This window comes from Colossoma macropomum, unplaced genomic scaffold (assembly GCF_904425465.1).
Source record: "Colossoma macropomum unplaced genomic scaffold, Colossoma_macropomum, whole genome shotgun sequence".
NCBI classification, from domain to species: domain Eukaryota; kingdom Metazoa; phylum Chordata; class Actinopteri; order Characiformes; family Serrasalmidae; genus Colossoma; species Colossoma macropomum.
In genome coordinates this window covers 931,847-1,002,555 of record NW_023494792.1, presented here as the reverse complement: position 1 = coordinate 1,002,555, position 70,709 = coordinate 931,847, and the positions used below count along the sequence as shown (strand labels likewise).

The following is a 70,709-nucleotide window of genomic DNA, read 5'->3' as shown; positions in this document are numbered from 1 at the left end:
ATTACAGAACAAAATGACAAATATGCATTGTATAGGAACAAGTATAGATAAAAATCCAGAACAATAAGGAAAATAACAACAAACAAATCACAGGTACCTGATTTGCATAATTGGGCCACATGTTCTCTCTGATCTGCATCACTCTTAATGTGCTTTATCGTTTATACATGTTTGAATAAGCACTTGACTGTAATTTAATGCCTGGTACAATGTGAACAAAATAATTCTAGAAGTTGAGCTGACTTCAGCTCAGATGGGAATCAGCTGTGATCTGTGTAACTGTCTACAAAATATACAGTTTTATTATGATCAGTATTATATTTCATACAGACAATAAGTGCATTTCTAACTGTTTTCAACTAAGAATGTAACATTTCACTTTATTAACAACACATACATAAATCCCATTTCCCAAATTATAGTCAATTACTCTGAAATAAAAACAGAATCTTCGTCTTTTCACTCAGCACAGTGCTGTATGCTTTACTGAGCACAAGTGCTGCTGAAGGTGAATCTGTAACTATCGTTGTCAGGATACATTTACTTTGTTCGAGGGCGTTTTACAGTGAACACTTTGATTTCTCTTTTGTACAGTGCACTCAGAGCTTTCTGAAATGTACTCATGTCATTGTATTTAGTTTCATCATCTTCTTTACCCATAATGTAGCCACCAAATGAACAATTATTATTATCCCCAAAATATGCAGTCCAGAAGTGGCTTGGCACATTGACCCCGTGCTCATCCTTCAGTGTCTCTCTGTCACTCGGCACAACTCCTGTCACTATGTAAGCTGTTTTTTGGGGGCAGTTTTTCAGAGTTTCTCTCACTCTGTTTTCCACTCTGTGATACCACATCTTGTTGAAGTCACATTTCTGAGGTGCTGCGTTGGTGAGGGCGAAGGTGCTCTCCGCAGCCTCTTGATTGGGAGCGTGGCAGACAGGATACAGGTGACCTCTCTCATACCTGGAGTTTTCATAGTCATTGTTGGAGGCCTGCTCATTAAATCCAAGCTGTAAAAAAATGTAGAGAAAGCCATACAATTACTTTTTTTTATAATTAAATTGATAGAAAAGTTGCTATCTGTGGGAACACAATAAAAGAGTTGAATGTATATCGCTCTTTAAAATGTACTGAGGATTTAAAATCTGCTCAGAACAATTTTAAAGCATTACAAAAATAATCTTAGTCTGTGTTCAGACTGCAGGCGAATCGGATTTGTTTCTCAGATTAGATCTTTTCAGTCGACTGTCCGCTCTGTTATTGCTATTAAGTGATCAGATCAGATTTGTGTGTCCAGGCATCACCAGTCTATCTGCATGGGTTGCTTGGTAACTACGTAGCTATGCTGGTGACACGGATTTCAAACATGGATGCAGGTGAGATGAAAGAGCATCATCTCCCCTCCAAACTCTCAGAATTCTCTTCATCATCATGAATCTTTGGAGCTCTTCTTGAATCCCAGCACTTCATCACTCTGGATTCGACATCGTCGCTGTTCGTCATGTTGCGAGTGATGCAAAATCCAATTTGGGCGTCCAGAGTGTCCAGACTGAGACACATCTGTGAAAATCTGACTGGAGTCACATTGCAAACCACTTCCAAATGTGGTTTGGATCCGATTTGTTTTTTTTTTCTGTTCAGACTATCAAAATTCAATCTGGTTATAATCTGGATATACCAAAGATCAGATTTGGGCTGGCAGTCTGGACAAGGCCAGACATTGCTGTATAGCTGTAAAGGTATTTTTTTTTGAATAATTATGACATAAGGCCTGATTTGCTAAAGTTTGTGCAAGATTTAATGTATTTTGCACATGCAAAATGACTCAGCTGATTTAACAATGCATGAACAGAAGCATTTTGTGAATATGCACTTCAGGGTGTGGCATTGTTTAGGTGCAAAATTTACTAAATTAATTTTTTAAGGCTGACTGGAAAAAGCTGTGTGTTTTTTTAATGCTAAGGACAAAGAGATGCAGTTACTGTGAAAAGTAGGCTGCTGCACTGAAAGTGTCAGAAAAGACAGATAATATAAAAATTCTCTTATTATATTTTCACTTAATAAAGCATACCACTCTACTAATTTCTTAGGATTAAATCTGTTTCTGCCCATTTAGCAGGTTTCTTTCATTGTGCCTTTCACTTTGTCTTTGGACTGAGTATTACACTTTCCCATTTGATAAAAAAATAGTCATGTATTTGGACAAATATGTTTAGTGCACCTTTGAAATAAATTTAAGACACCCATACAGTGTTGGCTTTTAGAAGTCCTGGGTTGCAATATTCGTTTAAAATTCACTAGATAAAAAAAGTTTTATCTAGTGTGACAGTGATAGTGTTTTAAGCTAAGCTAAACTAAGCTAAGCTCAGTCTAAACTAAGCTAAGCTCAGTCTTTTAAAAGTCAGAATTTCTCTTTTCTCTGTTTTCCTCTTTATGGCCGAAATACAATCTGAGTATATCTGTATTTTAGCACCTCTGGTATTCAAATACTGCACTTTGCAAGTCATGTCATTCAAACAGTAGGAAATAGTGAATCAGACACAAGCTAGAGCTCAGCGTTTGATAAATTTTAGTGCACTCCTTAGTAAATCTGACCCCTTCATTAATTGATTCTTTCTTTGTACATTACATATACATTATCAGTCATTGCAATCTTAAAATAATTCAAATATGTAGAAACAGAATGGAAAAAAGGAAACACAAAAAATTGTTAGATTCTGTAATTTCCTACCTCAGTCTCAGTCCTCCATGTGTTACGCCTTTTAATATTGCATTCTGTTGAACCTGTATACTTATAGGCAGAATACACAGGAATCTTTCTTACAGTATCATACAGTGTTGCAAAACGATATACGTTTTTGAATGCCTGACAAATGGTCTTGTGATTATCTGATGGGAGAATCTGTTGAGGTCCATTGTTAGATCCACTGGAAAACAATGGTGGTTGATCATTCAAAAAGAACTCTGTGCAGCCTTTAAAGTCCTTCACCACCTCCCCCACAGCCCCCAGAGTGAGGAGCATCAGCACAACAGCCAACAGCTTCATCTTCTATGAGAAAAAGAGGAGGACGTTCACTCTTCTCTTCAAATAGTGGCCTCACAGCTTCAGATGGAGATTATATATCCTCACTCTGGGAGGAGCTCATAAACCAAACACTGGATTATACTGTCAGTGATTCATTCATTGTGTCTCTTTTATCTGATTAAACTCTACCTCTCCAAAGTAATTGATGAGTGTGTCCATTTTGATCAGTCTGTAAGCTACCATGTTTCCTGTCAATATATAAGAGAAGCCCCATGCTGCTCTTATTGTTGGATGAACTGTGATAGTATCTGAGCCACATTCAGAAGGGAAATGGTTATTACTGTTCCCTTTACAGTATTTATTTGAGCCAAATAAAAAGAGTTAAACTGCTTGTTACCACATATTACTTTCTTTTAAACTGAATATACAACCCCAATTACAAAAAAAAGTTGGGACACTGTATAAAATGTAAATAAATGTAAATATAAACAGGATGCAATGATTTGCAAATCTCAGACACATATTTTATTCACAATAGAACATTTCATGAAAAATATTAACTCATTTAGACCTTGATGGCAGCAATGCATCTCAAAAAGTTGGGACAGGGCCGCGTCCAACATTGTGTAGCATCCCCTCTTCTTTTAATAGCAGTCTGTACACGTCTGGGAAGTGAGGAAACTGATTGTTGGAGGTTTGGGAGAGGAATGTCATCCCATTCTTGTCTGATGTAGGATTCTAGCTGTGCCACAGTTCTGGGTCTTCTTTGGGTCTTCTTTGCTGGACTTTTCATTTTATAATGCACCAAATGTTTTCCATTGGTAAAAGGTCTGGACTGCAGGCGGGTCAGTTCAGCACCCGGAGTCTTCTTCTGCGAAGCCATGCTGTTGTAATGGATGCAGTATGTGGTTTATTGTCTTGCTGAAATATTTTAGGCCTTCCCTGAAAGAGACGCTGTCTGGATGGAGTATATGTTGTTCTAAAACCTCTATATACTGTTCAGCATTGATAGAGCCTTTCCAGATGTGTAAGCTGCCCATGCCATAGGCACTAATGCAACCCCAAACCATCAGAGAGGCAGGCTTTTGAACTGTGCGCTGATAACAAGCTGTACAGTCCATCTCCTCTTGAGTCCACAGGACATGGCGTCCGTGGTCTCCAAAAAGAATTTAAAATTTTGATTTATCTGACAACAGTTTTCCATTTTGCCTCAGTCCATTTTAAATGAGCTTTGGCCCAGAGAAGACGGTGGCGTTTCTGGATCGTGTTGACATATGACTTCTTCTTTGCATGATACAGCTTTAATTTGTATTTGTGGATTGCACGGCGAGCTGCGTTCACAGACACTGATTTCTGGAAGTGTTTCATGCCTGTTTTTAATGTAGTGCCACCTGAGGACCCGAATATTACGAGCATCCAATATCGACCATTGGCCTTGTTCCTTGCGTACAGGGATTTCTCCAGATTCTCTGAATTTTTTGATGATGATCATGTGAGTTAGTTGCAAATTGCTCATCCAGCTGTTTTTTATTAGTACCACTTACTTTTCCAGCCTTCTGTTGTCCCTGTCCCAACTTTTTTGAGATGCATTGCTGCCATTAAGTTCTAAATGAGTTAATGTTTTTCATGAAATGGTAAAATGTCTCACTTTCATCGTCTGATATGTGTTCTATGTTCTACTGAGAATAAAATATGGGTCTGTGAGATTTGCAAATCATTGATTTCTGTTTATTTATGTGTTTATTTATTTATTTACATTTCATATTACTTAAATAATATTAACATTAATAATAAAACACTATTTAAACAATATTAAGAATATCAAGTGTCATATGTCTAATGTGACTTATCTGTCTACTACTGATGTTGAATTGAAACATACATAATAGGATATTCTTTTTGATGGATGGAAGAGCAATGCTGGTGTATTCTGTACTGAAACCAAAGCAAGGTTGTGTGGCACCCCCGTCCACACCCCTATGATCTAAATTAATTCAATGATTACTTAATTAATTAATTAATTATTAAACTTGTAATAGGGTTGTAATGCATGACATACACAGTAGTGTGCATAAATCAAAGCTGTGATCATGTCCTAGCAGTTTTTTTTCCTCACAGAGTCAGAATTAGGCAGTAATGTAAAATGAGTGGTGTCCAAAAGGAAACAGGACAATTAATCAAACTACTTGTTGCCTTTGTTTGACCAGGAAAGTCCTGTTAGAGCAAGTAAACAGTGTCTGCAGACGGAACAGGAACAAAAGAAGACTTTAGTTCATGCAAAGCAGTTAAACAAAGGCTGCTCTTTACACAGATCCAGTGATCTCAGCACAATAAATAACACTCACTACACCAGCGTCACTGATCACTCTCAAAGGTTTTCAGGTAGACGTACACAGCATGGTTTTAGCATGATATTACAGATTTCCACAATCATAAGGTTGATATGGTAGATGGGTAAAAAAGATCTCTGGAGGCCATCTGATATTTTTATGATGTTTGATGTAACTGAGCAAGTGATTCAGGCAGAAGCCAATCAGAGTGCTGGGTGAAAGAAAATGTATATGTGTGTCACATGAGCAGTGGACATAGAGGAGCTGCTCACTATATGTGAGCAAAGCATTTCAAATCTACCTTTCATTGGAAAAATACTTGAAAATTGTCTTCAAGCAACTTACTGTCCTTCTGTCCTCAAATAGCTGCCTCTAGGTAAAATAAACTCCAGTACCTTACCCACTGATTCCTGTTCTTCATGCACTCTACAAACACCAGATGATTATGATCTGTGTAGACATTGTCTGAACCAACAGAAACTCAAATAGTCCTCAAAATGTTGTGCAGACAGGATCAGAGCAAGCATTTCCTTCTCCACTGATGACCAGCTGATGTTGATTAAACACACTGAGTGTTCAATTCTATCTGACCCTGCCTGAACTAGAACAGCTCTCATCCCAGAATTACTGGCATCTACAGCAAGACATTCACCAAATTAAGCAAGTCAACACTGGAGGACTCCAGTAAAGCATCAATGGCGTTTACCAAGATGCCATGTTGGAGTGGCCATTTGGACATGTAGGGTCAGCAACTATATTCAACTGCAAAAGTGGTCAGCAGCAGCTCCAAAACATTAGTGTGTGTCTCTGGAGTGCCGAATACGTTTATGAGAAAACAGATATTCTGACAAAATAAAAAGGTTGTACATACACAATAGAAAGAATGTTAATCTTTTGGAATTTCAGAACTTGTGAGATTTTAGATGCAAAGCCCCTGTGGATGTGGCCTGTAGCTCTTTCGCTCACTCATACAAAAAAACTGTTTATTTTCTTGAGTCTTTAGAAGAGCAGGAGAAATGGAACAGCAGGAGAGGAAAGAAGATGATAACAAACAGAACAACACTAAACTTACATTTAGAGGCAAAGGAAACTGAACTCATGGGAACAATGAGGGACAGGTCATCAAAAGGCAAACCTAACATGATGATGGTGAGCACTTAAAACACACTGGTAAAGCTGGAAAGAACACAATAAAATAGAGCCAAGTTGTAACACATAACCTATTAACCCAGTGAATTTAAATAAAGCTGTGCAGTAGCTAGCTTACATAAGAAACAAAAGAAAAGCAAATAAAATCACTAACTTTAATTCCTAATTAAAGCAATCCGGGATAAAACAAAGGCAAACATGAATAACCCTCTCTCCCCAATAGAGCGACTGTATATGAGAGTTACGCATCTGAGCAGCTACATTAGCTCAGTGTTTACAGTACACTTCATTAAAGTCCTTTATCAACACACTGTAAACTATCTTTATGAAAATCTCAACAGGTAAAGCAAAAAAGCAACAATAAGCTGAACACTAACATTCAAGCTCTTACAAAGATACGGCTCTATAGCTGAAGTTCTTTCAATGATTCGTCAGGGAACCAGGATCGCAACGCAAACCGCTTCAGAAGCAAGGCACCGCCACTTCCTCCTGAAAGCACGCGTTTTACAGACGCCTCCCCCTGGTGGTGACTTAGTGCACCTCCTCTCTGATAGTTTCACTGAGGGTGACCTTCATTTACAATATAGCTGAGCATGTGGCAGGGCAGGTTTATTTGTATTGCATTTTCACACTCAGTGGTGATTCAAAGTGCTTTACATAAAGAAAAGTAAAAGCATTCGAACATTCCTAAGATCCAGAACCTCAGAAAGGCTTTTGCAAGGATAATTACAATAAAAAAAAGTTGCAAAAAAATCATAACAAAGAACATGGAATTGAAAAGAGTAATAAGCAGGAAATTAAAGAGTGGGCCAGACAACCCAATCATTAGCATATTGTACTGCTGCTATATTTACTACTGTTGTTTTTTATGACTCTGTTATTGTGTGTTACATGTTCTTCTCACTGCAGTATTGTGTGTGTATAACAACAATACAGTTGCACAGCGTATATAAAAGTATTTCAGTAGATTTTTGTGGGTCAGGCAGAACATCACACTCCAACAGGCTAAACGACTCCTCTGTTATCTGTTTGTGAAGCAATAACTGGATCCGTATTACACGGATATATGTGACAATGTCAGCAGGTGAGTTTCATACTATAGTTTACACTGAGGGCTGTATGAAGTGCTTTGCATGTACAAATATTTTTTAGTTTTATTATCTACACATCTCCTCTCAAATATACTGCTGACAGAGAAATGATTCAACTATACTTTTTATATATTTACTGATACTTTAAAATGGTTAATCAGTAAAAATGTTCTCAAAAGCAAACTAGAAACAATATTAACTAACTAACCGTTCTATTCGGGTAATGTTAATTTAGATGTTAATCAACCCGACCCAAGCCTGACAGGGCTCAATTAAATATCTGGTTTCTGTACAGTTTTTCATGTATGAAATTGGGCTTGAATAGGACTTGTTTTCTAGTGACTGTCTTTATAGAGAAAATAACCTTTTTACAGAAATTTCAAGCAGTTTGTTCATAATGTTCAGATCTTTAGCTATGTTGGGAATAGCTCCTGAGTTTGAGGAGTGGTTGAATATGAGAACGTTCCAGACTGGTTAAAAAAATATCTGGGGCTGCAGTCCTGGAGGCCTGGGCCAGGCAAAGCCTCTGCCATACTGCCTTCCTACATGTCGCTATAGAGCTCCAGACAACAATTCATTTGGCTACATTTTTGGAAGACCCACATAATGTCAGTCTTTCATGTTTTTACAGTCACTCTGCTAGCCTTTCTGTCACGCCCCCTATGTGTTGGCTAGGATAAACCTTGCTTCACCTTCTGTGAGCTTCTTATACCCTGAATAAAAATTTAAAAATGATGCCTCATTCTCATGATTCTTGGTCCAGGAGAACTAAATGTGAACATTAGATGAAGTAATAAATAAATAAAATAAAATGCAAACAGTAGAAGAAACAGCTCTGGTTTTCCCCACAGTAGACAGAGTGATAGACGCACAAAGAAACTGAAATAAATGCAAATGAAGGTAAATTTCAGCTGGGTGGGACTAAACTTGGTGTCAGATCTGCCAAAGCACCAGTCAGAGTTATCAATGTGTGCACATCAGCTACTCGGGTTCCTCTCCTCACACACCAGCAAATACAGAGCTCTAACTGAGTGTACGCATCACAGAACCGCTCAGTGTAAATAAAACAGTTTATCAGACTCGTTCCAGTGATCGGATCAGCTTTCAGGTGCCGAGAGCTTTTACTGAACTGGAAAAATCTGCTTTTAGCTGGAATTTATTACAGGAATCTCTGAAGCTTCACTCACCTCAGTCACGTAAACATTTTAAACTGTTAATCCCAAACCACCTCCGATCAGCCTGACAATGTTTTGCAATGTATGTTTTAGCTATTGTTTCACTTGTATAATTTTTTACATTTATTTTATTGTTGCCTAGTCATTGTTATATGTATTTTAAATGTATATTATTATTATTATTATTATTATTATGCTTTTACTATCTAATTTTTCAATCCCTGTTTTCTGTTTTATCTCGGCTTCATTGAAAATGAGGGTAATGTACTTTAATGTACTCTGAGTTTAAATAAAGGTTGGTCTGAGTCTCAGCAAGCAGCTTATTTAAGCTTTTTCAAATCTGTTATGAAGGTTTATTATAGCTTTGTTTGTAGCGTATCTCAACGCTGCTTCCGACTTGTGTTAGCCACCTGCTGCAGGATTTTACTATAAGAGATTAACTTCAGGTACAAGAGCACATTGGCTAGAGGTCTACCTTAAATGTAGGAACAAACAGCTTTTTCTATGTCAAGTGAGGACCTCAGAATCTGAAGGAACTGAAGAGGTTCTGTATGGAGGAACGGTCTCAGATCCTTTGCCATGTGTTCTCCTCGAGATTTGAGAAACATTTACTTTATGAGAAAATTTAGCTTTTTTCTTTCAATCATTGTACGTAAAATAAAGGTTGCATTTTTGTTAATATTTTGAATCAAAGATCAAAAGGATAAAACATAAAAATGTCTTTACAGCCTGTTTTGCTCATGTTTACCAGGGGTGCCGTGTTTGAGGAGGACACTGTATACGTTACTGATATTAGCGATGGACTTTTTCTAAACAGTCCCATGACCCTTATATCAAACCATCACATAAGACAAAAGTACATGGTAAGGTGAATAATAATTTAGTTATCCATATCAAAGTAAATCAAACAGTGCCGGAGTGGATAATCAGGAGAGTAGTAATTTAGGGCCTGTACAGCTCCTACTGACTGTAGCTCATACAGTGGGTAGAGATTAGACGAAGCTGAAGTTCTGATTTCCTGTTCCACCTTAAATGATGGCGCTAGTTTGTAATTGCTGCACTACTTAAGGTGGAATGGGAATTGGAATAGGCCGCTAACACCAGCCTCGAGAAATTATCAAATGAAGTGAGACAGTGAGGTGCTGCCAACACAGCAGACAGCATTTATAAATAGTTTATTACTGTATTCACACTTTTCATACATGATTTATGTAAAGATGGACAGCAGCAGCAAGAGCTGAAGGTATGAAAAGGCTAGTTAAGTAGGATGAGGAGATTTCTGAGCAGGTGGGCAGCGAGAAATGTTGACAGGACATTAAATAAGACAAAAGGTTTTATCAGTTCATGTTATCACTATTTAGCCACCTTGTTTATCGCAGTATAGCATATAAATAATAGAGTAAGAAAAGAAGATGAAAATGCACAGATTTTAGAAAAAAACTATTGCTGCACAAAGTGAATGCTGGGTGTGTGTAGCAGGAAAAATATAGTTAGAGTTTAAGGTGGGCTGGTCCTCATCATATAACTCCTGATCTGAAAACCTGAACAGAGAAAGAAACTGAATCCTGAAAAGAGCTTGTGGTGGACTTCCAGGAAACAAAGTCTCCTCCGGCTCCTGTCACCATGCAGGGTGAGAACACTGAGGTGGTTAAAACCCACAAGTACCTGGCTGTGAACATGGACAAGCTGTACATGAAGGGCCAGAGCCAGCTCTACTTTCTGAGGAGGCTCAGGTCCTCAGACCAGCTGCTGAGAACTTTCTGAGAGTCTGCGGTGTCCAGTTCCATTTTCTGTTCTGCTGTGTGCTGGGGTAAAGAACACTAACAGACTGAACTAGATCATTAGATCGTCCAGCTCAGTCCTGGGGACCAAACTGGAACCAGTGGAGATGGTGGTGGAGAGGAGGATGCTGAGGAGGCGTCAGTGATCATAATGAACCTCTCCCACCCCTTGTGGTGTTTTGTATATTTATACTGTACAGTTATAGCTATATTATATAGTATTGAATAGTATTACATACAATACAGTTCCTTATTCTGTTCTACTGCTTTTACCTTACTAATGTGTATTCTATGTTGGTCTTATGCTGCTGGAACACTCTAATTTCCCTTTGGGGTTAATAAAGTATTATCTTAAAACAAGTCGCACTCCTGCCCTGACATCAGCTTACAGGATCTGTACATACATGACTATGGTCAATGTATTTAGGTAGAAGAAACATCCCAGACAGACCCAAGTGATTGTGCTTTTTCAGTGTCCATGGTAAAAAAATTCAGACAATAAAAAACCCAAAATGCAGAATGGCTCTGCAAAGAAACTCTTCAATATCAAAAGTATTACTCTGCATGTAGTTCCTCAGTTCAGTACATGGCAGTATTACTTTGTGTAGTTATTCAGTTCAGCATTAGATGACAGTACTATTCTGTGCGTAGTTCTTCAGTTCTGCACTGGATGGCAGTATATCTCTGTGTGTGGTTCTTTCAGATTTCTATTTAAGTGACCCTTATTTGTGCCACAATGGGGAAATTTCACCTCTGCCTTTAACCCATCTGTGCAGTGAAACACCACATACACACTAGTGAAAGCACATACACTAGGGGGCAGTGAACACACCTGCCCAGAGCGGCGCCTGGGGAGCAGTTGGGGGTTTGGTGTTTTGCTCAAGGGCCCGTACTGTCGGCTCAGGGGATCAAACCGATGACCTTCCGGTCAAAAGGCTGGTTCCCTAATCTCCAGCCCACGACTGCCCCCTCCTCTGCTTACTGTTTGGGTTTTTGGTCTCCCTACAGAAAAGGGGTTCCAAACTTTTTGCCACTCATGGCAAATCTTAACCTACTGAATTTCACTTGACACTTCACTTAATTACCCAACATAACAACTCACAAAACTGTGATCTGTTTGGTGTAGCAGCGACTGGAGGTTGTTACATGGATGAGTTTGACAATGTCAGCCTGCAATTTTTATATTATAGTTTACATTGAGGGCTCTATGAGCTACTTGTACAAATATTTAATTACATTTTTTTATTCTCAAAAAGGAACTAGACTTTCCATGTAAAAGGGAAAAATATAAAAAGGAACATGTTTCTCTTCAAAAACCCAGTGTGTAATATCTAGAATGAAATAAATAGTAGTGAGAATGATCACATGCACTGAAAAACACCAACGCATTGCCACTCCCTCACCATCTTCCTGATTATCCATTTACATTTAAGCATTTAGCAGATGCTTGTAGACCGACTTACAGTAGGTGAATGTAGCCTTGTCCAAGGACTCTTATTGGTGTGGCATCATGAATTAAACCCCTTTCTGCTACATGGAAGGCAGCACTATTTCCCATTATGCCATATTCCCCACTACCCCATCCAGTGTGGCTGTACTATGGCCTTACATTTGCAGGGGTGGGAAACCACAAATTAGTTTAGCGTCCCCACCTTCTGGAGAGGTTTAAGAGAAGCACTGCCTGTTTCTATCACCCTGTAAGTTGGGTGCTCATTAGCTTGTATAGTGATCTCCACCTAGGTCATTCATCCTGACTTCCAGATATTTTTCCATCTCATCCTGCACCATCCTGGGGTTCTCCAAATCCTCTATGCTCATTGATTGATTAAGAGGTTCTGTCCGACTTTATGAGGAACATGTGACACTTCCTAGGCTGAACCCTAAGCGCAGTCTTCTCACAGACCATCCAGGATAGTCAGGTTACCACACTTCACAGAAATCACTGATCAACACCAGATCAACTTGGGAATGCCTCTTCCAGTATCTCATAGCCCTTCCAAGTTCCACTTGGACTCCTCTTGGCTCTGCCCACTCACACCACACTACACACACCTGTGACTCATCCTAGGACTCATTTTGTTTGGTTTGGTTGTTTGTTAAGTCTCTGTGTGTCTTGAGTTCCAAGCTGTGTTTATGCATGTTTTGACCCCTGCCTTTCGTCTTTCTGCTTTTTGGATATGGATTTGTCTCCGCTGTGTCTGATCACACTGCACACAATAATCAGTACAGCTTACTGCGATAAACTAGTCTACTGAGCAAACTGGTGAGAACACAGGTTAAAACCTTAATGATGGTCTTGTTCATTTTAGTTAATGAGGCTGCAAACATTTTTTTACATTAGGTTTTATACTGTGGTACTGCACAGGTGAAGAATCAGGAGATGTCATGTTCTGCTTAGAAAAATGCTCTTTCATTCTAGAACAAGCACAGAAGTGTGTGTGTGTGTAGATTCCTCTTAGGTGAATCCAGTGTGAAATACATTCGTGCTAAATGTAGGTCAGCTTGTCACCCAAACAAAGACTGTTTTCTCATTAATAAGGTGTAGGGAGGATAACCTAACTGAGCAACTTCTATGGCCTAAAATATTAATGTTAATGCACAAAAAAATACATATAATTTAATTGAGTCAAATGTGAGCATAATGTCTTCATGAACAAATAACTGCTGTTTTATTTTTTTCCTTTGCTACCTCAATAATTTCAACTCAAGTTAAATCAACAGCTGAGTCACCTCAGTAAGAGAATGTCTGCAGGGGAAACTCTATGTGGCTGCAGAACAACCATAGCTACACCCTGCCCACATGCCTCAGCTCAGCCAATCGGTCCATGAGTGTCAAATATCAGATGTAAAACCCACAAAGACAGAGAGAGAGAAAGAAAGAAAGGAAGAGAAAAAGGCCTCACCATCCTCTTCTGTATATTTACGGAGGGTGTTTGCTGAAGGTCAACATCTGCAGATCTAACATCACATGTTGAATCACATTCTTCTTTAGTTGCAGGTGAGTAAAAATGACTTTATTAAGCAGTAACAGAGATTTCAAACGAATGTTTATGAACAGCTGGAACAGTTCAGGTTGATAATGCTTTCACTTTCGTTTTGCCAAAAAAGAACCCAAACATATCTGTAGTCCTGTTCAAATGTTTTCAAGTTTAAAGCAGTTGAAAAAAACTTTTGAATTAACGAATTCATGAGTTGTGTTTTCATCAACCTCTGTTATGTGCAAATCCTGTAGTGAAATTGTTTGTCAGGTATTATTTCGTGTTGCACTTACAGTGAACTCATTATCCTACAGTAAAGCTCTGATTCACTAAGATCTGAAATGTGAGGCCAGTCATAAACTAGAAATCTGCTGAAGGTAAATAAACACACTTGCTTTACCGATGGTAAACAAATGCATCATCTGTATCTTTCACGTAGCAAAATGAATGGCATGAGTCTGACTCTGTGTGATGTCTGCAGATCTGTGTTGTGATCGGTCTGTCTTTCTCGAGGGACGGAGCAATATGGAGTGATTTTGGAAAGTGAGAGAACACCGACGTTCTGACTTTCCGAAAAGCAGCTTCACCCTCCGAGCAAAATACCGCTGCTCTACTCTCACATAGTAGGAGACTGTGCGAGCAGTTAGTGGGGTTTTTTCTTGGGTCATTCATAAAACAATAATAACTCAGATGAAGACACAACCAAAAAGAAATCTGAAAAGCAAATGAGGCTTTATGTGTGCTAACTGTTCTTGAAAGCTGTGACAGGTTCAGATCTGAGAGGTGTTAGCTGAAGTGTAAGTATGTAAAACAGATACAGGGAAAAAGAAAATAATAGTCAATGGTGTGGTAAAACAAAAATGAGAAAGTTAGGAGAAAGACAAGAATTAAGATGAAGAATAATAGAAAATATAGCATACAATACTACTTGGGTAAATAAAATCAGGTTCATTTATAGGATACCAACATCAGAACTACTGAGATGCAGGATTTACGTTAGTTTTTTATTTAATTACCCTGTATGAAGTGCAGTTATCAAGGAGAGTTGCTTAAAATACGATGAAAGAGCACAACACAACCCTGTTCCAGGATATTTTTTGCTTTCTGAACCTATAGTCTACTTTATAAAAGCGTATATTGATTACCTTTCAGTTCTATACATTTGACTGTTTGATTTGAATATTTTCTCTCACGGGACACTTTCAGCTGCACATTTATTAATTCACTAATTATTTCTAGTCACTGCATTTTGGTGAGTGAGTGAATATGAATATTGGAGCTGTAAGGATTGGGGCATGCAATAATAATACTACCACTAATAATAATCTTTATTTATATAGCACTTTTCATGCAGGTGGCAGCTCAAAGTGCTTTACAGACAGGTGAAAAAAAACAGTTATACCAGAAACAGTAGGTCTTAATTTAGAATCATAAGAAAATCACACTGATTAAATTGGAAGATAAATACCATGAGACATAGAGTTTTAATTAAATATCAAGTTAAAGAGCTGCATTTTCAGGTGTTTATTAAAAGTGAGCTCTGAGCTCGACTGTCTAATAAAAGCTGAACTGAGCTCCACAGTTTAGAAGCAGAATAACTGAAAGAGTCTCTCCACGTTTTCTGTGTTTTACTGAAGGAGTTCAGAAGGTCAGAATCTGCAGATCTGAGATCATAAACACACAGACACACACACTGTTCTCAAAATGACATTCAGGCTTAATAAATCACAACAGAGGTGATAAACTCATCTATTTGTAATGATAATACACTGTATTTTACATCTTCTGAAAAAAGGCCTCTATTGAATGTTTCTTATTTGAAAGATGCTGTCCTCTGCAGACCCTGTTAGCAGATCAGCTTGTACAGTTTTTGGTTGTCACGTCTCCCTTTGGCCTGGCTGAGGCTGCAGCCAACGGGGCCGCCCAGGACTCCAATTCTCAGAACCACTTGCTGCATCACATGACCATGGACTCACTGATCCACCTATCAGCGCTCTCCATCTCCGGACTCCTGATTACACTCACACTCACACCTATTCCTTATTTCCTTTGTCAGTTAGTTTAGTATTTAAGCCCCAGCTTTAGGACAGGTCCTTTGCAAAGTATCGCCACTTCTATGTGTGTACCGAGCGTTTCTCCAGTGTTTCTGACTGCTTTCCTGTGTATGACCCGTTGTCCGTTTATAAGCTTGATTCTTGCTGTATCCTTTTGTTCTGTGTTGGTGTTCTGGTTTTCGACTTTTTGCTTTGGTTTATCGACTGTGAATTTGGTCAGCCCCTTTGGCATTAAAGATCTTAACTCAAGCCTCTGCTGCGAGCGTCTGGTTCCATCTGCCACTGTTACATTGGTTATGTTGTCAAGTTTGCACATATTTTTACACACACAAACTCAGCAAGTCTTTCATACTGTATGTGTTTTGTATAGATTAACTGCTCACAGGGAGCAGTCCAGCTGTGTGTGAAGAATTAAAAACTCTACGATGAAGCGTCACAGTTCCAGCAGTGGAGGAGGATCCTCCGACCCAAAGTAAGTAACTTTCCATCAGCACTAAAACTGAGGAAACAGAAAAAAATGAATGAAAAGAGATAAAGATTAAATATTGTGCAAAACATCCAGACTAAGTGGGTTTTAGTGAATAATAATAATAGCTCAACACTTTACTCTCATTGTGAATGAACTTCTCTCAGGTTAAAGTGTGCAGGATCTCCAGAACCCAGCTGTGTGTCTATGAAGAGTGACCAGTCCATGCGTGACCCTCCTTCATTCAACAGAGGAGGGGAGCCCAGCTGTGTGTCTATGAAGAGTGACCAGTCCATGCGTGAGCCTCTTTATTTCAGCAGAGGAGGAAGAGAACCCAGCTGTGTGCCTATGAAGAGTGACCAGTCCATGCCTGACCCTCCTTCATTCAGCAGAGGAGGGGAGCCCAGCTGTGTGTCTATGAAGAGTGACCAGTCCATGCGTGAGCCTCTTTATTTCAGCAGAGGAGGAAGAGAACCCAGCTGTGTGCCTATGAAGAGAGACCAGTCCATGCCTGACCCTCCTTCATTCAGCAGAGGAGGGGAGCCCAGCTGTGTGTCTATGAAGAGTGCTGGCGTCATGGACAGCCATCCTCGTCTCAGCAGTGGAGCTACACCTTCTGATCCAGGGTGAGTTATTACCCCACAGTGTAGCACTGATGAATAGACATGCTGGTATTCTGTAATTTGATGATCTTAAACCCCACACAGCACAGTACCACGTGCCATTACTGAATATTAAAGTTTGCATTCTCAGCAGAGTTTTCTTTTAGGTTAGCTGAAAAAAAGCAGCTCTGGTTTCAGCTCCCACTATGATGTCATGATTGGTTAATGTTCTAATTATGTGGTATTGTCCCTCCTCTGAATAGACCTAAAACGCTTGTAAACAATCACAGCATGCACAGCTACAGAACAGAAGTAGGTGGCCAGTAGATGCTAGGTAGTAACTTTTTCTTCCTCAAAAAAGGTGAAAACTCGTGTCCCATACAGCTTGGGGGAGGACAAAATAACTCTGACTCATAAATACATGTATGTTTGCCACCACAAACTTTGTTTATAAGTTACTGTAAAATGCCCCAAAGCGTAACTATAAATATAAATATCCTTGGTAAACCTTTGCAAGAATATGATTTTGTTTACCAACCAGCTCAGCAGTTAGCTAACAGGCTAATCCAGTAATATTCAGAATTAGGCTTTATGTCTAAATGTTTGCTGAAGGATTTGCCACACAGCTGCAATATGCAAAAAAGTAAAAAACTGGGGTAATGTTAATAAAAGCTTTCCTAAGGGAAAAAAAGGAAGATAACACTAGAACTGTTCTTAAATGCAATTCTGGACAAAAAATTAATGCTAATTATTGCTGAAATATTTTCTTAAGAAAGACTTGATTATTTTGTAAAGATCTACATACAATTGCCTATACAAGAAACATTTTGAAACTTAACTGTTAACTGGTATTTTCATCAATAATAATTACAGATATATAACATTTACATGAGACAGTCACATGTTATTTTCAGGAGACGTTGGGCTACTCAGATATGTAATTATTTGACATGTAAATGCTAACAGAATTTTGATATCTTTAAGAATTTGGCCATTTTTTGATCAAAAATATACTTGCCACCTCCTAAAACTTTTACATTTTTGCTTACACAGACTTTAAAAACAATTCCGCTCAAGTATCTTTTCATAAAATGTTAGTGTCTGTGACCTGAAAATGCAAGTATTTTGATATTGGTTTATGCTATTGCGTATTATTGATCAAAAATAAATGATTAGCCTAACATGTACATGTTTTTGATGATTTTCTGTCCTCTTGAATCCATGCTAAGTGCTAAAACTCTGACAAACAGCAAACCATGCCTTGAATGTTTTTTCTCAGAGCCAAGATAATTACTTCTTAAATGATTATTATTATTATTTTTATTTTTAATTTCATATTCAGTTGAATTTTGCCATTAGCTGTTTTTTAATACTTGAAATCAATAAAATTAATAGAAAAAGATAGAAGTGATGATGATGATGATGATAATGATAATGATAATGATTATTATTATTATTATTATTATTATTATTATTAGTTTATTTATTATTATTTATCTGGTTAAATATTACCATGAGGAGCAGAGGGGGTGTGACCCTGCAAAGTGGCTCTCAGAGCAGGGCAGACTCCTGGGTAAGAAAGATGCTCACTGTTGCTGTTATTAGTGTAGTTGTGTTGCTTGGAGTTAACTGTTTCCGAGAAGGTTGGGCTTTGCAGTTAACCAGCAGTTAGAAGTGTCTACCCTCCTTGAACATTGTGTCATTCTGTGTTACCTCCTCCCTGTGTTCTGTGTTGGGGTTAGCGCTGAACTGGGCTTTTCTTGCTGTTTGTTGAAGTGCCTGTTCAAAATAAAAGAGCATTTGCCTAAATGTTTTCCCACATCTTGAGTGAACCACTGCTGATTCAGGTTGGTTTTGCCTAAGAAACATTTATTTATTTAATGTTTCAGCTCTTTGAGTAGTAGTTATCAAGAACACTTAGCACATGCAAAAGCCTCAGTTACATATTTTATTTCACCTGAAATGCTGACATTTCCCATGTCCATGCTCGTGAAATCCATTATGCTGCTCATGCAAATTAGATCAAAATGGCGTCACGTGAGCGGCAGCCTGCTGCAGCAGCTCCAGCTCACTTTAAGCTTTTTTCTTACTTTTTGTAGTTTTCTCCTTTTCTTTTTTTAAGTATTTGTACTTTTTGATTGTTTGCCAAGGGTTTTTGCACTATGGACACCAAACTTGTAGAGTTTGTCCTTGTCCTCACTCTACTGTTTTCTCTGTTTACGACCATGTCTGGAGATCCCGTACGGATCTCTACTGTTTATAGAAGGAATCAGCTTTTAGCGCTAGGCAACACACCGGCGCTGCCGGGTGACAGACCCGATATCCCCCACGAGCTGAAGAGGAAGAGACAGGGGAGTCATGCTGGAGCTATGCATCATGCCAAGAGGAGACCTGTTCTTCCCTCAGTCGTCATGGGAAATGTAAGACCTCTTCTCAAAAAGATGGGCGAGCTGACGGCGCCAATTCAACATCAGAGGGAGTGTAGCGTCATGCCGTTTACGGAGTCATGGCTAACTACGCTAACTCCGGACATGGATTGTGGATTGGATGGCTTCCAGCTCATATGAGTGGACGGGACATCAGATAGCATTAAGAGGAAAGGAGGGGGGCTGGCAGTACGCTGGGCACATCACTATTAAGGTGCAAATCTGGACATGGAACTGTTAGTTGTTAGCATGAGGCTGTTCTATGGAAATTCTTGCTTGTTACTGCGACAGCTGCATATGAACTGTGTGATCCTTATGATGAGTACATTAACAGTGTCACACACTGCATAACTGACTATATAAACTTTTGCGTGGAGAATACTGGACTCACCAAGACTGTTTGGTGTTTCTCCAACAACAAACCGTGGATCAACCCTAATTTAAAGGTTCTCCTGAAGAAGTAAAAGAGGGCTTTTAGATCAGGAGACAAGGAGGAGCTAAGAGATGTGCAGAGGGAACTGAGGACAAAAATCAGGGAGGGAAAAGCCAGCTACAGGAAGAAGATGGAGGAAAAGCTGCCTAAAAACAATGTCAGTGGGGTCTGGAAAAGCCTAAAAACAATCTCTGGGCACAAAGAAACCCGACCTCCTGGCTGCAGGAGGCCAAAAGTGGGTGAACAATCTCAATCTGTTTTTCAATAGATTTGATCACTCTTCTCCCCCTACATAGTTACCCCTGCTGCAACCCCCCTTTTCTGGACTCCCACTGCACTGACCTGCCCCCTCTCCCACAATTACCCCCCTCTTCACAATTCTCATCTCACCACCACCCCGACTAGTTTCTAAGTCTCAACCCCCCTACCTGCACACTGCAGCATCTAGCCCCCCTGCTCCTATCTGTGCCTTAGAACACCCCAGGTGAGAAAGGAACTCAGAAAGATCAAAATGAGGGAAGCTGCAGGTCCAGATGCCAACAGTGCCAGGCTCCTTAAGTCCTGCGCAGATCAGCTGTGTGGGATAGTTGAACACATGTTCAACATGAGCCTGAAGCTCAGGAGGGTCCCATAACTGTGAAAAACATCTTGTGTGGTACCAGTACCAAAGATGCAGCAACCAAAGGACCTCAGGACAGTATGTGAGGGTACGGAACTGTTTGTTCTGTTTGTTTGAACTGTTTGAACTGTTTGTAACATGGTGGTCAGCAGCACAGAGGCCCTGCAGGGTACACTGCAGACTTCATGTACAGCTCACCAAACTGCCATCTACAGAAGTTCTCTGATGACTCAGCAATCATCGGACTCATTACAGATGAGGATGACAGAGAATACAGAGAACTGACCCAGGACTTTGTGGACTGGTGTCTGAGGAACCACCTCCTGATTAATGCGGGGAAAAGCAAAGAGATGGTGGTGGATTCTTGCAGATGCAGTCACCTCCTTCCACCTGTGAACATCCAGGGAATGAACATTAAGAGAGTGGACTCTTATAAGTATCTGGGTTTTCACCTCAACAGTAGACTGGACTGCTCAGAAAACACTAGTGCACTTTATAGGAAAGGCCAGAGCAGACTGCTTCACTCCAAGTGTGTGAAGGAGTGCCATCACAGGTCCTTCCTTCCTGCTGCTGATAGACTGTACAACCAGGACTGCTTCCAGTAGAACCTCCTCCACCCCCCATTAGACCTCACACACCTACAGAACATAAACTGTGAAATTCATCACCATTTCCGGTGTGCAATATAATCAACACTCCATGTGCAGTACTTGTAAAATATGCCTATAGTGTAAAGATTTTTTGCTTTTCTATTTATGTTTATATTGTTAACTCCTCACCATCACACGCATAATATAAATCAGTACCTCATACAATACTCTGTGCAATTCGGGTAAAAGTATACTCACAGTGTAAATATTTTTGCTTTTATTTATTTATAATTCTCCATATTGGGAAGAATAGAGTGCATCTTATGATATACTTTTAGTATTATATATTGTCTATATAGTAACAAGTAACTAACAAGGTTAATTACTTGCTTGTTAATTCTCTTCTTGTTACTTTTTTTCTTGAGTGCTTTGCTATCCCTTTGCTGCTGTAGCACTGGGACTAGTCAATGATTATCTTATCTTATCCTATTTTATCTTATCCTATCTTATCTTATCTTATCTTTTATCATTTTAGGCAGAACTCCACAGCAACAGCACTGCAGGTGAACACTCTGATGGTGAGCAGTGGACAACAGCAGCAGGATTCTCACCTAGGAGTCTTAGAGAGACACAAAACCAACATGAAAAATAAGTATGAGAGCTTATTTGAAGGAATCAAAAAAGAAAAAAATAAAAGCCTCCTAAACAGGATCTACACACAGCTCTACATCATAGAGGGAGAGAGTGAAGGAGTTAATGAAGAACATGAGATTCTACAGATGGAGAAAACATCCTGGACACAATTACAAGACACTCCAATTAACTGCTTAGATATTTTTAAGCCTCTAAAAACTCCTAAAGAAGAAACAGAAAAAGAGAACATCACAGCTGGCGTGACAAAAGGCCTCAGACTCAAAGAAATAAACAAAGAAAGAAAAGAAGAAAAAGAACCAAAAGTCCTGGAGTTCAGAAGTGTGCTGACTAAAGGCATCGCTGGCATTGGAAAAACTGTCTCTGTGCAGAAGTTCATTCTGGACTGGGCTGAAGGAAAAGCCAATCAGGATGTAGAGCTCATGTTTGTGCTTCCGTTCCGGGACCTGAACTTGATTAAAGATGATCAATACAGTCTTCATGGACTTCTGTGTGACTTCCATCCTGAGCTCAAAGATCTGGACCCAGAGATTTATGATCAGATCAAAGCTGTGTTTATATTTGATGGTCTGGATGAAAGCAGAATTCCACTGGACTTTGAACAGTGCGAGAAAGTATCTGACATCACCATGACATCATCAGTGGGTGTGTTGATGACAAACCTCATCAAAGGAGAGCTGCTTCCCTCTGCTCTGATCTGGATAACCTCCCGACCAGCAGCAGCCAATCAGATCCCTCCTAAATACATCGACCGTGTGACAGAAATTCAGGGGTTCAGTGACCCACAGAAGGAGGAGTACTTCAGGAAGAGGATCAGTGATGAAGACCAAGCCCAGAGAATCATCTCCCACATTAAGACAGTGAGGAGCCTCCACATCATGTGCCACATTCCAGTCTTCTGCTGGATCTCAGCCACTGTTCTTCAGCAAATCATGAAACAGCGTCATACAGAAATCCCTAAAACTCTGACTGAAATGTACTCACACTTCTTGATCACTCAGACCAACATGAAGAATGAGAAGTATGAGGAGAAAGATCAGAGAGACCCAAAGAACCTGCTGGAGTCCAACAGAACCATGATACTGAAACTGGCTGAACTGGCTTTCAAACAGCTGATGAAGGGCAATGTGATGTTCTATGAAGAGGACCTGAGAGAGAGCAGCATTGATGTCACTGAGGCCTCAGTGTATTCTGGGATTTTCACTGAGATCTTTAGGGAGGAATGTGTGCTTTACCAGAGGAAGGTCTACTGCTTTGTTCATCTGAGCTTTCAGGAGTTCCTGGCTGCTGTTTATGTGCTTCACTGCTATGAGATCAAGAACATGAAGGCACTACAGGTCATTACTCCACTAAACAGAGAGTGGTGTGAGAATGTCCCACTGGATGAGCTGCTAAAGGGAGCTGTAGGTAGAGCTGTAGAGAGTCAGAATGGACACCTGAATCTATTCCTTCGTTTTCTGCTGGGCATCTCACTGGAGTCCAATCAGAAACTCCTTCAGGGTCTACTGACATCAACACAGAACAGCTCAGAGAAAACCACAGAGTACATCAAGAAATTAATCAAAGGAGAGCACAAACAATATCACATCTCAACTGATAGATCTATCAATCTTTTCCTTTGTCTGTCTGAAATAAATGACTCGTCTCTCTCCAGAGAGCTTTAGGAGTATCTAAAATCACAGAAACACTCAGGAAAGAAGCTTTCTCCTGGACAGTGTTCAGCACTAGCCTGCATGCTTCTGATTTCAGAGGAGATGCTGGATGAGCTTGACCTGAGGAAATACAACACATCTGAGGAAGGTTACAGGAGACTGATCCCAGTGGTGATGGTCTCCAGAAAAGCTCTGTGAGTATAACACCTAAATTAATACAAAAATATATATTTAAATATTGATGATAGAATATGACTATTGACAGCATATCAGTCAGGAGAAAAAAGCAGTATGTAATGTCCAGGCCTTCTGCTAGTTAGGAGCTGCACCTGGCTGATTAGGGCTGACTGTTTTCAGCTGTGAAGCACCTTACTTAAGGAGAGCTCACCCACAGCTCTCTGTTCAGTTTTGAGTTCATGCTGTCACAAGCAAGTACTTCTCATACAAGCCGGCAACTCTTGGTATTGTTCCCCCTCAAACTCTGCACCTTCCAAGCTTAAGCTCAGAGTATAAGTGTAAAAAAAAAAAGTTTAAAATTCTTGTGTCTGTATTCTCTCCCAGCGATCTGACAGGGAAATTTAAAAAACAAAACAAATGAAAGAAAGTAGTGAATAAATGTTCCCCCCAATGTTCCCTCGGTCTGCCCTGACCTCTCACATGTTCTGGCAAACTACCATGATCTAGTGGAGGTTTTTAGCAATTACAAGGGAAGCTGTTCTCTCTTTTCTCGAGTGAACAGCCATGGATGAACACATCTGGGAGGCACTGACACTAGGCTTTATCTGGCCTTCCACTTCAACAACTGGAGCTGGGTTTTGTTTGTGGGGAAGAAGGATAGAGGCATTCATCTCTGCGTTGATTACTGGTGTCTCAACAAAATAACCATCAGGACCGTTATCCCTTGCTGCTTACCACATTGGCCTTGGCACTGTAGCAAGCCTCAGTTTTCACTAAGCTAGACTTGTGCAGTGCCTATAACCTCGTTAGGGTGCGACAAATGGAAGATTGCATTCATTACTTCCTCAGGCCACTACAAGTACTACGTGATGCCACACCAGCTGTCTTCTGGTGCTTCATTAATGAAGTCCTGGAGAAAGCCCTGAAACACTATGTGTTCAACTACCTTGACGACATTCTCATTTACACCTGGTCAGTAGATGAACACAGCCCATGTCTGACAGGTTCTCCAGCTTCTGCTTAAGAAACATCTATAAGCTTATAATTCTTGCTGTTGTTCTCCCTTGAGCTCTGTGTCTTTAATTCTTGGTCCTTCTGAGGTCAAGATCACAGAGAAAGTATAAAAAATCCAAATGGCATACTGTTCGCTAAACTGAGAGATTAACAGTTTGATCCCTCATGGCTTAGATTTATCACAAGCTTTCTGTTTCTCTCCCCCTTGAGTTAGTGATTCTAAACAATCATCTGCTCACGCCAAGAACTACACTTGTTCATTTTCTTGGGTCAATTACTACCATGTATTGAGCCTCTACTCCTCTGCAGTTGAATCCACCTCTGTGCTAGGCAGGTGGATTACCTTATAGCGTTTTGCTCTCTCAAAAAGAAGAGCACCCATTTGATTCCTATGCAGGATAAACCAGCCACCACATTAAGCAGTATGTTTACTCCCCATCCATTTCATAATAAACCCATCTCTTGTAGTTCCACCTTACTTTTGTTGAAGTTTCTGACCACAGAGCCACTCTTGTAGTAACCTAGCAGTGACACAGACATGTGTAAAATACCCAGCAACACTGCTGTGTCTGATACACTCATACTAGCATCACACTCACTACCATGTTACTGCTGTGCTGAAAATGTACTACCACCTACATAATGCCTGGACAGCTTCAACCCTGTGGTCAGAAACTGACCAATGACGAATGAGGTAGAAGGGTAAACTGATAAACTGTGTGGCAACATATGGACTACAGTATGTAACTGTACCAATGCAAAGAGATGGCAATAGGGCTTTCAAATAAAATGGTAATGATAAAAAACACTGCATTGCATAAATTTGGAATTCCATCACCAGCAGACCTGATTTAAAACAACCATGGAAAGAAGGAACTCTTGGCTGCTATCTCTGAAATAGACCTATAGAGATATTCAAATATAGCTGAAAAAGAGGCAAGCACTTTGCTCAGGTTTTAACCATCACCAGATAAATGCAGCATTAGCAAGGCAGACTTCTATCAAAACATCAAAATACAATACTTAAGCTGCTATACATAAACCCCTTGTTACAAAGTAAATTACTATTTGAAAATTCAATGCTGTAAAACCCCTCAGCATTGGCCTGTGACTGAAGTGCCCTTGAACTGCTCCATGGGTGCCATGGTTAGGGCTGGCCACCGCTCCGGGCAGGTGTGCTCACTGCCCCCTAATGTGTGTGTATGTGTTCACTAGTGTGTATGTGGTGTTTCACTGTATAGATGGGTTAGAATGCAGAGGTGAAATTTCTAATAAGGGCCACTTAAATATCTACTACAACACAACACTAATGTAAAGCAGGTTCAATACTTAACAACATGCTTAAGGAAGTTATACATTGGAGGATGGTTGGTCCAATCAGCATGTTGGAAGTAGAAGGGAAGACCCTCTATTTTTAGCTGCCATGTCCACAAATCAACATGAATGTCATCAGTTAATTAGGCGGATCCATGCACTGACCATCAGCAACCTGCAGTAAAAGTTAATGAGCAAGAAAGAAAAAAATAATAAAGAAAAAATAGGAAAGAGAAACAGAAAAAAAAATGTTATTATACCCCATCCTTTACATCAAATACCACTCTGGGACACACCTAATAATCTGCCATACATGGTGCATGAGACAGTGTCAGCAACCACATTTTCAAAGCTCTTTTGATAATGGATTTTCAAGTTAAAACACTGAATCAGAAGAGACCAACACATTGACCTATGGCTTAAATTCACTTGAATTCACCTGTTAAAAATATAATCACCCAATAATGATATAATCACCCAATATGATAACCATGGTGTCACTGCCTCCATTGCGGCCAAACACCCCTAGTGCAGATCATCCAATGGCTGTGGTGAGCTTGAGTTCCATCGGAAACTCTATCAAAGAGGACACAACCCCAAACTAAAACACAGGATACCATACTCAAGACAAACTGTCAGTAATCATTTTGTCTCTACCTCACACTTGGTTAATTTCAAAGGATAAGTCTCCAAAATCAGACTCTGGAGTCCCCTTGTTCAGATTTTGTATCCAGTCAATGAACACCAATGGATTATGATATCTGTACAAAGAATTGGGGCTAATCATTGAGCCCAAATGCATCCCAAAAAGTTGAACAGCCAGGATTAGGGAAAGTGCCACAATACACAGTACAATTAGCTTACTTATGGGTGTTGAACTTAGAAACAGAATAACTCAGATGTTCCATCACATGCAATGAATTCAAAATAATGAAAAGTTTCTTTAGAAAACATCCACTCACATCAGTAGTATGTATCATACACTGTCTTTCAAATGTATGATTTATGACCCTGATTTATGACCTGATTTATGACCCTTCTGATTTATGACCCATCTGATTTATGGTTCTGTGATGGACAGATTGGTAGGATTAACAAGGGGGCCCTCTCTCCACTTTAACCCACCCACACCTCCCCTCACCTCCCTCATCACCCGCACCCCACCCCTCACTCCAAAGATTTATGACCCCCCCCTCTCTGTGACAGGCCAGTTTATGACCCCTCTCTGTGACAGGCCAGTTTGAGGGACAGGCAGCCTGGGGTGTGTGTTTTACGACACCCCCCTCACCCCAACCCCACTGCTGGGTTGGGTGAATGAAAGGTGTGAGTTTTGTGAATCAACATGTCTGAAGGTATTTTCCTAAACTCGTTAATGTAAAAATATATCCAGAACCAGCCCACAGTGTGTCTTCAAAGAAACACAGAAGGTATGCCCCCCAAAGGACCACCAGACGGTGTGTCTCCAAAGATTTTACTGCTTTGTGAGTTTTAAAGTGTTTAATACACTTTTAGGTCTAATTTCAACTTTAAACTTTAGACCATATAGATGTTTTTTAAAAAAGTGTTTAATACACTTTTAGGCCTAATTTCAACTTTAAAACTGGTAAGACGGTGTTGTGTGTGTGTGTGTCGGGTGGGCGGATCGGCTTGGGAGGGTGTGTCTCATATGACACCATCATTACAGCTACCCAACCAAACCAATCAAACACAAAGGTATTCAACAGGTCATAGTAAGGGGAGTGCCTTGAGTAAATGATGTATAAAAACGGATCACAAAGACCCAGCATTCACCCCGTTTACTGTTGACGGCTTTGCTGTGTACGTGTTGTATTTCGGGAACGAGAAATGGACGCCAGCTTTCTCTGTAAGTATGTACCATGCTACAGACCTTTTGCCTAATTTTCCGTTTATAGTAATAACTAAAAGACTGCTACAATTTGTATTTAACAGGAATGTTCTTGGTCTAGGTAACTCTGAGCTTGAAACAATCGAAGCCATCAGAAGCATTGAAGGTTTATCGCAACTGTTTGATGGTATGTCACTGTTTGTTTATAGCATTATTTACTTATTTATTTATTTGCAACTCTTGATGTTCATTAAAAAATATTTCTTACATTTCTACAGGACCTGGTAGCGCATCAGTTTGTGAAAACCCTCTTGGTAAGACAAAGTTTATGTTTTGATTTTTGATTTTGTAGCAAAATGATACGTTATACTGATACAGACTATTTGTTTTCTGTAGCAGGTTTGAAGCGTTTGGCTGAGTTGGCTGGTCTCCTAACACCACCTGGATTTGACGCTGCCCCAAGTACGTCTAAAGCAATTGAACACCGTGTTGCAGTACATAACGATTTCGAATTGGTTGGATTTAACCCAGCGCTACAAGCAGCCCCGGTGAATCATCGCGGGGGCAAAAGAACAAGGCTCTTCTGTGTGTAGACGAGCCAAATACAAAACAACGCAGACTTGTGGAAATCCAGAAATCAACAGGTAAGAAAATACAAATTAAACACTATTTACAATATTTTAACATTAGTGACTATATGTAAATGTATTTTTACTTGATCTGTCTACAGATTTGGTGTGTGCGAATACGGTTTTACCCAGAGTTGATCCTCTAAAGTTGGAACTCTAAATAAACCAAGAGACACTGATTTGCGGTCAAATCAAGAACATGAAGCCCAAGACCAGGTAGGCCGCTGTACCATATGTAATAATTCTGGGGATAATATAACATTGGGGCAGCTTAATCAAGAGATAAAAAGATTGTCAATTGAACAACATAGACAAGCCGCTCTTCTTCGTCGCTGTGATAAAGACAAGGTGAACCTAAATGAAGAAGTTTCTGAATTAGAAAAGGCGGTTCAGGAGCGTGACATAATAAGCGTGTCACCCATTAAACAATTGCAGTGTCTAAATGATGAGTATGTGACTGGTATTGATAAGCTCATTAATGAACAGCAAGACACGGACACCTTACATAACATACTTAGTAGTTTACAAATTACACTTGACAATTGGTTGCCAAATACAAGTCATACAGCACAATCCCCACCAACAAAACGTTGTAGATTTGATGATAGTTGCTGCAATTTTGTGTATAACAACCCTGTATATGAAACTTGGGACATGTTCACCATCGAGCAAATACATAGTCTAAACGATGAAATTGTGACGGCTATAGCATCCCTAGAAAGCAACACACAAAATAATACACAACACATAAACACAGAACAGACATGCAAACACACAGTTCCCTGTCACTTGATCTAACGGCTCCTAACTTTGGTTTATCAGATGATGATATTGCACAGTTAGTAAGAAATGGGGGAGTTGTTGATGATTATACTGTAGTGCCTGGAAGTAGATTTAACAGCGTTGTGCTACACAGGACTTTGAACTTTCTTAATGCTCCATCTACAGATATGGCTTCATATGCAACTTATATGCACAATATGTTGTCAGACATTGTATCTTTCTCCAGAGTGTTGGGTGGTGATGTTAGTATTATTGATATAACACTAAGAAGTAGTAGTTTAACATCTGATGTAAATGCTTTGTTATCTTCAAGAGATGGTTACAGTGTTGACAGATTTTCAGACGCTATTGAAAGGGTTATACAGAGTAACAGTAGCACTAAAACAGATGATAGTTTGATTTTGACTGTTTCTATTGTAATGAGTAAAAGCGGTGGTGTTCATCGTAAGGTGCGTGACCTTGCACACGATTAGGTAATTGATAGGAATAGACTGAATCTTTTCTGCCCAACAAACATCTCAAATAACCTGCGTTTTGCAATCTGTCTCGCTCATTTTCTAAATCCACAAGGACCCCACATTAGAACCTATAGCCGAATAAATACAGACAAATGCTGGCTACACATGTGACCACCAGGTTTGGTTTAATGATATTGGCTGTTTCAAATACAAGTATGATGTTAAAATAGTTGTTTTCCACAAAGGTAGTTCAGGTCAAAAATTTGAAAGCATTCATGGGTGTCCCATATGTTGGTGAGTTTTGTTTTGTTATAAGGGTTACACCAGTGCCAGAGATCAAAGTTGTAAATACAGTTGCGATGTGTGTCAGGATGTGTTGTGTTACAAGAACCCCAGGCGTTTCAAATATTGCGACGACTGTTCACGCTACTGCAAGTCCGAATATTGTTATATTCAACATAAGAAACAGAAACAACAACAGGAGTAATGAGATGTGATTTGACCAAGTATTGTAAAAAATGCGGCCGCCGTTATCATGTTAGTTTAACAAAGCCAAAACCCCACAGATGTGTGTCAGGACGTTGTGTTCATTGTGGAGAAGAGTTCAAATCGGGCACCACACATGAATGTTACATACAACCAATCAAATTAAAAAAACCCTGCAATTCATAATCTTTTTTGACTTTGAGACACTATTTGAAAATGGTAAACATGAGGCTAATTTTGTCTGTGCTATTACATTTGACGGTAGAGAGTTCACAGCTGAAGGGTCTGACTGTATAGAGCGACTTGTTAAGGAGTTTAGAAGACCTAAATACCAGGGGATACACATGGTGGCGCATAATCCTGCTGGATTTGACAATTTCCTGTTACTGGAATATTTTTCTAAAGTGGGGATAGCTGTCAAAATTACCATGATGGGGTGCAGGCTGATCTCCATGTATGACGAAGCATTCAAACAATACTACATAGACTCATACTCGTTTATTCCAATGCAATTGGCTAAAACAGCATCAGCGTTAAATCTAACATGTTCGGAGAAAGGTTACTTTCCACACAAATCTGAAGAAAATTAAAGCTATGTGGGCGAGTATCCTGACAAAAACAGAAAACAGTTTGGCTGGAATGATGTCGTTTTACTACGCGAAGCGTGTATTAAGTATCGTGACGAGTTCATTCAATGTACAAAGTTGGATCCGTTTAACTATACAACACTAGCATCGTGTTTCATGGCTGTGTACAAAACACATTTTCTACCCAAAGACGTGTGACGCTGACACATAACAACACATACGTTAACCAACACAAGACATTCTCAAATGTTTCTATTGAATGGCTTGAGTATGTTAAAAGTACAAGAGATGTCGATGTACACCACGCACTTTCTCATGGAGAAATGAAGTTTGGTGCATTTTATGTTGATGGGTATTATGAAAAAGATGGTGTACGTAAAGCTTTAGAATTTAATGGTGGCATGCATCATGGTCATGAATGTCGCCACAGTCCGAACCAGGCCCATCCGATGTCAAAGGTGTTGTATGGTGAACTGAGGAAACACCAAGGTAGAGATACTTTGACAGCAAGGTAGGGATACTTGTTCGTGCATACAATCTAGAAAGTGGAAGTAATGTGGGAATGTCTGTGGGCGCATGCTAACGATGCTAAATGATGATGCCCTACTACCGCCTGACAGAAATAATTTGTTAATTATTGACAATGTTGTGAAAGATGCCAGGAATAATTCTGAGGTGGAAAAGGTATTTACACAATATGTACATCGCCAAAATTTAAGTGCCATTTACCTAACACAGAATTTGTTTTTTTCAAGGAAAATCTAGTAGGACTATTAGTTTAAACACAAATGACCTCATATTATTTAAGAACCTTAGAGATACCAATCAGGTTGGTGTATTAGGTAGACAAATGTACCCTGGTAATAAAAAGTTTTTTATGGAGTGTTTTCAAAATGCTGTAAGCAGACCATTCCTGCACCTAATGATTGATTATAAAGCAAAGACTCCTGAAGACTTTCGTCTCAGAATGGATCTGCTTTCAAACGGTCCTGTTGTATATGTTCAGAAAAAACGCAGCTAGATCAATATGTCTGACCGGCTATATAGAAACCTACCACTTCTTAAACTTTTATTTAATGCTAAACCATCACAGGGACGTGTTATTTTGCAGGCTGCATCTGATGAACTCATCTTAACCCTGTGTGAAATAGCTCTTAATGTGCTTACTGGTGAAATACCTCTTACACCAATGCAACATTGTAGGTTAAAGAAGAAGATGACCATAAAAATATTTGCTGATAAAAAGAGCAGAGTTTCACAAAAGAGGAAAGTACTTAATCAGACCATCTACCATTGCTAAGCAGAAGTAAATGGCTAAATTTCTAAGTCTTTTTTTTGTGTGTGTGTCTATGTGTATCTTGATTGTTCACAATGTTGTGTACATATTTGTTGACATGTTTTAGAATTGTATTATTTTGTTAACAACGTGCTGAATACTGATGTTGAATACTGTGTTGTATTTTGTAAATAAATGACACAATGCTGAAATACATTTTTGTCTGTTTTTATTTTAACCACAACAACAACAACAAAGTGGGGTGGGTTCACAAACTACACATTAAACATTTGTCCTGATTGAACATGCTGGACACATTTAAACAACTTGTTCTTATAAATACATGGATAAAATTTCTTTACAAATGTCAAAACCATAATGTCATTTTTTTATCAAATCTAAACAGTATTTAGGCATTGCAGCTTCATAACTTAACCCTTTGGTGATGTCGTTTAAAAAAAACACAGTGTTGCCTGCAAGTATTTGAAGCAAAGTCTTGTACTTGTCTAGTTGAGTACTGCTGTGTTATGCATGATGTTTTAAGAAAGTCACTAATCATTTCAGGGAACCTCTCTGGTGGGTTTCCAAAACTGTTAAAAAAGCATCCAACACGATCTTCAGTTATGTAGACAGCAAGCCAGTGTTCATCCGGAAGGTCTGATGTATGCGTATTTATAATAGCCATTGTTGGTAATTTCCTGATGACGTTTGTTGGCAAATGGTCACATGCTCACACCCCGAGAAAATGTGTGCTGACAGCTACTTTGTCGATGACAGCATTTAACTCTGAAGTATTCATTAGTAAAAATCCACCAAAACTTGTCTTCGATTAGACACTTCAATGATACTGTCAAAAACAGCATATACAATCAAATTTATGGTGTGTGGAAGGGGTTGCCTGAAACGAGCCTCCAGTCTTATATTCCCAGATTTGACCAAAGACACATGTTGACTACATTCTTCATCAGGTGTAAGATGAAATGCATACAGAGTGTAGCCCTGTAGGAAATCCATTCTATCAAACGGCATTGCCTGGTTTTTCAGATGTCTACCAGATGCTAAAGCCAACTGATAAAATTCACGCACAGCAGAACCAGACTGGAAATCGGGTTGATGTGGTTTAGCTGGATACTGTTGCCCATCTTCATAGACAGCGAGAAACTCTAAATCATAATGTTTGATTGCATATGGGTTTTTATTGTATGCACCTGTGAAAGCATCATTGTCAACCATTGCTATTATCATAGACTTTGGTAGTGTTCCCAAGAACAAATTCTCTTGATTAGAAACTCTCATCCCTGCTGGTATAGAGAAATTTTTTAGACACACTCTGTCAATCGGGTATTTAGCAGTTGTTGACAGCAACGCCTGTGCATGACCCAGCCTTACAGCTGGTGATACAGGCACTTTGTTGACAAATAAAGATGCCGAGAGAATATTTACTTTGTAAGCTAACACATCATGTCGCATTAGACAGAATTCATCCTTACTACGGGTCATGCAGATTTTTATGTCAACGCCGTTAAGCATCAATTTCTCCTGAAATAATATGTCACTATGAATCGGTGCCAGCAGTTCCACCACATTACTAGCATTTGTAAATGCAGCCCTCTTTGTCAAGCCTAGATTGTTTCTAATGGGGTTTGTCTCATCCATATGTCCAGCAGTGTCCAGATAAAAGAGTCCAGCAGAAAAAGCTGTTTCCAAGGTATCCCGACCATAATTGGCAAGACATTCTATGATAACTCTGTGATATTAGTTGATCACCTAGGGACACATCGACCTGTGAAAATATTGTGGCTCCTGGATAGTTTATCAACCCACAGCAGCACCGTCATCGATGTCACTTCCGTCAGGTTTTGTGATTTTAACACGAAGGTACAAGAGGATGTTATTCAGATCCGTGTAATCTTCACCATGGCCGGCTATAAAAAATTCCAAAGGGGCTGTGTCCGATATTGCTGAAAGCGGTGGAATTTCTACATAAGTGTTTTTCTCAGTACATGTTTGTGTTAAAGACACTGTGACCAAATCTAGTTCTGACTTGATACATTCTTCAGACATGCGATGAAGTAGAGCCATGTTCAGAAAATAGTACTGATAGCCTTTCTTCAGGGTGGTCGTTTGGTCTGTTTCCCTTTTCTCTTCCTTTTTGAATCTATGCATTTTTTCAACTCATGCTCGGTTTTCTTAGCAGGTTGACCACGCCTCTTTCCAGGGGGTCATTTCACAGATTTTTGTGCCATTACTAGCATGCATGATCCATCCTGGTTGTTTCGCATTACTTGTGTAAGACCACTGCTGACAATATCGCTTACAATGTTTTAGCAGCTGTTTTTAGATGTGGTTTAGCTATATTAAACCCTGTTTTAAACAATGGTATTGCCATGCGAAACAAATTTTTAAAAATTCCGCCAAATCCGGCTCTGTACATAGCTGGACTACCTGCATAACCAGGCATGATACCGCCCGCTTGATTTTGTTAGTAAGAAACATAGCGTTCAGGGTCCATAGCGTGTGCATTGCATGCATCCATTTTAAAACCTGATTGGTTGTTTTACAGGTCTAAAATGTAGTTTGCAACCCCTTTCCCATATGAAAAATTGACGTGTTTGTTTTGATCAGTTTTCACCTCTATTGTAATGTCGCTAATGTGGGTCTTAGTTGCCGACACGTAGTGCGGCTTGTTGTATCGAACAGTGACAACATCATGGATGTCCCCTGATATATGTACACATCTTAACAGAGGCACAAAGGAGTCTCCAACTGTTTGGTATTCGATGATGTCTGTGTAAACATACAGTGTGTAGAAACCCCCATAGATGTCGAGTGGGTGCTGTGCGTATGAATGTGATGATGGTGTAAAATTGATCTCATCAATCAACATGGGTATGTCTTTATAATATCTGACAGGTAATTTTATTTTTGTTATTTTTGAAGCGTTTTTATCGATCACCATAATTGTTGCGTCATCTTCATCAAATGTTTTCCACGTCTGCGGGTACTGAAACTCTAAAACACCCACTTCCCAGTCACCTTTTAAATCAATTGGTTTTGGCAGTTTTGTTCTGTAATTAGAAATTTGATTGTCGGGGTATACCGACATTGATGAATTGCATGGCAAGTAATGCAAAAACCATTGTCACCCAAGTTTGTCATTTGTTCTAATGAATGCATTCATAAAAGCGACACATCTTTTCAGGAATCCAGCTGTTGAATTCGGGAGGCCATCCCAGCCATTTCCACCAAAATCATATTTCCAGGCACATTTATTTTGTGCAACTCTTCTTCATAGAAGCTACCTTGTATAACATCACCATCATAATCTTTCAATCTATAAACAGGTGGTTGACGAGGGATACACTCTGAAATAGTGAAAAATTCATGTGTGTAGTTCTGCTCGTAACCCTTTGCAAATGGACCCCTGACTTTAGAAATTCTCACAACATTGCCCACCTTGTACACAGTCTTCTTGCTTAGCCCGTCTCTCACGCCATACAACGTTTTAAACACAATAGTTTCATTGTCTTTGGACACATCAGCTGGTTTAATTTTTATACTTCTGTGGTGATTGTTGTTGTAACCGCACACTATGTCTTGTAAAACATTATTGTGCCCTTTGGAATTTATAGCCGTTAGATATCACCACATACGACTTTTTAGAGTTCTATTAAAACGCTCTACAACACTAGCCTTTAGTTCACTACCTGTAGCAAAATGCACAATTTTGTTTTTTGGCATCAGGTTTTGAAAGTGTTTGTTAAAAAGCTCTTTTCCCCTGTCAGACTGTAATTTTTGAGGCACTCTACCCTCGGCTAGTATGGACACAAATGCGTTAGTGACTTCCAAACCTGACTTATTGTTTAACAGCTGGACCCAGGCATATTTGCTAAATACGTCAATACATGTCAACATATATTTATAACCATTGTTTTCCTTAGAATATGCATTCATATCAACAAGATCGGGTGAGTCAATACTGTATACAATAACCCTGTTTCTTTTGTAATTATGCCGTATGGGTTTGTGAAGCGTGTATGCATCCTCACCAGCTAACCAATCTGAAACCTGTTGATCAGACAGATGCACACCTTTTTCCTCTAAAACAGCCTGTTTCAAATGATTTTTACCACCTAATGAACCAGAATTTGAAGGTGTGTAATAAGCTGCTCTCATAAGATCTGACATGTTCACAGATGCCATCACTAAAAAAAATTACCAAAAATTTTGTTTGATTTACTGTTTTATTCACAACTCACAATGCATCAATGTAATCTAATAATTTCACACACATGTCCACATTTCTCTCAACCAAATATTCGACAATTGTTTCAACCACTTAACAAACATTAATCGGTTTCTTTGTTCAAAGTTTTGTCACACATGTATGTACAAAGGCAAAGCACATGGCTGATTTTCACTGTATTGTTACTCTTAGGCATAAAAGACAGAATCCTACTGATTGTCTCATAGTTTGATTCATTAGAATCTATACATATCCGCATCAAGTGCCCCCATTCACCTGACACTGATTTGACAACATCCATTTGATCCTTGAAATATTGTAAATGTTTAGCATCAACATCATGCATGCTATTAAAGAGTCTAAAATCAACCACACAATCCTCAATGCATTTATACAACAAATTTGTCAATTCATAGTTCACACGGTGTTTCAACACATGGTCTGACAGACCCTGGAATCCACAAACATTCCCCATTGGTCTTAAACAGTACTGCTAGTCTTTGAACTCGTTTGCCAACAATCAACAGCGTCAGCGACAAATTGTCCAGATATGTGATCAACCAGGTTTTCTCTTATTTCCTGCAACTTTTCCACAATCTATGGCTTGTTCTGTAATTCAGACAACTGTTTCAGCACACCCTTGAATTTTCAGAAGAGGTAGCTCTATTCCAAAACACTTCAGAAGACCAGCTATGGCTTGTTTCAACCCAGGCGTAAACTATGCCCATGTTATATCGTCATAGTATTTTTCAAAGAAGAAGATATCTGGCTCACACAGACATGAATGTCGAAGTTGACTGGGGTGGTCCACTTCACAATCAAGTTTTTTATTCATTCTTTGCAGACTAGCTGGTTGTAATCTCACCAAGGACTCATGTGAAGCCCTCAGCTCTGCTCTACAGTCAGCAAACTCTTCTCTGAAAGAACTGGACCTCAGTAACAATAATCTGCAGGATTCAGGAGTGGAGCTGCTCTCTGTCGGAATGAAGAGTCCACACTGCAAATTGGAGATACTTAGGTAAACTTTTAGTTAATCCATTCCTGATTAGGAAAAAATTAAGAAGGCTCAATCACATATAAACCAATATTTTAACAGCCACCTTTATGATTTCATTGTTTTTAGAATTATATTGAGAATATCTCACTCTAAGCATCACAGTGATATAAAAATCACAAATGAATGTGTAGTTTATTATCTAAGTAAAATGATACAATTTTTCCATTCAGAAATCCTACTTTGAATATACTGCAAGATATGTAATGTTTTTCCCTTTGCAGACTAGCTCGCTCTAAACTTGGGGGGAAAGCTTGTGTAAATCTGAGATCAACTCTACAGTCAGTAAACTCTCTGAAAGAGCTAGACCTCAGTAAAAATGACCTGAAGTATTCAGGAGTGGAGCTGCTGTCTGCTGGACTGAAAAGTTCATGCTGTAAACTGGAGACACTCAAGTGAGCTTTCAGTGATTTTATATCTGACTGGAAAAATAATGCTGAGACACCATCATGAGCTGTAAAATCAACATAAATGTATTATTTTTTCAGTTCCGTTCTATTTATTAGACACTATAACCAAACATAAATGAATTGTCAATGTGTAGTCTAAACAAGATGATGCATTCTTTCTTATTCTATTCAAAAATACTTTCCTGAAAATGTTGTAATATATATGTTATAATGTTTCTCTTTAAAGACTAGCTCTCTGTAAACTTGGGGGAGAAGCTTGTGAAAGTCTGAGATCATGTCTACAATCAGTAAACTCCTCCTTGAAAGATCTGGACCTTAGTGACAATGACCTGCAGGATTCAGGAGTGAAGTTTCTCTCTGCTGGACTAAAGAATTTACACTGTAAACTGGAGATACTCAGGTGAACTTTCTATGAATTAGATCTGAAAGAGCACATGTTAAACCTGTGATATTTAATTATATTTAGAGATGAAAACTTGTCGGAAGCTTCCTGAGCTGATAAGACAGACATATTTCAGACTCTTCAGGAAGTGCAGGAACTATATAGATATTTTAACATGATAGGATGCATGGTGGGATCTAACAAACTGTGAAATAGTATGAGAATACATTTGCACTACCAACTTTGCATTTTGTCCCCTGTAGGATGGTTATACCCCTCTCTTCTCACAGCTTTTTTTTATTTTGTTGTTTTAAGTTCTTCTGCTTTTGATTTTCCTTTAACAAATTCCCACACTGATGTGCATGCCTGATCCTCTGTTCCCCTCTTCCTCTTTGCAACTTTCTACTAATTAGGAACCTGTACATTATAGAATATATCATCATAACAGAATGATTTTATACATGTATCTCCAAAAATAGTGATTGGGTTTATTTTATTAGTCATTCCAAACTTTTTATGGTGATTAAAAATCTTTGAACGATAGTGTACATCTAAATCTATCTCTATTAAAATCTAAAAAATCTTAAAATTTTAGAGACCTATAATAATAACTGGATGTAATTTTATTTTAATCTCCAATATTTTCTCAATTTCTTTTTGAATTTGAGACCAATATATTGGATTGTAGGACCATAAACTAAGAGTAAAACTGCCGTTTACATTTTATATTTCAGGCTTAAAAGAGAGAGTTTTTTGCGTATCTGATATAGGATAATATGTATTCTACAAACCCAATTCCAAAAAAGTTGGTACAATTGGTAAAAGATAAATAAAAACAGAAAGCATTGATCTACTTTGACCACTACTTTGAATGAAATCAAAATTGATCAGAAACAGAATGATAATTAATCCTTTCTTTTTAACCTTTTTTTAAATGCACACTTATTCTGAGATTGATGCCTGCTTGAAAAAAAGTGGGCACAGGAAATTTTATACTAGAAACATTGTGAAATGTTCAAGAGGTGATGCAGTCATGCTAGGGTATAAAAGGATATCCAGCACAGGCCCAGTCTGTGTTCTGCATACCAAAGACGAAAAGGACCATCCAAACAGTTACCAGTGTAATGCTCAAAATGTCTGCCATGGTATGGGAATTTAGTGGGTCAATGTGAAGGCACCATTAACACAAAACATTTAGATGCTGCTTTCTGTAAGTAAGTCTTTTTCAGGGATATCCCTGCTCATTCAATATGAAAACACCAAGCCACATTTGAACTTTACAGCAGTACAGCTGCATAATATAAACTTTTATAACAGAAGAATGACAAACTGGTGTGTATTATAAGTGTAAATGATTATTCCTTAATATTCCTTAATATAACTTTCTTTGGTGTACTGAAAGTGTCTGTGGATTCTCTGTCCAGAGACTCTTGTGTGTTCAAAGCAGTTCTGAAGTGTTGAGATGGCCCTCTTAGACAAGGCTCTCACTTGTATCAGGACTGGCTATTTGTAATTTTGAGTTGCTAATAATTCTGCAATTTTTTTTCAATCTCCTGAGTGGAGGTTTTCAGAGTCTCAGCTTCTGCAGTTTGGCCACAAAGATTTTTAAATTCCTTATCCAGAACTTGGAGAGCTGAAAACACAGGCAACCACTGCTGTCAGTGACTTTAACTTTATTGTCATTTACATCTTAAAAAAACGTTTTGCCTGGCTGGGTGAAGGTTGCTAGTGGTAGCCTGCACTCAGCTAGCAAGGGTTGCTGCATGCAGAGAGAAGCAGTTAGTGTCTTCAGTTTCTTCTTTTTTCAGATTTCTGCTAGACATGCAAATATAATTATACATGCTTGTTTTACACTCTTTTAAAAGTAAAAGTAAACCTTTTACTCATTTCATGTTTTCAAACAGTGTTTAAATTAAGCGGTTAAGTAGCAAGAACATTACAATATGCATCTGTTTTCTAAACTACCATCTTTAAATCTAATTTCTTGTTTTCTTCTTTTGTTCTCTTATTATGACTAATTTTCATACAAATTTCTGTATCTGATTATTGGTATGTGATTTTGTCCATGTCTCCTTTATTTATATATTCTGCTGCAGTGTTCTAAAGCTGAAAATAGTTTCTGCTATTGAGTATGGAGTTCTCCTCTCAGATTTTTTTCCTAATCATATCTCCTCCAGCTCAGAATCAGAATGACATTTTAAATATGTATTTAGTAATATAAACATGCTGAATTAGTTTATTATATTTTTGTGATGTCGTATTTTATATCAGTATTTGGCATCCTATTTTCTATAAATTTTACAAAATTGGATGCTTGTGTTTATTCTGTACTGCAACTTTTTTTTTGCTGTATGTAAATGCCATCTGTCCCTCTTTTTCTTTTTTTTTCTGCAGATTGTCTGGTTGTATGGTTACAGATGATGGCTGTTATTCTCTGGCTTCAGCTTTGAACTCAAACCCCTCCCACCTGAGAGAACTGGATCTGACTTATAATCACCCAGGAGAGTCTGGAGTTAAGCTGCTCTCTGATCTACTGGAGGATCCACAATGCACACTAGAGAAAGTACAGTGAGTTATTGACTTACTGTCTCTGTACACCTGACTGCAGTTATAATATAAATTATAATACCTCATCCACAAACAACTTTCATCTATATTTTATTCAAACATAAGCTATTAATTAGTCACAAATATTCAGCTTAAAACAACGTTAAAACAGGTTAAAATAAGTTTAAACAAGTTCTCCTATATTAACAAGGAACTTGATTTATATGTTATTGCAGGCTATTTTTCTATCATCTAGTCATCTGTAGTAACACATTTAACAAAATCACATCAAAAGCAGTTACAGTGACTGTTGATTTATTTTAGAAAGGACAAATATCCTCACAGTTATGTTTGTTCCATCATATTATAGATTTCACCTTATTCTTCATTCGCTTATACATTGTTATTCCATGCTGGCAAACAGTTTTAAAATTCAGGTGACTGGTATTTGTGCCATTGATCAAAAAACAGATACCTTTTCTTTAAGGAATCTTTTTAATGATTGCTTATGCTTTTTGCTGTTGCACTACAGCACTCTTTCTGTGTGTTTCTGTCTGTCTCTGTGCTAGAGCTCTATGAGCTTGCTGAATTTGTAAATCAGTGTCTTTGGGTAGTAAAGGTTTGTCTCTGATTTAGCTATTTTAGTACTAAATGGCCTTCTGTATCCATGTATTCCATCTGGATCCTGATTTTGAGTCACTCAGCTTATCCACCAGGGTTTGTTGAAGCTCATTATTTACCTCAAGATTCAAGATGTGTCACTTTTGAACACCTCTTTGAACATTTTAAGGTCTTTGAGTTCTGTTTTGAGATCACTGATATGTCTGCTTATGTTTCTGAGACCCACTGAAATTGCTGCAGTTGTCTCACTCTCATTAGCGCCATCTTTTCTGGTTGCTTGCATGTTGTCCCCATACTTCTCCATGTCATTACAGTTTACATCTCTCCACTGCCTTTCTTGCAGCCTTCTACTTTTTTATTTAGCAATGCCTCCAAGTCATGCTGTAGATAGTTGCAATGCAGGTATGTTTTTTGTGTGTGTGTGTGTACACAGGCTACTGAGAGCTCAAGGCCTAACCAGCGATCTTGCTTAGTCCCTATATCATCAGATTGAGTAAAAATAGAAATAAGAGGTTTCTTGTCAACACATAATTCATGTAGTGGGTTTTGCAATTTAATGTTACTATTGCTAGAACCACAGATAAGGGTTTATATGAAGTCTACAGACCCGGGCAAGAGAGAGAAATGCTCTCACCAAGGATGCTTCAATAAAAGGGAATTTATTGGCTAAATATCAAACTACATTTGGACTACTTTCAATGACAAACGACAGAAAATTGTCTTATAGCTAAGCTCCCATCCTTGTGTTCAAACTTGATGTCCATTATAGACAATCCGTGCCTAGCACCAAGTCCAATAATAATTAGCACCAAAGCACCATACCTAGCCATAACAACTCACCATTCGAGTTTAGATTGGGCAGGCCATTCTACTGGATCACCCCTCTCCAGGTCGCCCAGTCATTGCCAACATGAGCACTGAAGCAAGACTATGGCGTCTGCAGGCGGAGGCCCTTTCCAGAACCCCACTCACTTACTCCAAGAAGGCTGAATACTCTGAACTGTTGTTTGGTGCATCACACAACAGTCAGAGTTTTCCCTTATGTGATTTTAATTCACATTGAGGCGACACCTCTCATCCACCAGGACAAACTCCAACTGCATGGCAGCCAGCCAGGGAAACAGAGCACCATTCCCCCATGCTAGACCTCGCGGGTAGTGGGCCCACATGTTCCCCGTACTTTGCCTTTTCAGGCTGAGCCTGGCTGGGTTATGTGGGCTACCTGGCCACCAGGCACTCGCTGAGGAACACTACCCCCAGGATAGATCCCAGTAACCCTTTTTTGGGCAGGGGCTTGTGTTTTTTTGGTTTCACATGGTTGCTCCCTTTATTTTGGTTTTTCTTTGGTTTTGAGTCTTGCCTGCTGTGACTGTGTCTATTATTTTTGCCCTGAATTCTCCAGGAAAGACAAACAGTTTTTTTTTTATTTGCAACCATGTTCTTTGTTTTGATTTTGTAACTAAATTGCAGCATGTTTCCCCTGTACTTTAATGTATATGTATTATAAAGGTATTCTGAATACACACTTTTTATGGAATATGTTACTGAATACATTTAGTCATTAGTCATCTCTGCTTTTTCAAAGTATTTTGCCCAGCCAGGGTTTCAGGCCATTTTGTTCATTTTTAGTAAGTACTTGGGTTAGAATCTATTAAGAACTCCGGAGAGTGATGCAACATTAAAATGTCCAGGATAAGAAGTGGTATTTTAAGAATTTCATGGGGAATGGACAGTACTAAGAAAAGAAGAACTGTGATATTGATGCAAATTTGCTTAAAAGTCTGTTGTCAGAATGTGCTGTTATTTCAGAAAATGTTGTGACAAAAAATCTGTCACTTGATATAGGTGTTATGTCAGCTAGACATCTAAGTTCACAAAAGCAGCTTTTAAGAGATCTGAGGCTTGTAATAAGTCTTAATAAATGTTTATGTAAGTTCATGTCATTGTTATGTAGATATAAGAATATTGCCCTACAGTAAAGCGTACTGTTTGTTTTTTAGGGTGGATCATGGAGGGAAGATCAGGTTGAAACCAGGACTAAAGAAATGTAAGTTAAATACACACACACACACACACACACACACACACACACACACACACACACATTGTGTCTTCCCTAATCTGTGTGTGTGTACAGATGCTGTTAATCTCACCCTGGATCCAAACACAGTGAACAGAAATCTCTCTCTGTCTGAGAAGAAGAGAAAGGTGGAGTTTGTGAGAGAGGCTCAGTCGTATCCAGATCATCCAGACAGATTTGAGTACTGTGCTCAGGTTCTGACTGTGGAGAGTCTGACTGGACGCTGTTACTGGGAGGTTCAGTGGAGCGGACATGGAGCTGATATATCAGTATCATACAGAGGAATCAGGAGAAGAGGAGGCAGTGACTGTATGTTTGGGAAAAACAGACACTCCTGGACTCTGATCTGCTTTAGTAACAGATACTCTGTCAGTCACAATAAACAGAAAACTGACCTACCTGCTCCTCCCTCCCCCTCTAACAAGGTAGGAGTGTATTTGGACTGGGGGTCTGGCACTCTGTCCTTCTACACCATCTCCCCTAATGCACACACATTGACCCACTTACACACATTCACCACCACATTCACTGAACCACTCTACGCTGGGTTTAGGATTAATTCTGGCTCAATAAGTGTGCGTGAGATACAATACGTCTACACAATTTGAAGTCTGGAGTAATGAGTGGTCTGTGTGTGTGTGTGTATGTGCCTGTGTATATGTGTGTGTGTGTTCATGTGTGTTTGTTTGTCTATGTATGTATTTATGTATGTGTGTGGGGGATGTTGGTGTGTGTGTGTTTATGTGGGTTTGTTTATGTGTGTGTGTGTCTGTGTGTGTATGTGTCTATGCATATGTCTTCCCTGTAGGAAAACTGATATACAGAAGTTCAATATGAGAAGTTAAACATTGTCAAACTTAAACACACAGTTGTTTTAAAATGTTGGTTTATTCAAATCTTTCTAAAAATTAAAGAATGGTGACATTTTATTTTGTCCATGTATTTTTTATTGTGTATTTTTTTGTATTTTCTGTTAAAATATGATTCATTGTTTGTTGAAATCTTTTAGAGTTACTTTTTAGAGGCATATGTGAGGTGCTGCACCTGTTAGCTTGTAGTGTTTTTAGCATCCACATTACTATAGCTTTTCTTTTTACACTTTTGTTTCACCAAAAAAGAAAGAAGAATAAAACCATCAGGTTGTACATGTACAGCATTGTCCCTTTTTTGTTTTGGTTTGGTTCTGTTTAGGGTGCTGTAGAGGAGAATGAGCACACTAGTATATATATATATATATATATATATATATATATATATAGTAAGACAGGAAGTGGTAGATTGAGAGTTTCAGTTTTAACTGTAAAAAGTTTGTCTTGTATGGTTTACGGGTTATATGGTTGGTGGAATAATATAACTCAAACTCTGTATGCGTTGTTAAACTACTTACAGCCCACTTAGTTGTCTCTGGGTTACCTTTTACACTACATTGGTAAGGCAGATTGTACCTACACATTTTTAAAATTTTCCTACATTTTTGACAGGCCAATCCCTCTTGGCATACCCTTTATATCAGGTTATGTGACTGGCACCAAATGTGGGAACATGCATTTTAAAAACACTTATTTCCATATTCTTCTTTATATTGTTTTCTGATTGCCTGCTACTACCTCCTGTTATCCTACTGTTGTTCCTACTGGTATCTAACATGGAGGCTTGGCTGCTTGAGGCCATGGGGGGAGGGGAGTCCTCACCTCCTCTGGACTTCATCGCCGGTCCATTTATGATACATAGCAATACCATCAATGATGCCATAGACAGCTTGAGTCGGTTTTAGGTAGAATAAGATGAATAGTCTCTGTGGGCAAACAAGGACATCTTTGAGAATGGTTTTTACAACTCTCACTACTCCTACCTCAGGAACCATTGGTGGGTACAAACAAACTTGGGCATACAGCCTTGGGCATAAGTCCCTGAACACCAGAGTCTCTAGGAAGAATCAATAAGCCATTGATGACATTGTTCAAAAAGAAATAGTTTCACCTACTACTTCCTTTTGAGCTGTGCATCTTGTACTTTAAAAGGATGGCGGAATTAGATCCTGCATGTACTATCACAGGCTCAAAGCAAAGACTAACTAAGACTAAATCGATATTAACAGTAATATCTTTGTTTCTAGAATACGTACAGGAACAGATGATCAAGCTTAGCAGTAACATAAAAAATGAGTATTCATTTTAAATCATATAAGGCAATGAGATCAAATTAAAAAGATAAATTCCAAAGAGATACAGAATTTTAATTAATTATTTAATTCAAATTTAAATCATAACATTTTAAAATATTTATTACATTTATTATACATTTTTAGTATATGTTTGACTGTCTAATAAAAGGTGAACTGAGCTCCACAGTTAGAATAACAGAAAGAGTCTCTCCATGTTTTCTGTATTTTATGGAAGGTGTTTGCAGAAGGTCAGAATCTGCAGATCTGAGATCATAAACAGACAGACATTCAGGAGCTTTAAGGTCATTTAGAGCTTTAAAAACCAGCAGCAGAGCTTTAAACTCTATAAAAGACCCAGGCGGTCAGTGCAGTGTGTAGACGGGGTGATATGAGCTCTCTTTTTTTGGTGCTGTGAGGATCCGTGCTGCTGCGTTCTGTACGGGTTCTAGAGGATGGACTGTTTTCTCTTGTAAGAAGATCATTACAGTGATCAACTCTGCTGAACAAATGCAGCAGCAAGTTTCTCTGCGTTGCTCTGAGAGAGAAAAGGCCAAACTTTAGCAATATTTCTCAAATGATAAAAAGCTGCTTTAGTGACTGTGTTTACATTCTGATAAAACAGAGCTCAGAGTCTAAGATTACACCCTGGTTTCTACTGCAGGTTTGGTCTATAATAATAAAGAGCTAAGATTTTTAGTACCAACATTCAGTATTTCAGGTTTCTTGATTTTTTCTTGAAAGGTTTCTAGGAAATGTTGTGACATCCACTGAGAAATATCTGACACACAGCTGGTTAGTCTGTCCACAGATATAGCCATGAAAATTGATTTCATGAAAAATCATGTCTCTTATGTCATTTTCCTCCCACAGTCCAAAGACATACAGTCAGGCAAATAGGAGATGCTAAATTGGCTCTAGGTAAATGTGTATGACTGTGTGTCTTCCCTACAATGGACTGGCAGCCTGTCCAGGGTGTTTCCTGCCTTCCATCCAATGAGTAGGGGCTTCACTAGGTCAATATATCCATCTGGAAAAGCACTTGTTGACAGGGAACACTTTACAATAGTTAAAACATAATTTTGAAAACAATCAAAAGTCATCTTAAGGAGGGAAGAAGGAAAAGGGTCATAATCACATGTCGATAAATCTAATATATACATTTAAAACAGTTGTAAGCTGCTGAGGTGGCTTATCTGACTAAAATGAATAGCAAGCTCCATGTAAATTTTAGAAGATAAATCATCTGTATGCAGTTGCTGCTGCAGCCACTTTCAGGGGAACAGTTTTAATTTTTTCCCTCAGAACTGTCAGCGTCTGAGAGATCAAGTGCTCGGCAGGGAGTAGATGTTCATTCACTGGAGCCAGTGTTTGTGGAAAATGTCTGTAGTGGTGCTATGGACCATCACGACTGGACACACCCCCTGCTGACATGCACACATGTTTAGATTTTTGCCAACTACTTTATTGTTAGCAAGCTGATTCAACATCTCCAATGCAGCTTATATAACGTTTTGGTTGTAGTTATTTTAACCTATTCATTGACTGATCACTCAGTAGATGTTAGCTGAACAAGAAGAAACCTTGAGAGGAACCAAGACTCTGAAGGGGAACCCATCCTCCTCTGGTCGACACCGGATACTAAACATTGTTAGTATAAAGTATTGTAGTACAAAAATGGGGAAAACAGGTGGAGCAAATGATTAATTTGATTAGTATAGTTTATGCAGCAGCAGCAGCAGCAGCATCAGCATCAGTGGGGTCAGGTCTGTGTGTTTATTTTTCTTTGCCAAGTTGAACAGCTGCCCATCCTGTGCGTCTGCCTTGATTGGGTGCCACTGCTCGCCTGTTTCCCGGTCCAGTCTGACCACCATGAAGCTTCCTCCTGTACAACGCTGTGCAAACCTCATCTGAATGAACTGACCTTTCTCAGGATGCTGCTGCATTAAATCATAGACATCACTACTCCTGCTTTTGCTTTCTTTCCGTATCTTCTATTAATGGTCAAATCTCATTTTCTTCTGTTATTGTTTACTATCCGGTGTCGACCAGAGGAGGATGGGTTCCCCTTTTGAGTCTTGGTTCCTCTAAAGGTCTCTTCCTGTTTCTCTTAGGGAGTTTTTCCTAACCACTGTTGCCACTGGCGACACTCATGGGGGCTCGGACCCGGATTTCTTTCTGTAATGCTGATTTCCTTGTAAAGCTGCTTTGTGACAACACCTGTTGGAAAAAGCGCTATATAAATAAACTTTGACTTGACTTACTTATGCTTAACCGAGCTGTATTTAGTTTTAAAAACAGTAAGTAAAGGTTTTGGTTAAGCAAGCAAAGTTTAGTAAAGTTTATTTATATAGCGCTTTTTACAACAGGTGTTGTCACAAAGCAGCTTTACAAGGAGAAACGGAGAAACAAGAGAAGAGAAACAGGAAGAAACCTTGAGATGAACCAAGACTGAGAAGGGGAACCCATCCTCTTCGGGGCGACACCGGATAGTAAACATTGTTAGTACAAAAACTGGGAAAACACGTGGAGCAATAATTAATTTGATTAGTTTAGTTCACGCAGCAGCAGCAGCAGCATCAGTGGGCTCAGGTTGTGAGGGTGAGGTTTGCACGGCAAGCAGTGGCACCCGATCAAGGCAGAAGAGGCAGCAGCATCAGACGCACAGGATGGGCAGCTGTTCAACTCAGCAAAGGAAAGAGAGGAAAAACACACAGAGAGTCAGTTCTGCAATGGGTGATTGATTAATTTGACTAGTTTAAATGATTGATTAGTTCAAATGATTAATTTTGAATAGTTGATGTAGCAACAGCAGTAGTATCAGTGGGGTCAGGTTGTGAGGGTGAGGTTTGCACAGCGTTGTACAGCAGGAGGTTCAATGGGGGTCAAGCTGGTCCAGAGGGCTGGCCAGCAGTGGCACCCGATCAAGGCAGAAGAGGCAGCAGCATCAGACGCACAGGATGGGCAGCTGTTCAACTCGGCAAAAAGAAAGGAAAACACACAGAGAGTCAGTTCTGTAATGGGTGTCAGTTCTGTAATGGGTGTCAGTTCTGTAATGGGTGACTGATCACAGATTGCAGTGTTAGCAGAGCAGCAGAGACTCTGGCCGGTATAGAACTGACAGGGAAAACTAATTACCAAAGGCTTGACTATACAAGTAAGGTTTTAGCCTAGACTTAAACACTGAGGCTGTGTCTGAGTCCCGAACATTAACAGGAAGACTATTCCAAAGCTGGGGGGCTTTGTATGAGAAAGCTCTCCCCCCTGATGTAACTTTATTAATTCTAGGTACTAATAGTGAGCAGCACCTTGTGATCTAAGTAGGCGGGATGGTTCATAGTGAGAGAGAAGTTCACTCAGGTACTGAGGGGCGAGTCTGTTTAGTGCTTTATAAGTCAGTAAGAGAATTTTATAATCAATGTGAAATTTAACTGGTAACCAGTATAAGGTTGATAAAACTGGGCTGATATGGTCGAACTTTCTGGTTCTAGTAAGAACTCTGTCTGCAGCGTTCTGGACTAAAGTAATCCAAGTTAGTGTTTACTGTTTATACAAACTTTTGAGCAGATTCTTTGTTCCGAGAGTGTGAGTTCCCATCACCCAGGATTGTGTCCTCATTCATGAGCCCCAGGTGGGATTCTATAGCAGGATAATGCTGTGCTAGAGGTTTGAAGACCACATTTCCTTCCTCCACAAATAAGAGTGATTTTCCTCTCTTGTACGCTGACTGGCAAGTTCCTTCTAATAAGGCTTTGCTATGGACATGAACTTCATAAATCTAGTGCTCTCAGTCAAGTTCAGAGCAGAATAAAGAGAAACAATATGCCAAAGTGATGATTCGGAGAAAAAAGTACAGGTGCAGAAAGAGGACAGAACACATCTGTACTCCCATCAGCCATATAGAACAATGAAGAACTCTCAATGTAACGTTAAAGAAGGGATTTTCTGTGATATAAATAAAAATAAAACAAATACATACATTAAATAATATCTGCTTCTTTAGTAAACTATATATCATGTCACATTTATTGAAAAGGAACAACTTAGTTAACAAAGTATTCACAGCAGTTTCCATTGACAATTTGTCTATTTTTACCTGAAAACATATCTGTGACTGACTGCTGGAGACTCAAACATGGTGGAATCCACTGGTGATATTTGTAGAAACAGAATAAAATTTAATAATGATTATATAAAAGTGATGTATCAAATTGACTTGTGAGGCAATCTTGAAAATGGTCCTTGAGTAAAAATTATACTAGGTCATTATACAGATACCGCCCAGTAAAGAAGGAGAGTCTGCAGTGTAAATGTCTGCCTTCTTGTTTTCTACTGTCTCATGTTCCCAAGGTTCACTAATTAGTGGGGTATAAGGTGATGTAGATAAAGTCAGCTAAATCACAAGTGAAAGTGCATTCAGACGTCCTCATCAGCTCGTAACACTCAAAGTGTCACATCTGCCAACTGTAACTACCAGCTATTGTTTGAGTGGTAATCAATAACCAGTGTCTTCAGGGAAAAGTACAAGATTGTGTAAGTTTTTATGTGTGAGATACATCTGGAATACACTGATTAATTGCAAAATGTATTCTCAACCCTAAAATTCATTAAACAAAAATATTTTAAAGGTATGTTCATAAGTATCTGAAGAATACACTTGTATTTATCAGTCACTAAAAATCTTTTATTTTTGCTGCTAACTATTAAATGCAGGTTGGCAAGTTAATTTCAAATAAGTTACATTTTGTAAGTTTATTTTATTTGTCCTTTTGGTAGACACAATTAAAACATCTGTAGTTTTTGTTTATTTTTAAATAGAGATTGTCATAGTTTCTGTAAATTTGTAATTTTTTATAGATGACCTTATTCAAGTGTGTCAGCAATTCACTATTTGGCCACCAGAGGGCTCACTCTCCCGAGTACCCCTGTTCCCAAATCAAACCACCTGTACCTTATCTCCTTAATCAGTCACACCTTTAATACTCCTCCCATTCAGCCAGTCAGTGCAAAGTAATGCCAGTTCCTTTGTGTCTGACTACTGAGCGTTTGTTTTGTTTGTTTTGCTGGTATTTTAAACCTATGCCTGATCTTTTGGGATCTGCTTTTGCCTTTTGTCCCTTTTGCTCTGTCTGCCTGGCTTTTTTGGACTGATTTCTCCATTACGTCCTTTTTTGCTTTGCCTTTCGACATTGAGTTTTGGATTGCCCTGTTGTCAATAAATCTGCACATGGATCCTTCTCAAGTTTCAGAGTCTGCTTTGTCACAAAGTGATTTGTCAGCTAAACGTTTATACAGTGAGACATATAAAAATATTTGTATTTCATTATTATTATTATTATTATTTTTTACTACTTATTTTTGTATGTTATAATACAGCACTGACCCCTGAATGTTTCAAATACAGTGCTGACCCCTGAATGTTTCAAATACAGTGCTGATCCGTGGATGTTTCAAATACAGTGCTGATCCGTGGATGTTTCAAATACAGTGTTGACCCCTGAATGTTTCAAATACAGTGCTGATCCCTGGATGTTTCAAATACAGTGCTGATCCCTGGATGTTTCAAATACAGTGCTGATCCCTGGATGTTCATTGATTCTATTTGTGTCCAGTATAATGTGTGTTCACTGCAGACAAATAATAGTCATTCTGAACAGATTTGAATTGGAGTGAATGTATTTTGAATAAAAACTCATGTTTATCATGTTTATTATTCATGCAGATAGTAAAAACATTTCAGCCGTCTTCTAGTCAGAATGTAACACTGTCAGAAGAAAACCTTGTATTTCCATTTTTGTCGTTTTTCAGTTTTAGACATAATTTGAAAATGCTTTACATTGTGTGTAAATTTCATGATGAATGCACTAAAAGAAATGACCAAAAATGACTTGGAAAAAGTCTGGTTCCATTGACTTACATTAAAAGTAAAGTATGTTTTTTCCTTCTCCTGTAAAATTACCATTTTGGAGATACGAGGTTTTGTTCCGACAACAGCAATATTATTCACACATACATAATATAACTATATCCCATTTCCTAACTTACAGAGAATCAGTTATTCTTAAAAACAACATCTCTGTGATGTCTTTCACCACAATGTTATATACTTTACTGAGCACAAGTGCTGCTGAAGGTGATTCTGTAATTGCTGTTGACTGGATTTATTTACTGTATTCGCCGTCGTTTTTCTCCAGTAATGTATTTTTCATTGAACACTTTCATAGTCATCGGTTTATATAATTCATCTAGATCTTTATGAAAGTCAATGAGTTCTTCATCTTCGTAGTTTGTGGGTTCATCAGCTTCTTTATGCATAATGTAGGCACCAAATTTACATTTACTATTATTATCACAGCAGCAATACGCAGTCCAGAAGTGACTGGGCACATTAACCGTGCTGCCCTTCTTCAGTGTTTGTTTTTCTTTACTTGGCACAACTCCTGTTACTACATACGCTCTTTTTGAAGCATTCAGGCAGTCTGTTAAGTTTTTTCTCACTCTGTATTCCACTTTGCTGTACCACATCTTGTTGAAGTCACATCTCTGAGGTGCTGCATTGGTGAGGGTGAAGGTGCTCTCTGCAGCTTCATCAGAGTTAGTGTGGCAGAAAGGAAACAGGTGACCTTTATCATACCTGGAGTCTTCGTACTCTGAGTTGTAGGCTTGTCGGTTAATTTTCATCTGCTTTTGCAAGATCATCTCACCACCATTATTGTTGTTCTCAAGCTGTAACAGTATTAAGAGTAAGCTGGACCATTAACATTGTTCTCTGTGGTTACAGAACAAGGCATTAAATGCATGCATTTTTTCACAAATACACTGATTTAAGATCAGAAAAATCTTTAAATCTGAGTGCCAAGTTTCCATTTTATTATTTCTTCCCACTCATTTCTACTGTAGCTGTATATTTATATTGTGAATAAGTGTGATGTATTGGCTGCTGGTTAGCTAGATTAATGAAAGTCCTGTAAGGTTGAATGATGAGAGCACTTACGTTGTAAACATGCTGCCTTGACAACTGAAATGAAAACTTAAAAAGACTTCTCCAGCAGATGGTTTTATTAGATTAAATAAGATTATTTATTTAAACAAGCAACATTATCTACCAGCACAGTAAGAATGTCTGCACTAAACATACAATCTCTAAAAGTCTGTAGGAATTGGTTGAGCTGCGTTTCTCCACACCTGTCTGTCTGCCCGAACAGGTTTGTATATGTAATAACATTAAAGCCCTCTCGCTTGCAGAAGCCTGATCTGCTGTGTTCTCTGAGAGGGTTAACAGCTTCATTCTGTCACTATACTCTTAAAATATTCTTATGATAATGTCATTAAAAGAAATATTAGCTGTAGTGACTTATATTAGATATTTTGACTATATTGTGCTATGAAAAAAGCAGGTAAGGAAGAAAATGAAATCTTGGTGAAATCATAAATCAGAAATATTCTAAATCATGCATGTTCTTACCTGGGGTTCAATCATCCATGTTAAAACAGGCCTTTTTCCTGTACAGTCTGGTGTCCTTTCATACCGATATGCAGAATACACAGGAATCTTTTCTGCGGTGTCATACAGAGTCGCATAATGATACTTATTTTTGTATCTCTGACAGATCGGCACATAGCGACCCTGTGAGGCTGTTCCAATTTGTGTTCCAATTTTAAACTCTGGTGGTTCACCATTCAGAAAGAATTTTCCACAATCTACTACTTTTGTAAAGTTCTCCACCACCTCCCCCACAGCTCCCAGAGTGAGGAGCATCAGCACTGAAACCGACAGCTTCATCTTCAGAGAGAACCAGAGGAGAATGTTCACTCTTCCCTAACAGTCTGGTCTTCAGAGAGTGTCCTCTCCCAGCTTCAGATTGAGGTTATATATCCTCACTCTGGGAGGAGCTCAGGATAAACCAAACACTGAGGACTAACCTTATGAAACTTGCCATATCATCAGTGATCCATTCCTGGTGTCTGTGTGAGTCTCCTTCAATTGATTTAACTAATTGAGCGTGCATGTCCACAGGTGGTCAGTAACATGGATCAGTATGTGGAACTGGAGCTTTCCATGTGCTACCATGTTTCCTATCACTGTATAAAAAAACTCCATGCTACCTTTATTGTTGGATGCACTGACATACACTATATTTGAGTGACATCCCATTCTTAATCCATAGGGTTTAATATGATGTCGGCCCACCCTTTGCAGCTATAACAGCTTCAACTCTTCTGGGAATGCTTTGCACAAGGTTTAGGAGTGTTTATGGGAATTTTTGACCATTCTTCCAGAAGCGCATTTGTGAGGTCAGACACTGATGTTGGACGAGAAGGCCTGGCTCGCAGTCTCCGCTCTAATTCATCCCAGAGGTGTTCTATTGGGTTGAGGTCAGGACTCTGTGCAGGCCAGTCAAGTTCTTCCACACCAAACTCGCTCATCCATGTCTTTATGGAGCTGCTTTGTGCACTGGTGTGCAGTCATGTTGGAACAGGAAGGGGCCGTCCCCAAACTGTTCCCACAAAGTTGGGAGCATGAAATTGTCCAAAATCTCTTGGTGCTGAAGCATTAAGAGTTCCTTTCACTGGAACTAAGGGGCCGAGCCCAACTCCTGAAAAACAACCCCACACCATAATCCCCCCTCCACCAAAATTTACACTTGGCACGATGCAGTCAGACAAGTACCGTCTCCTGGAAACCGCCAAACCCAGACTCGTCCATCGGATTGCCAGACGGAGAAGCGTGATTCTTCACTCCAGAGAACACGTCTACACTGCTCTAGAGTCCAGTGGTGGCGCTTTACACCACTGCATTCGACGCTTTGCATTGCGCTTGGTGATGTAAGACTTGGATGCAGCTGCTCGGTCATGGAAACCCATTCCATGAAGCTCTCTACGCTGTTCTTCACCTAATCTGAAGGCCACATGAAGTTTGGAGGTCGGTAGCGATTGACTCTGGCGACCTCTGCGCACTATGCGCCTCAGCATCCGCTGACCCCGCTCTGTCATTTTAGGTGGCCTACCACTTCGTGGCTGAGTTGCTGTCGTTCCCACTCACTTCCACTTTGTTATAATGGACTCCTATCACGGTACCACGCTGGAATTCACTGAGCTCCTGAGAGTGACAGGCAAGGCAATTTTCTGACTGCAAGTGACAGAGAGCACGTCACTGCGAGTGACAGAAAGCAGCATAGCTTAGAGCTTCAGATCGAGCATCATTGTAAATGAAATTATTACCGATCACGATTTTGATGCTCTGTGCCTCACAGAAACGTGGATTAGACCCGATGAATACCTTAGTCTAAATGAAGCCACCCCCACAGGCTACAGCTATGTGCATAGCCCTCGTTTAAGTGGCCAGGGTGGAGGTATAGCAACCATCCATACTAAAGCTTTAGGCATGAGCCAGAAAGTAGGCTATAAATTCTCTTCTTTTGAAGTTCTTTTACTTAATATACTTGATCAAGGAACAAATAAAAATTCCTTTCTATCAAGTTTCTATCGAGTTTCTATCAAGTTTAATAACGTTTTCAAGTAAAATAATTATTGTCGGAGATTTTAATATCCACTTTGACAATCCTCAAGATGCACTAAGTAAGGCATTTATATCTATCATAGACTCTGTAGGTTTCACCCAAATCATAAAGGGGCCCACACACTACCACAACCACACTCTAGACTTAATACTGACCTTTGGTGTAGACATAGATAACTTAGCCATTCTCCCCCAGAGCACAGCAGTCTCAGATCATTACTTAATCTCATATGAAATTCGCTTTAGTGGTAATATGCGTTCATCACCATGTTATTGTGTTAAGCGGACAATAACTCCCTCCACAGATGGTAGCTTTATTAGAAACCTTCCCCAATTATCAGCTTCTGTCAGCTGTCTGTCTAATCCTACCGAGTTAGATACTATGACCAAGTTCTTAGAGGATACTTTTCAATCTACTCTAGATAGTGTGGCCCCATTAAAAAGTAAAATAGTAGGCAGAAAAAAATAGGCAGAAAAAACTCACCCCTTGGTATAATGAACATACTCGAGCTTTGAAAACAGACTGCCAGACAACTAGAGCAGAAATGGTGCCTGACTAAACTAGAAGTGTTCCAGTCCGCCTGGAGGGATTATAGCCTTATAGACTATAGAAGAACACTTACTGCAGCACGCTCAGCCTCTCTCTCCTCTCTCATAGAAAATAACAAGCATAATCCTAGATTATTATTTGGCACAATATCTAAAATAATGCAGAACAAATCAGTTACTGAACCCCAGATACCATTAGCCTATAGCAGCAATGATTTTATGAACTTTTTTAGTGATAAAATTGAAAAACATTAGACAGAAAATTCAGAATACACAGTTAAACTCTACAAACCTGCTTCCCCTTAATGCCAGCCTCAATCTTGAAAATATTATAATCCCTGCAGAGAGGCTGGAATCATTTACCTTACTTCAAGAAAATGAACTAGTTAAAATTGTTTCTTCCGCAAAATCATCTACTTGTATGTTAGATCCGATTCCTACAGGTTTACTCAAGGAAATTTAGCCAGAAATAACCAAGCCTATTCTCGTCAATAATAAACTCTTCTCTTAGCCTTGGATACATCCCAAAATCTCTTAAACTAGCAGTAATTAGACCGCTGATTAAGAAGGCTAACCTCGATCCCTGCGACCTATCTCGAATCTCCCCTTTATATCTAAGATCTTGGAAAAAGCTGTAGCAAACAATTAAGCTCCTATTTGCATAGAAATCATATACATGAAAAATTTCAATCTGGCTTTAGGCCACATCATAGTACAGAGACAGCACTAGTAAAAATTGTAAATGACCTTTTTTATTATTCTCTGACCAAGGAAATGTGTCTCTGCTAGTCCTCCTCAATCTTAGTGCGGCATTTGACAAATAGACCATGCTATCTTACTAGATAGGCTAGAAAACCTTCTAGGGGTAACAGAAATTGCTCTTTCCTGGTTCAGGTCCTTCCTCACTAATCGCTATCAGTTTGTTAATGTAAACGGAAAAGTAAAGTATGGGGGTTCCACAAGGCTCTGTTTTAGGACCTATGTTATTCACAATATATATGCTACCACTGGGCACCATTATTAGTAAACACGGCATACATTTCCACTGTTATACCGTTGAGACTGAGTTTTATATATCCAAGCGAATCAGATGATAAAATTAAACAAGATTGAGGACTGTATAAAAGACATAAAAGACTGGATGTGGAGTAACTTTCTCCTACTTAACTTGGATAAAACAGAAGTCCTGCTTCTTCGTCCAAAGCCTGCTAGAAACAAACTGTCTAACTTAACACTTAACAATTTCTCAGTTGCATCAAGCTCAAGTAAAAATATTGGTGTCATTATAGACCCTAATCTGTGCTTCGACACACATATAACTAATACTACTAGAACAGCCTTCCTGCATCTCTGCAATATTGCTAAATTGAGAAATGCATTCTCTCTACAGGATGCAGAAAAGTTAGTTCATGCATTTATTACTTCAAGGCTAGATTACTGTAATGCCCTGCTGGCTGGATGTCCCAGCAAAAACCTTAACAAACTTCAGCTGGTCCAGAACGCTGCAGCCAGAGTTCTTACTAGAACCAGCAAGTTTGACCATATCAGCCCAGTTTTATCAGCCTTACACTGGTTACCAGTAAAATTTCGCATTGATTATAAAATTCTCTTATTGACTTATAAAGCTGTAAACGGACTCGCCCCTCAGTACCTGAGTGAACTTCTCTCTCACTATGAACCATCACGCCTACTTAGATCACAAGGTGCTGCTCACTATTAGTACCAAGAATTAATAAAGCTACATCAGGGGGCGGAGCTTCTCATACAAAGCCCCCCAGCTTTGGAATAATCTTCCAGGCAGTGTTCAGGACTCAGACACAGCCTCAGTCTTTAAGTCTAAGCTAAAACCCACTTGTTTAGTGGAGCCTTTGGTAATTAGTTTTCCCTGTCAGATCCAGACCTGCCGGAGTCTCTGCTGCTCTGTAACACTGTAATCTGTGATCAGTCACTCTTTACAGAACTGACTCTCTGTGTTTTCCTTTCTTTGCTGAGTTGAACAGCTGCCCATCCTGTGCGTCTGATGCTGTTGCTGTTGCTGCTTCTGCCTTGATCGGGTGCCCACTTCTGGACTGGCTTGACCCCCATTGAGCTTCATGCTGTACAACGCTGTGCAAACCTCACCTGCATGAACTGACCCTTCCGATGATGCTGCTGCCTAAACTAAAACTAATCTAATTAACCATTTGCTCCACCTGTTTTCCCAGTTTTGTACTACAATACTTTATACTAGTGCTGTTTGCTATCCGGTGTCAACCAGAGGAGGATGGGTTCCCCTTTTGGTTCCTCTCAGTGTTTCTTCCTCTTGCTCTTAGTGAGGTTTTTCCTTGCCACTGTCACCATTGGCGACGCTCATGGGGGCTCGGACCCGGATTTTTCTGTAAAGCTGCTTTGTGACAACACCTGTTGTGAAAAGCGCTATATAAATAAACTTTGACTTGACTTAATGTGTTAATGTCTTCATACCAAGGTTCCAATGAAACGTCACAGTATGCAAATCAGTCAAACAACGTTACCGCCCCCTGACGACGCCCTACTAGCACCACACTCATAAATATGAAAGCACAGGAACCGAGAGTGAGGAGAGAACCACACTCACGCTGAACTAAATACCCACAGCACCACCTCACAAAGACAGCGATATGCCAGCTGTCTGTACCAGCTGTAAATAACCCAGTTAATCTGAGCTTAGCTTGTAATAAACATGTTGGACCAATTGTGAGGAAAAAAGCTGCTGGTGTTCGATTCACGTTTCCCTTCTTAACTCAGACCCTCGAGCATGACTTTCTGAACAGAAATCAATGGCAAGCAACACTGGAATGACAAAAAGCGAAAGAGTACAAGAAAGGTTAACGTTAAATGGTCATTGTTACTACCTGTGTCAACCTTTCTCTATCTCGAAATTTTTCCCGCTTTCCGTAGTTCCAGTGCTGCTTGCCGTTGATTTCTGTTCAGTGAGTGTGGCACCAAGGGTTAGGTTTATACAGGGGAATGTGAATTTGAGTGGGAACTGAATCGGATGTAACACCAGTAAGTGCCATGAACAGCTTACAAAATGTACAGATTTAGGGCCACTGCAGCAAATCCTGGCTGACCGGTGATGCAGTCTGCGATCTCAAACTGAATGAAACTAAGACAGATATCAAAGAAATTCACTTTCTTTGTTCGGAATTCAGGGCATCTAAGAAATCAGGACTCTAGTTATATCAAATATGGACCTGCTGAACAGATAATTAGAAGCAAGCTGTCGTGGTTTTAGGGAATGTTCTACTTCATTTTCTACTACATGTTAACTCTTCGGCGGCTTGAGTCAGTGGCTCACACTGTTAAGGCTCAAGACACACTGCCTGATCAGAAACACCCCTCGTCAAAGATGGGGATGGTACTGGAGAAAGGCCTTGTAAGCCTAGGCCTAGTAAGACTCCCAGTTACAATAGTGCCGTTTGTATCTGTTACTCTCCATGTTTTCTAGTAGCTAACTTATGCTAGCTCTAAACCTCCTTGTTCTGAATGGTTGGGTGTTGGTGGTCCCACTTCTTTGTTTTCAATGGCCAGACGTTGGTCAACCCACCTCCTTGTACTAATTCTAGCTCAGTACTACAAGGAACATTGAAGATTATGATAGATCAACATCACTAGTTCAGTACTGACATGGTCCATTGAAGATAACGGTAGATCAGCATCACTAGTTCAGTATTGACATGGTAAATGGAAGATAACGGTAGATCAACATCCCCATCTGCTGTTAATGTAGTACCTCGTGTTGTGCATGTTAAGAAAAGCATGTTAGTTAACACTGTAAAATGTAGACCAGTTAAGTGCATATGAATGCATTTTTGAGAGTCAGGCCTTTCTGTTATACCTGCCTTTCTGAGCACTCACTCCCACATCCTCCACACTCCTCTGTTATCAGTTTAACATTGGCTCTATGGCTCTTTAACGGTCCAGAGAGACAGTAAACTAACGGACACACTGTTTCAAAGCAAACACTGGAACAGTCGTACATACGTCTTTTGAGGGTATCACCCTCTACTTTGCATTCTGTGCTTTGCATTGAGGGCTGCAAGGAGCTGATTATGAAGAGAAGCTTTAGTCTTTCAAACCAGTGAGTAAATACACTGGGACTGTGTTGTACTCTACAGTCTTAGTTCTGGACCAGTTCAGTACTAACATGGTAAATGGAAGATAACGGTAGATCAACATCGCTAGCCTGCTCAAGAACTGGCTTTCACAGTTCTTAAATGAGGACTTGTCAGTTATCTTTTTTCGATGGTACGAATAACATGGTGAAAAAAAATGAAACAAACAAACAAAAAAAAAACATGGCATCACGTTTGGTGTGCATGGTTTTGGTAGAAAATTATAAGTGACCTTCAATCTATCATTATGTTACACAAAACAGAACAGTTCTTTAGTTTGCCTTGTTTAAAAAGGCCTTGTTTTAATTTATTTTTGTCTTATAATTATTTAATTATACAACTTTCAAATAGACTAAAGTAACCTTCCCATCCTTGATTATATGAGACAATGTACAACTTTTGTTCTTTTCCTTTTATGTTATTTTGTGCTGTTTTCGTTACACTTTACTATAAAGTTTTGACTAACATTAATGCATATGTTAACATGAACAACACATAAGTACTACATTAATAGCATTTAGCTAATACTAAATACACAATTAACATGTGCATTAGTTAATGATGTAACAAACTTCACTTTCTATTTATATAAACTAATAATATTATTTGTTTACTTAATACTCCCCATCTGCTGTTAATGTAGTACCTCGTGTTGTGCATGTTAAGAAAAGCATGTTAGTTAACACTGTAAAATGTAGACCAGTTAAGTGCATATGAATGCATTTTTGAGAGTCAGGCCTTTCTGTTATACCTGCCTTTCTGAGCACTCACTCCCACATCCTCCACACTCCTCTGTTATCAGTTTAACATTGGCTCTATGGTTCTTTAACAGCCCAGAGAAACGAACTGACACACTGTTTCAAAGCAAACACTGGGACAGTCGTACATACGTCTTTGAGGGTATCACCCTCTACTTTGCATTCTGTGCTTTTCATTGAGGGCTGTAAGGAGCTGATTATGAAGAGAAGCTTTAGTCATTCAAACCAGTGTGTAAATACACTGGGACTGTGTTGTACTCTACAGTCTTAGTTCTGGACCAGAGAGAAAAGAACTAATCTTTAAGTTTAAAAATCTCATACTAAAATGAATCCTAATAGGGTTTGTGCTCCAAAAGACCAAGGTTTAATGTCTAGAATAAAGAAAAAGGTGTGGAGAGCTGTCAAACACAAAAAAATCACATGAAAACATGACAATGAAAAACAGTTAATCCAGAATATTGTTTATACATTCAGTGTAATTAATAAAGTAAAAAAAAATAGAACGCAAACAGTAGAAGAAATGTTTTGTATCCTCAGGTCTATAGAGGGAATACTACTTATGATATGGACCTGATATCTAAAAATACAGTAGGTTACTGCATGTTTATAAGTCTCAAAGCAAACGTAAAGCATTTCTTAACAAATTACAAATTTGGGGTTTTCGCAAGCCATAATCCATCAGAAGCCCAAAATCTTGATGGTAAAAACTGTAGAAGTTGGCTAACATCCATAAATTACAGTCTGTAAAAATGTCTACATTTTTACTTGGCCGTAAATCCATAGAAATATTTGTGTGTCTATAAAAAAATGTTCTTTTACTACAATACTAGTTTACTTTCATCACATTTCCTCCTAGTTATGAATATCTACATGCTACAGTTGTCAATTGACCAGAAAAGTTAATACGTTTCTACAACCTAAACTGAGTAAATCTTTTTTTGTTTCACACTTTTTAAGATCAAAGTAGGAATGTCAGTAGAAAGGTGCACAAGTCAGTCAGTAAAACCGTAAATTATAAAGTTGGCAGCCCAGTGTTAATGATGTGTTGTTCATGTTTGGGTTTTAATGCATTTAACCCTGTTCCAATGTATTTGTATCTGTAGCTTTCTAGCTAACGCTACCTGGCCCCTCTCTTCTAGTTAGCTTATCTACTGAGATCCAAAGCGAGTTGTATTCAGGGCGATTAAGACTAGTTTGTGTTCCAAAGACCATGGACACAAAATTATACTAAATTATCAAAAATAATCCACTGTTAAAGAACCTTTGTAGATAATGTTAAATGTTTAACTAACATTAAATAATAGGTTATTCAAATTGAATGAGCTTTTGGAAGTTCCTATATTGAGCGATAGTTTCTGAATGAAACATGAAAATTGATTGTTGATGGATTTCATGTGATTTATGGAACACTGATAGCTGCTAGTTAGCTCTGACCTCATTAACTCACTGGAAAAGGAATGTGAGAATAACTGCACAAATGTGTGGCAAAAAAGTCTCACCATGAACAGTTTTTCCTCTGTTATTATTAGAGCACAAGATGTCCAGAAACCTCATAAAGAAGACAAGATGTGCACTGAGCTTGTCAGTTACTCCCAGACAGGTGAGTAGAGCTAATTTCAAGTCAAGTTAAGACAAGTCACAGTGGAGTGAAATTACGTTCCTTCAGGAACAACACGGTGCAACATGGAACAACATACACAGTACAAAGTGCAAACATGCAGACATAAGTAAACAGACAGGACAGTGCAGCATCGACACAGCACTCATTTCTGAGCATGAGGTAGGGGTGTGGAATAAGGTGCAGACATATTTAACATGCTGTGTGTGTGTGTGAGTGTAGAGTGTGTGTGTGAGTGTAGAGTGTGTGTGAGTGTAGAGTGTGTGTGTGTGTGTGTGAGTGTAGAGTAAGTGTGTGTGTGAGAGTGTGTGTGTGAGTGTAGAGTATGTGTGTGAGTGTGTGTGTGTGTGTGTGTGTGTGTGTGTGTGTGTGAGTATAGAGTGTGTGTGTGTGTGTGTGTGAGTGTAGAGTATGTGTGTGTGAGAGAGAGTGTGTGTGTGTGTGTGTGTGAGTGTAGAGTAAGTGTGTGTGTGAGAGTGTGTGTGTGAGTGTAGAGTATGTGTGTGAGTGTGTGTGTGTGTGTGTGTGTGTGTGTGTGTGTGTGAGTATAGAGTGTGTGTGTGTGTGTGTGTGAGTGTAGAGTATGTGTGTGTGAGAGAGAGTGTGTGTGTGTGTGTGTGTGAGTGTAAAGTATGTGTGTGTGAGAGAGAGTGTGTGTGTGTGTGTGTGTGTGTGTGTGTGTGTGAGTGTAGAGTATGTGTGTGTGAGAGAGAGTGTGTGTGTGTGTGTGTGTGTGTGTGTGTGAGAGAGAGTGTGAGTGTGCGTGTGTGTGTGTGTGTGTGTGTGAGTGTAGAGTCAGGAAGTCCAGGACCCAGTTACAGAGGGAGGCGTTCAGGCCGAGCAGGCTCAGTTTTCCAATCAGCTGCTGAGGGATGATGGTGTTGAATGCTGAACTGAAGTCTATGAACAGCATCCTGACATAGGTGTCTCTATTGTCCAGGTGGGTGAGAGCCAGGTGGAGTGTGGTGGAGATGGAGTCGTCTGTTGAGCGGTTGGGGCGATATGCAAATTGCAGTGGGTCCAGTGAAGGGGGGAGCTGGTCTTTGATGTGCCTCTTGAAGTATTTCATGATGATGGGAGTGAGTGCAACAGGACGGTAGTCATTGAGGCAGGACACTGGAGACTTCTTCGGCACAGGGATGATGATGGTGGACTTGAAGCACGTTGGAACGACTGCAGTGCTCAGAGAGATGTTGAATATGTCTGTGAGAACATCAGCCAACTGTTCGGCGCATTCTCTGAGCATTCTGCTCGGTATGCTGTCGGATCCTGGAGCTTTTTGTGGGTTGACTCTGTGTAGAGTTCTCCACACATCAGCTGTGGACAGACACAGTACCTGTTCACTTGGAGGAGGTGTGGATTTCCTCGCCGTTGTGCCGTTCTGTGCTTCAAACCGAGCATAGAAGTTATTTAGCGCGTCTGGAAGAGAAGCATCACTGTCACAAGCAGGTGGAGGTGTCTTGTAGTTGGTGATGGCCTGGATGCCCTGCCACATGCGCCGTGTGTCAGCAATGTTTTGAAAATGTTCATGGATTTTCTTTGAATAGGCACGCTTAGCCTCTTTGATGGCCCGAGAAAGCTTGGCTCTTGCTATCCTGAGGCATGCTGTGTCCCTTGACTTGAAGGCCTTGTCACTGGTTCTCAGCAGCATGTGCACCTCTGCAGTCATCCATGGTTGGGGTGAGTTGTGATGAGTTTGGAGACAGTAACGTCATCAATGCACTTGCTGATGTAGCCAGTCACTGATTCTGTATACTCCTGTTGAGAAGTTGCTGCTTCTCTGAACATCTCCCAGTCAGTGTGCTCAAAACAGTCCTGAAGAGCAGAGATAGCTCCTGGTGGCCAGGTTCTCACTTGCTTCTGGTCTGGTTCGGCACGTCTGATGAGTGGTCTGTATGTTGGAATGAGCATCACAGAGATGTGGTCTGAGTAGCCGTAGTGGGGGCGGGGCTCTGCCCTGTACGCGCTGGGGATGTTTGCATAAACAAGATCCAGCTCGTTAGCCCCCCGGGTTGCAAAGTCCACATACTGGTGAAATTTGGGGAGCACTGACTTCAGATTGGCATGGTTGAAATCTCCAGAACAATAAACAGTCCATCTGAGAGCTGCATTAGCATTAGCACTGGGAGCTATATACACCGCTACTATGTACGTAGTAGTTAGCTTTCTTGGCAAATAAAATGGCCTGGCTCAGACAATCGCAAACTCCACCAGCGGTGAGCAGTGACTGGAGACTAGCACCGCGTTTTTACACCATTCAGTGTTGATGTAAACACACAGTCCCCCACCTCGAGTCTTACCGCACAGCTCAGCGTCTCTGTCCGCACGGAAGCACAACAGGCTGGCGAGCTGAACGGCTAAGTCCGGAGTGGAGCTCATCATCCATGCCTCCGTAAAAACGAAAACACAGCAGTGTCTGAACTCACTCTGGGTAGCCCGCTGGGTCCGGACGTAGTCCAGTTTATTCTCCAAGGAACAAACGTTTGAAAGATCGATGGCATCACTGGCCCCCTGGAGTTAACCATTAGCATAGCGTGCACCCCAGCTCGCTTGCCTCACTTCCGCCTCCTCGCTCACTGCTTTGACGAGCCCCTTACAAAAAAGTAAACAAAAAAGAGCAAAAAGCACCACTTTGTTGTTCCTAAGAATTATATTAATCCTGATTATGGCATGTCTTCTTATTTTACTCATTAAAGTAGCCCAAAGGGACAAATATAATTACTGAAAGGGAACCTGAAGGTTGGAGACAGTTTGATGCTGCATTCATGTGTAAAGGGGATCGTTGTCATTCTTTAACATGTAACTTTACACTCTTTAGAGGGAGACTCAAATAGCAATGTTTAGCAGTATTAATATAACTCTTAGGAAGGTAAATAAAATCATTCTTTTGTAAGGTTCCCTGTACCACAACTGCTAAGAAACCTGACAACCAAGATAAAATAAACTAGTGGTGCCCACTGCTTGCCAGCCTTCTTGACTGGTTTAACCACCATGGAGCTTCTCGCTATACAAAGCTGTGCAAAAATCACCTGCATGAACTTGCCCTCCTGATGATGCTGCTGCTGCTGTTGCATAAACTCATAAACCATTTAATTAACCATTGCTCCACCTATTTTTCCCCGTTTTGTATTCTATTATTTTATTCTAATGCTGTTTGCTAAACAGTGTTGACCAGAGGGGGATGGTTTCCCCTTTTGAGTCTTGGTTCCTCTTTAATTCAAGAATAACGTTTCTCTATGTGAAATAGCAAAGAATTTTTGCTTTTCATCATCTACGGTACATAATATCATTAAAAGATTCAGAGAGTCTGGAGAAATCTCTGTATGTAAGGGACAAGGCCAAAAACCAGTATTTGCTGGCCGTGATCTTTGGGCCCTCAGGCGGCACTGCATTAAAAACAGACATGATTCTGTAGTGGAAATCACTGCATGGGCTCAGAAACACTTCTGAAAACCACTGTCTGTGAACACAGTTCATCACTGCATCCACAAATGCAAGTTAAAACTCTAAAACGCAAAGAAGAAACTGTACATAAACAGGATCCAGAAACACTGCCACCTTCTCTGGGCCTGAGCTCATTTAAAATGGACTGAGGGGAAGTGGAAAAGTGTCCTGTGGTCTGATGAATCGATATTTGAAATTCTTTTTGGAAATCATGGACACTGTGTCCCCCGGGCTGAAGACCATGATGGGAAAAATTGAATAAAACATTCCCTGATTAAACTAAAACATTGGCTGAGTAGAGAGCCTCCTAATAAGGTAATATAGAGAAGCAGACTATGGATTGTATGCAGTGACTCTCTGACGGGGAAAGAGTTTCTGGGCTCACAGAAGGGAGCTGGACCAGACGACAGTTTAAGTTATAGCTGGTTCACTCTTGTACGTATATGGAGGGTTGTGTGAGATGCCCTATGGAGAGGCATTTTCCCTCCTCCAGGGCCCTGTAAGGAGGGAACAGCCTGGTAAGAGTCAGACCAGAGTGGGCTTTAAAAAAAGACATAACGTGTTTGGTTTTAATAAGATAGAGGACTGTGTAAAAGACATTAAAGACTGGATGTCAAGTAACTTCCTCTTACTAAACTCGGACAAAACAGAAGTCCTTCTTCTTGGTCCAAAAGCTGCTAGGGATAATCTGCCTACGTTTACTCTTGATCTCGATAGTTTCTCAGTTGCACCAGGCACATCTGTAAAAAGCCTTGGTGTCACGATTGATCCCAGTCTGGCCTTCGATGAGCACATTACCAATATTACCAGAATAGCTTTCCTCCACCTGCGTAACATCACTAAATTAAAAAATGCACTGTCGCTACAGGATGCAGAAACGTTAGTTCACGCCTTCATCATGTCCAGGTTAGATTACTGTAACGCTCTGCTTTCTGGGTGTTCCAGCCAAAACCTTAACAAGCTTCAGTTAGTCCAGAACGCTGCAGCCAGAGTTCTCAGCAAAACCAGGAAATTCGACCACATTAGCCCAATTTTGTGTACCTTACATTGGTTGCCAGTTAAATTCCGCATTGAGTACAAAATTCTTCTACTGACGTATAAAGCTCTGAATGGCCTTGATCCTCAGTACCTCAGTGACCTTATTTCCTATTATCAACTGACACGCCCACTTAGATCACAAGGTGCTGCTCATTATTAGTACCCAGAATAAATAAAGTTACGTCAGGGGGAGGAGCCTTTTCATACAAAGCACCCCAGCTTTGGAATAGCCTACCAGTCTGTGTTCGGGACTCAGACACAGCCTCCATCTTTAAGTCTAGGCTAAAAACTTCTGTGTTTAGTCGAGCCTTTGGTTAATTAGTTTTCCTGTTAGAATAAGGCGCAGATCTGGGACAGAGAGTCCTGTGGTAATCTGGGAATGTTGGTGCTGAACTAACTATCTGTCCCCCTTATCCCCCCTCCCCCTATCCCCTCTTCCCCCCCCTCCCCCTGTCTTCCCCTGAGCTGAGCGGCTGCCCGTCCTAAGAGGGTCTGATGTGAACACCACTCAATCACGTCCCAGGGGGATCTGATGCGGCCGGCGCCCAGTACAAAAGTGTAAAACCACTTATACTGTTTTGTGTCTGTGCTGTTATCCGGTGTCGACCAGAGGAGGATGGGTTCCCCTTTTGAGTCAGGCTCCTCTCGAGGTTTCTTCCTCCTGTTGAGGGAGTTTTTCCTTGCCACTGTCGCCAAGGCTTGCTCACTGGGGGCGTGGACCCGGATTCTCTGTAAAGCTGCTTTGTGACAACATCTGTGGTAAAAGGTGCTATATAAATAAATTTGACTTGACTTGACTTGGGTTTTAAAGGTTACCAAAAGGTTTGGACATGATAGGGACTAAAATGGTATGGAATTGTGTAAATGGGTGGGGGGATTACCTCATTACCCCAGAGGGGAGTAAAAAGGGGATGTTTTGAGCTGTTCTTTGCATTGTGGTTGACCGGGAACTATCTTGCCATTTGATGCTCAATAAAGCGAAGGCCTTTTCCTTCCTCCCACAAGAACTCAGCGGCTGAAGTCTTTTTCATTCCTTTTATCCTTTTTCACTTTTGTTGATATTCTTCGATTCTTTTCATTCTTTTTGAAGATATTAGATTACTACTGCTCTAATAACTATGTATATAGATAATATTAGAGTTACTTATAAATGTCCAAACACATTAGTTTATAAATGTGGACATTGGAGAGCTCTTGATTGTGACATTTTATGGTGGCCCGTTTTGGTGGGGACCAAGAGACGAGCCTGAAAGACCACTCCATTATCAGCACCAGCACAACAAGGGATAGCCAACTCATAACTCGGTGAAAAATAGTCTGCCCACAGCATGTGCATACTAAAGTAAGCAGACACCTACTTTGAAGCTCTGCTCTGGGAACAGGCTTTATTCACTGGGTAATGTGGTTGCGATTTGAAAGTAGTCCTTAAATTTTTGACTGTAATTTGAAGTATAGGATAAAGAAGGCTGCAGACTGAGCGTGGAAAGAGGAAAATGTAAAGAAAAAGGAAATTTAGAAAAAGTTAGAAAACAACTGGTGACAAAAAAATGAAAATATGAGAATCATGAGAAAAACACTGGTTGACCAAAAAACAGTGAACTAAGAGAAAAATAGCGCGTAAATAAGAGAAGGAGTAATAAGAGAAAAAGAAGAAGTAAAACATGCTAAAAAAAGAGATGTATTAAGTGTTTGTCTGTGTGATTTTGTCTGAATGAATGGCCACAAATGTTGAGGGGTAAATACATGACTGCAGCAGTATGAGAAAATGAGGAGACAGGCTTATATTTTATATAAGTGTAAAAGCTGTATTACAACGTTGATAAAGTTTGAGTTGTAATTAGGGTTACAACAGTAATGACAAGAAATAATAAAGTTACAGAGCAGGTAACTGGATATTAATAAAAGAAATGAGAATATCCTTTTGGAAGACCTATTAGATCCGATGAAATACGTTATAAGCGACACAAGAGTATGTGCCATAAAAATAGCTATAAAAATATTACTGTTTGGAAGAAAAAAGAGAATATAAGCAAATGATGGAAGTACTTGAAGTAAAAATTAAAAGTTGAAATTAATTGAGATTTGGGTAGGACCCATTCTAATCCAAATAAATAAGGTGTGATTGAGTCAACATATGAACCGAGCCCCATCGATAGAGTGCAGAGTAACTGGATTAAAATATCAGTTGTTGTGATTTCATGGATAGTAACTTGTTAGTAGAGACACAAGGACCTTTTAGCACCAGTATTGAATTTGTTGTAGACTGGTGAAGTGCCATTAGAATCTGTGATAGAGTTAGAACCACTGCCATGGGGTCCATTTCGACCACCCCAGGACAAGAGGCAGTGCAGGGAGTTAGAAATCCACCTCAGTTGTGAAAAGAGAGGTACTTTGGGACAGAGGATTAACAACAGCTATATTTGTTAATAGAACCAATGGGCTTGGACCAGAATATTATCAGGAACTAATCATGAAACAAGCTGTTACAGTGGGGAAAATAAAAGCAGTTGTGAGTTGGAATGAAGCTGCTATCTTTGGCCCTAGAGTTACACATAGAGCAGCACTGGAATGCGTTACTTTAAATCAGTGGAATAGATCAATCTAGATGAAAAATAGATATTGTGTATAGACAAAATTCTAAGATATTTGTCTAGTCAAAGGGAGAGAAACTGTGGGGAAGAAAAAAAGCAATTAGGTTTAGGATGGGTAACTCTCAAATGGGTTAAAATGCAGGGAACTGACCCATTATATGACATTTTACAGCCACATCCAAATTTGGAAGCAATAGTGTTACATAGCACTAATCGGGATAACAGTCGTGTTAGTGCGCTTGTACGAGTGCAGCATGTCCTCAGAAATTCATAATATTGAGCTGATTAAAGGAGATTATTTTAAACTTGTCCCACTGAATTAAAGAAAAAGAGGTGTAAAAAGCATGGTTGGTGAAAACTCAGCTGTATAAACTAGTTGAGGTTTTTGAACAACAGGAAAATAAGAGACGGTCTGGTCTCAGCGGGAGAGAGACTGCAGCTGTGAGCGGGAAGGAGAGAGACAGAGGAGGGTGGACCAGGAGCTCCCACACACATCACCCCTCCCGTTGTGGAACTAAGAGAAGTCACCACTCAACACAGTGAGCCTCATACATAGACGGCCCTAACCTGTATAGGACAAATCTTAAGTACAAAAAACAGCCTCCTAAGAAGATTGATATGTAGTGTAGGTCAGCAAAACCTGAAAGGACGGCTAGTATGGGATGAGGAGGCAGAACAGGCATTTGAGTACATCAAAATGGATCTTTATACAGCCCCAGCACTCGCTAGTCCAGATTACTCCAAACCATTTCAGCTATATGTGGCTACCAAAAATGGGTATGCTAATGCTGACTCAAGAACATGATGGCCAAAGCCAACCAATTGCCTATTTTAGCACTCAACTTGATAAAATTGAATAAGGAATGCCACCATGCTATCAAGGTTTAGCAGCCACAGCATTTGCATACGAGAAAGCAACATCTATAACGATGGGACATAGGGGCTGAACTTTTTACAAATCATGCTTTGCACAGCCTGTTAACATCTAATTCTTTTATGTTGTTGCAATAGTAATCCTGATAGTATTAGCTCGGATAATGGCCAACACTTTGTCCTTGAGACCATGGGTGGTTCCAAAACGCACTTCATCATATTCTTCATATTTCATAAGCTACATTCTAAAGGTGGGGGTCGTATGAGAGCTGTAACTGTCTTCTTTCCAGTCAAATAGATGGGTGATGTAGTTTTAAACCTTATAATAAAAGAAGCTGAACTCACAATTTTTTTTCTACTGAAAGTCGACCCATTTTTCACAAATCTGGGCTATAAACTATAAACAGATGGCGTCTCTTCAGTGATCTGCTCTGTAAACATTACTTTAATAAAATAATACAAAGAGCGTCTAAGATTTTTGGCTTTCAGCAGTAAATTGTAAGCATACAGTAATATGTGTGATCATAAAACATGTTCTGTTAATTTGAGGGGAGCTTTTACAAATAAATGAATAAATAAATAAAATAAAAATGTAAATTTATTTCATGAAGTTACTGAATAATTTGCCTTTGATCATGAAATTTCAGATGGACAAACCAAAATATACCCTGGTGAATACGATCAAATGCAGATTCAGATGTGTATATCATCCACAGTCACAAGGCATTGTTGAACGTCAAAATGGTATCCTTAAAGCTAAAATTGCTAAGCTATGTGAGGCAACTGGACAGAAAATTAATTAGCTTAACACTCTACCTTTAGTGTTAATGAGCATGAGAATGACTACCAATCGCAACACACATCTGACCCCACATGAGATGCTTACCGGACACCCAAAGCCTCTGACATATCTGAGGGGACCCACTAGAGGCCCTCGACTCGAACAACTGCAAAAAGAGCTGCACAAGTATGTGAAATGTCTGACTAAAATCCATAGAGAAATCTTCAATGATGTGAAAGGTGCCACTGAGGGACGCAAGTCGGACATTACAGAAGAAGATCTCAAACAAGTGCTTCCTGGTGACTAC

The 70,709-nt window shown here is 39.5% G+C and overlaps 1 protein-coding gene and 1 pseudogene across 1 annotated transcript; one reads left to right on the top strand and one right to left on the bottom strand.

Moving 5' to 3' along the window:
- The first annotated feature begins 13,429 nt into the window (after positions 1-13,429).
- On the top strand, positions 13,430-43,021 carry LOC118812750 (annotated as a pseudogene).
- Positions 43,022-51,001: 7,980 nt separating this feature from the next.
- Positions 51,002-52,945, bottom strand: LOC118812795 (endonuclease domain-containing 1 protein-like). The gene is made up of 2 exons (XM_036577924.1): positions 52,560-52,945; positions 51,002-51,820 (listed from the first exon to the last, which is right to left on the bottom strand). The coding sequence occupies exons 1-2, from the start codon at positions 52,875-52,877 to the stop codon at positions 51,260-51,262; spliced, it is 879 nt and encodes a 292-aa protein (XP_036433817.1). The 5' UTR covers positions 52,878-52,945; the 3' UTR covers positions 51,002-51,259.
- Between the last annotated feature and the right edge of the window lie 17,764 nt (positions 52,946-70,709).

Coding starts and splice junctions, on each gene's coding strand:
- LOC118812795 (XM_036577924.1), bottom strand. CDS start 52,877: ATGAAGCTGTCGGTTTCAGTGCTGATGCTCCTCACTCTGGGAGCTGTG. Junction 51,821..52,559: donor CATGGATGATTGAACCCCAG/GTAAGAACATGC, acceptor ATACTGTTACAG/CTTGAGAACAACAATAATGG.